At 35.8% G+C, this 72,089-nt stretch overlaps 3 protein-coding genes across 4 annotated transcripts; 2 read left to right on the top strand and 1 right to left on the bottom strand.

The window, feature by feature from the left end:
• Positions 1–15,549: 15,549 nt before the first annotated feature.
• LOC106138131 (uncharacterized) lies at positions 15,550–19,844 on the top strand. 2 transcript variants are annotated; one of them, XM_060944870.1, is made up of 5 exons: positions 15,550–15,782; positions 16,338–16,450; positions 16,874–16,981; positions 17,854–17,977; positions 18,869–19,844. In XM_060944870.1, exons 1-5 carry the CDS (start codon positions 15,653–15,655, stop codon positions 18,898–18,900), a joined length of 507 nt encoding a protein of 168 aa, XP_060800853.1. In that variant the 5' UTR covers positions 15,550–15,652; the 3' UTR covers positions 18,901–19,844. The 2 variants fall into 2 exon arrangements, with proteins under 2 accessions (XP_060800853.1, XP_060800852.1); XM_060944869.1 differs by having other exon boundaries at positions 17,854–18,033.
• A 15,864-nt stretch (positions 19,845–35,708) lies between these two features.
• Positions 35,709–51,737, bottom strand: LOC106138134 (uncharacterized). Its single transcript, XM_013339187.2, has 17 exons — positions 51,423–51,737; positions 51,096–51,202; positions 50,400–50,529; positions 49,680–49,754; positions 48,977–49,096; positions 48,335–48,493; positions 47,483–47,608; positions 46,481–46,624; positions 45,615–45,821; positions 44,991–45,110; positions 44,212–44,360; positions 42,951–43,039; positions 41,807–42,051; positions 41,076–41,246; positions 40,643–40,756; positions 39,282–39,444; positions 35,709–38,729 (listed from the first exon to the last, which is right to left on the bottom strand). Exons 1-17 carry the CDS (start codon positions 51,468–51,470, stop codon positions 37,939–37,941), a joined length of 2,958 nt encoding a protein of 985 aa, XP_013194641.2. The 5' UTR covers positions 51,471–51,737; the 3' UTR covers positions 35,709–37,938.
• A 637-nt stretch (positions 51,738–52,374) lies between these two features.
• LOC106138135 (lipoyl synthase, mitochondrial) lies at positions 52,375–60,059 on the top strand. The gene is made up of 8 exons (XM_013339188.2): positions 52,375–52,586; positions 53,170–53,362; positions 54,192–54,325; positions 55,535–55,691; positions 56,835–56,892; positions 57,621–57,773; positions 59,173–59,294; positions 59,622–60,059. Exons 1-8 carry the CDS (start codon positions 52,542–52,544, stop codon positions 59,855–59,857), a joined length of 1,098 nt encoding a protein of 365 aa, XP_013194642.2. The 5' UTR covers positions 52,375–52,541; the 3' UTR covers positions 59,858–60,059.
• The last annotated feature ends 12,030 nt before the right edge of the window (positions 60,060–72,089 follow it).

Genomic DNA, 72,089 nt, shown 5'->3' with positions numbered 1-72,089 from the left:
TGAAATGTCACCACATTTCCTGTCATCCAGTCGATCTCGTTTGGGTTTAATATCCGCGGCGTAATATGGAGGAAATAACGTTTAGTAAAAATCAAAAAGGCAAAGACACAGTGCTAGTTGGATTGCACAGGTATAATAGAAATGGTTCAAACATTAACGGCACCACTCTGTGGAGATGCGTGAACCGAGACGAATGTGCGGCGTCAATCACGATAAATAGTGAAGGGACGAGTGTTATAAGAAAGAGTACGCATCTTTGCGAGGCGAGGACATCTAAAAACGCAATACACCTAGCGAAACAAGATTTTAAAAGTAATGTATGCACTCGCTACTCTCCTGTGCGTAAGATATATGAGGAGTGTTTTAGTGCATTACATGAGGCGGATGACGACAGTGATTCCGATTCCAACACAACACACGTGCCTACGTTTGACTCACTAAAGCGGTCAATGTATAGGGCTCGCAATAATGTACTTAATGTTACATCGACAAAATTCGACAACCTGTCAGATGTAGAAATACCAGATATTCTGAAAGATAAATTTTTGATTAGTGAAGATGGAGACACAAATAAGTTACTCATTTTTAGTACCGAACTTTCTTTGAAGACTATGAAAAATGCCCTCGTTTCAAGCAAAACAACCTTCTTTGGTGATGGTACTTTTGACGTTGTGCCTTCTCCCTTCTATCAACTGTACAGTATTCACATGGATATAGAGAGCACCAATGAACATACTTGCGTAGTACCAGTGGTATACGCTCTTCTCCCTGACAAAAGCACTGAAACATATTTACGTGTCTTCTCTACACTAAGAGATAAATTTAACATAGTAATTAATAAATTCAAGTGCGATTACGAGAAGGCACAGATTAACGCTATGAGAATGGTCTTCCCAGAATGTGAAATAACAGGTTGTTTTTTTCATTTCCAAAGAGCTATATGGAGAAAAGCAAAGCAGCTCAATCTTTGTGATAAAATGGAGGGAAGGAAATTAGCTCGCTTAACTTCCAATTTGCCACTTTTGCCCAAAGATTTGATTTCTGCTGGTTGGAATGATATCGTGAATTCCAATTCTGAAAAAAGTTCAGAAATCGAAAATTTTGAACATTATTTTGTCAAAGAATGGCTGTCAAAATCATTACAGGCTGATATAAGTTGTTCTAGTGATAGACAAAGAACTAACAACTCTGTCGAGGCTTGGCACAGTCGTATCAAGAAGAGGATGCACGGCACGAAGCGAAATTTATTCAAATTTATAGATTTATTACGAAAAGAGGCAAAACACAAAGATTACGTAATAAAGAGAAGTTTATTTGACCGTAATAAGAGAAAAAGGAGTGTGATTTTATTCAATAAAAAGTATACTGAAAAATTACACGACGTAATTGAGAAAAATATTACGCCACTGCAGTTTCTTCAAGGCTGCATAAAATTACAGAAACAGTGTAAATAATAAGTATGTGCCAGCAATTGTAAGTTTAAGTAGATAATATCCTGTTCCTATCGATGATTTAATATTAGGGAATATGTGAAAGCGACAATTGTTTAAGTTATATTTTCTGTTGATTTTTGTTGGAAAGAAATAAATTTTAAGCTTTAATTGATGTCTTATTTGTTACATAACTCGAAACTCTTACGCGGTGAACTCGCTGCGTAGGTATTCGTCTTCATTTAAAATTCGCTAAAAAAATACACCCTCATCACACTTGCGATTTGTGAGCGAATTTTGTATAAAGGCGAAGACGCAGCGAGTTCGCCGCGTACGAGTTTTGTATGAGAAATTCGCTCGCACATCGCAAATGTGATAAGGCTCTAAGAAATTGCATAGATGGAGGGTAATTAACAATTAATTTGTGGTTCCAGTAACTGGACATTATAACAACTAGACGTTTCGGCTATTGGGTGTTTTGATATTCAACATTATGACAGCTGCGCATATTATCTATTGGGTGTTTTGATAACTGGACATAATGACAAATTGACATTTTAACAATTGTTGTTTTGACACATGGATGTTATGACAACTGGGCATTTTAACAATAGGATATTTTGACAAATGGACTTAATATCAGTTTGTCTTTTTAACAATTTGGTTTTAAGTCACCTGGATGTTCAGACCACTGGACATTTTAACAAAAGGACATTATTTCCTTGGCATTTTGACACATTGGACATTCTGCCCTTTGGGCCAACATACCCCGGATTGGAATTGATTAAGATGAGTTTGAGAACTCGTAAACATTTCCATCACATTGCAAAGTAAGTGACACACGAGAGACCAAAATCCAAACAAGACCAAAGTCCAAGCTAAAGAAATATTTTCTGGTTGGAACATTCCTTATCGTACATTATACTCTAGGGCGAAAAAATACCTACACATTGCTGAGGTTTCGTGTTTATAAAAGTATTAGAAATGATGCCGTGTGGTTCCTGGCACCACTAAAAAAAGAGAATAGGACCATTCCATAAGATTATTAACTTAGGACTCTTCTTTCAGGCGATGGGCTAGCAACCTGTCCCTATTTGAATCTCAATTCTATCATTAAGCCAAGCAGCTGAACGTGGCCTATCAGTCTTATAGACATTGTTGGCTCTGCCTATCCCGGAAAGGATATAGACGTGATTATATGCATGTAGAAACAAGAAACCTCTCTGATTTTCTCTCAACATCTTTGTCCTTCTTCAGACAGAAATTTAAAGAATAAAATTGAATTTGATCGCGCGATATTTCACGATGATTGGGTCAGTAAATAACGCGTGAAGAGATTTAAAACAAACAAACAAACAAACTCATTTATAATGAATATTATTTAGAATTTTTATTGCGAAAATTCCATACTTAGGTACTTAAGTTAAAAGGATTACTAGCTCTATTATAGTTTTAAGTCTTACGTAGATGAAACTTGATTTACGTACCTTTTTTTGTTTTTTTTTTAATATTTTATTTAGGTATAAATAAACAGGAAAAGTTTAATACAACTGGCAATCCTGTTTAGAGTAATAGAGCCGGGAAAGGCCATAAAAAAAAATAAACCTTTAACGTCAATATTTTGAACGTCATTACCAATATAATATTAAGACTAGTTTTACCGGGAAGCTGTATACCTACTTAAGTGCAAACAAGAGATAATAACCTATTTTATTGAGGAAAGATTTGTAAGTTAATAATTATAGTCCGGAAAATTAGTCTTTAGAAATACCACTTGGATTCCCACAGGCCGATACAGGAAGGGTGGATGACTGTAAGTGCCTACAAGGTTGTCGAATGATCTGAGTGCATAAATAGCTCATCCAGTGTAGCGGCCGTTCAGCCTCCACGGACAAACACTCTTTGACTTGACAATTTAGATGACCAAAACCGACTGAGAGACTGTGAAAAAAAGGACAATCGATACTAGGGCATGACGACTACAAGACGTATCTTGAACGGGCCGAGGGACTATTGGGTCTAGTCTAAATAAAAACAGAATTTCGCCCGTTCAAGATATCGTCTTATTGTCGTCTCGTCTTAAGTCGATTGTCTTTTTTTCATAAGTTAAGTCAAAGAGTTTGTCCATGAAGGCTGAACGGCCGCTACATCCAGGTTTACTAAAATTAAGTATCTTTGATATAAGTCATTCTTGGGACAATTGGCTTTGTCTTCCCTGACAGCGATATAGACATGGTACGTGTGTTGTATGTCTGTGTGTGTGTATGAAAAAACAGACCCATAGAAAACAGAGAGTTGTTAATGACGACATACTATAAAGTGGCGTGTTGTACCCGGCACCAATACAAAAAAGAATAGGACCACTCCATCTCTTTCCCATGGATGTCATAAAAGGCGACTAAGGGATAGACTTACAAACTTGGGATTCTTTTTAGGCGATGGGTTAGCAACCTGTCACTATTTGAATCTCAATTCTATCAATAAGCCAAATAGCTGAACGTGGCCATTCAGTCTAGTCAAGACTGTTGGCTCTGTCTTGCCCGCAAGGGATATAGACGTGACCATATGTATGAATGTATGTATGTATGTATGTATACTATAAAGCAAAGTCGTTTTTCACTACGTCTGTGCCTATGTCTGTATGTTTAAAACTACAATAGATAGATCCAAGAGGAAGTTTTATATAAATTTTCCTCGTGGACAAACAAAGTTTCACATGTTATGTCCATTGGGAATACCTGGTTCCCGACACACCGGTCGTTGATCAAGATAAACTTTCAATGCATTCTCTTGACATTGACATGTATAAATGCATGCACTGGACAGATCGCTATCAACAGATGGTAGCAAAAAAAAAAAGTTATTTAAAAGGGGAACGCTGATATCATGATTCTTACCCGTAATCAGTTAATTTCATCTTAATCCCTTACGGAGACAATAAAAGACCGAAAGGCTACGTTCAGCCTACATATATACTTACATATGGTCACGTCTATATCCCTTGCGGGGTAGACAGATCCAACCCAACAGTCCTGAAAAGACCAAATGGCCACGTTCAGCCTATATGGCATATAGATACATACATAAAATCAAGCCTCTTTCCCGGAGGATAGGTACTACAAGTTTTTAATAAATACTTATATTAGGGCTTTCATAATACATATATATCTAGTCCGGTCTATAACCCTTGCGAGGAAGACAGAGCCAACCACCTCGAAAAGACTGTAAGGCCACGCTTACTTAAATAATAGTGGAATTAAAATTCAGAACTTATTTTGAGTTCATTCATTATAAGAATATAGATTTCATTACAAATTATTATGGGTGATTATTGGTTAGTAACGTAAAAGTATTGAAAGAAAGTTGAATAAAGTTACATTTATAAATAAATAATATTACATACTAGCAGTGCCCGCGACTTCGTCCGCGTGGAATAGTTATTTTGGGCATCATTGAAGCCTTCAAGGATGAATAACTTTCCCCGTTTTTTTCACATTCATGTAGATAAATTTATTTATTTTAAAAATGGATTAAAACGATGCCTCTAAAATAAATTGAAAATTTTTATCGTGTCAAGTGAAAAGATGTAAATTATTAGTTCTTGCATTAGAACTTAAAAATAAATTACAGCTTAGTGATAGTGATGTATGGGTTTTCCACAGCTTACTCAGGGTATCTAAGGTAACCTAGACTCTGGGATCGCCCGATGAGCCTTTCACCGAGGAACTAGTTTTAGGGTTAAGCCCAGAGTTAAATGTTAACATTCTCTTTAAACTAGTTGTTGCGAGGTACCTTAATGCCAACGAGCGAATTGGTCCAATCAATCCAATTTGGCACCAGAACAAATTGTTATAAGTTAGATGTACGTGTAGTGTATGTGTAGTGACACACCACTCTTATTAATGATTATAATTAATACTACTATTAATAAATATAATTATTTTGAAAAATAAATGCCTTTTATCTCCATACCAAATTAGTTTTTGAAATAAATAATATGTTGGCCTGCTTTTCATACCAAAATACAAATCTCATACATACTTACATATAATTACGTATATATCCCCAGGGGGTAGACATAACCACCAGTCTTGACAATACTGATAGGCCACGCTGAGCTGTTTAGCCTAGTGATAGAATTGAGACTCAAATAGTGACAGGTTGCTAGCCCATCGCCTAAAAGAAGAATCACAAGTTTATCAGCCTATCCCTTAGTCGCCTTTTAGGACAGCCGTGGGAAAGAGATGGAGTGGTCCTATTCTTTTTTCTAATGGTGCCAGGAACCACACGGCACGGTACACATACAAATCTCTTCTATTCATAATATATTTTTTTTATTATTGACTAGAGGCCGCCCGCGACTTCGTCCGCATGAAAACCCTTTCAATCAAGTAGCCTAATGTTATTCTGGGTCTTCAGCTACATACATACCAAATTTCATCGTAATCGGTTCAGTAGTTCTTACGCGAAAGAGTAACAAACATCCATACTGACACACAAACTTACGCATTTATAATATTAGTAGGATATACAATGTTTTCGATATGATAACTGACACATATAGAATACTATGGTCAGCGGTTTCGAAATTGTTCTAGCGGTGATACAAGGCAACTTTCTGATGTAAGGGAATTGGAATGTTGCGACTCTCAGGTGACGGTGTACAGGTGGCGATAACGTTACGTTATTGATTGTGCAAAAATATTGTTATTTTTTTAAACGAGTAAAACTAAACGGCGATAATGTTACGTTATTGATTGTGAAAAATATTGTTATTGTTATTTTTTTTAAACGAGTAGAACTAAACTGTCGCCTAAATAACTATTTTACTAGTTTCGATTTTCCGTGTCAGTGGCGTGACCACATCTTTTTCCCTTACATACATACATACATATGGTCACGTCTATATCCCTTGCGGGGTAGACAGAGCCAACAGTCTTAAAGGACTGAATGGCCACGTTCAGCTATTTGGCTTAATGATAGAATTGAGATTCAAATAGTGACAGGTTGCTAGCCCATCGCCTAAAATATCCACGGGAAATGTGATGGAGTGGTACAATTCTTTTTTATATTGGTGCCGGGAACCACACGGCACAAGCGGAGCGGTATGTCAAACAAATATCTGATTTACAACTCCAGGATTGTGGCTTTAATAAAATATACAAGGTACCTATCTATATGAATTGTGCTATACATTTGTATTTTATATAATAAAATAAACCAATAATAAGTACAAGTGTAAAAAAAGGGTTTAAGTCTAGTACAATAACTATGCCTTGTCTCATATCGTTCGTGGTCGGCTCTGCTTAGTTATTATAGCCATTCTTAGCCATGGTCCTTCAACAAACATGATTGACTAAGCAGATATACAAGGGGAGTGTGGAGGGAAAGGTCGGAGTGGGAAGACCTAGACGAACGTATCTTGGTCAAATTGAGGACGTCCTGGTAAAGGGTCAGGTCAAAAGTACCCGAAACCGCCGAGTTTGCATGAAGAGTGTTATGAATGTGGATGAAGCGAAGGAAGTATGCAGAGATCGTGGCAAGTGGAAAGAGGTAGTCTCTGCCTACCCCTCCGGGAAAGAGGCGTGATTTTATGTATGTATGTATGTATTGTATGTCCTTCACCAAAATTTCATTACTATTTAACTCTGTTGTCTTTTGGTCACCGTTAACCACAAACATTCTAAACTACAGGGGTTTCCTCGAAAATAAATTAAATGCAGTTCGGTGCAGGTAATTCCATTTTTCCAACTAATAGTGTATACCCACTTCTCTGATGATTGTACAATAGGGTTCCCCACCAGCCCGCATGTCGCGTTGCGTGCAATGTAAATGGAATGTTCGGCATTCAGATCTGCTTATTTTTCATAACACACCTACAACATACATACATACATATGGTCACGTCTATATTCCTTGCGGGGTAGACAGAGCCAATTCAATCTTGAAAAGACTGAATGGCCACGTTCAGCTATTTGGCTTAATTATAGAATTGAGATTCAAATAGTGACAGGTTGCTAACCCATCGCCTAAAAAAGAATGCCAAGTTTGTAAGCCTATCCCTTAGTCGCCTTTTACGACATCCATGGGAAAAAGATAGAGTGGTCCTATTATTTTTTGTATTGGTGCCGGGAACCACACGGTACTCAAACATTAGGTATGTTTGAGTGCCGTGTGGTTCCCGGCACCAATAACGTCTTTATCCCTTACGAGGAAGACAGAGTCAACGGTCTTGAAAATACTGAAAGGCGACGTTCAGCCGACAGAATTGAGATTTGAAGAGGTTGCTAGCCGATCGCCTAAAACACGAATTGAATTCATCTTTTTTAAGCCTATCCCTTAGTCGCATTTTACGACATGCACGGCATAGAGGTCCTATTTTAAAGTGTCAGGAACCACACGGCACTTGTACTAAAAATGTTTTTACTTTTCTGAAATAATATACTTACCTGCAAAGCGTACGTTTAAATAAGTAGGTTCATACAAAATAAAATAAAAAAAAATCACGAATAAATTAACGAAGAAGAAGAAGTAACAGCGCAAATACGGGTCAGGTTTCCCCTGCAAAGGTTCGTGTAAAAACCTGACTCACCCAATCCAGGATCCATGGTCAAAGGCACCCCCCGGGCTCCTCTCCAGAGTGGTGAGGATGCAACCGGGACTAAAGCCAGGAGGAAGAGAATAAGTACCTAACAGTAAAATGGTTTTAAAACATATAGACCCAAAACGAGATATTTCAAAAAGTGGTGAAACACCCAATACAATTATATACCTACCTTAGTTCAGTCACCTTCAGAATTCGGAACGTTATTAGAATATTTAATTGTTTAGAATCATCAACATCATCATTATCGAAAGTATTGCAAAATCATTTCGCAATAGTTATCTGTGCCTATGACGTGTATATGTGGTGTCTATCTACAGCATGCAGTCATGGGTATTTTCCAAAATTCCGAGCTGAACAATGGCTGGGGAAGCATTGCTGCAGAGTAGTTTGTTCCGCCGCTTTGAAGCGGTAGTAGTAATAATTAGATTTTAGTGATGTGACGTCAATAAGTGATACCTTGTATCCAAATTTGGAAATAAATCAATTCTATTGTAAGAAAACCTGAAATTAATTAGGCTTATAAACAAACCTGCTTATTTAGGTTAATTTTAATTAGGCTTCTTCATTCAGGCGATGTCCTAGCAACCTGTCACAATTTGAATCTCAATTCTTATTAAGCCAAACCAGCAACCAAGCTAGCCAGCTGAACGTGACCTATCAGTCTAGCCAACAGCCAAAAGGCTCTGTCTACCCCGCAAGGGATATAGACGTGATGTATGTTAGGTTGATTTTTGATTGTTTGTTTGTAATATCTTTATTGCATAGAAATTAACACAGTAACAAGAAAATAGTAGGTACATAGTTATAAAAGAAACAAATCACTTGCAATGGCGGACAATAAATTACAATTTATTTTTATTTATTAATGTAATCGCCTTCCTTCTAGAGTTAACTGAATTCCATGAAGAGCTCAGGGTGCGTTTGTTTGTTTGTTTGTAATATCTTTATTGCATAGAAATTTACACAGTTACAAGAAAATAATACATAGTTATAAAAGAAACAAATCACTTGCAATGGCGGCCTTATCCCACAAAGGGATCTCTTCCAGTCCATCGTAATTAGAACGTGGAAAGTAGTAGTAGGTAGAGTGGTATTATTCTAAATTGCCGCGCAACCACACGGCTTGATAATGTCAACTAAACAGCATCACGTCTCGAACTTTAAACCCTTCAAATTTGGAGGATTCCGTCGCCAAAAGGAAAGGTCAAAGCTGGTTCGCGGCATGAGAAGTGAACGATTGACCGGCTACGTCATGGTATGACGCAGCATATCGAGGGTCAAGGCCTGGGCTCACCTCGCCGTTAGCGACAGCGGAACAACGAGGTAATTGGAGTTATTATTTAATATTATGTAACATATAATATAATATATAATATATATATTAATTGTTTGTTTGTTTGAACGCGCTAATCTCAGGAACTACTGGTTCGAATTGAAAAATTCTTTTTGCATTTATCGAGGAAGGCTTTAGGCTATACAACTCACGCTGCAACTATAAGGAGCAAAGAAATAATGGAAAATGTGAAAAAAAAACGGGGAAAATTATTTATCCTTGAGGGCTTCAATGATGCCCAAAATAACTACTCCACGCGGACGAAGTCGCGGGCACAGCTAGTGTAGACAGGGAGCGGGGTAGACTGAGCCAACAGTCTTGAAAAGATTAACAGGCCACGGTCAGCTATTTGGCTTTAAGATAGAATTGAGATTCAAATAATGACAGTTTGCGAGCCCATCGCCTACAAGAATTCCAAGTTTATAAGCCTATCCTTTAGTCGCCTGTTACGACATTCATGGGAGAGAGATGGAGTGGTCCTATTCTTTTTTCTATTGGTACCGGGAACCATACGGTCCATTTTATGTAACTTTTGAAATAAACCTTATATAGAGATGATTGTTGGTCTGGTACCGTAAAAACAGGCTCTAACAGCGCAAATCGTAGATCAGTTCAGAAAAAGCTCTTAAACTTCTTTTAGGCGACATGCAAGCAACCTGTTACTATCCGATTTTCAATTCTATCATTATGCCAAACAGTTTGACTTAGCCTGCGATTATTTTTTACAAGAAAAATCAGGAGTTTTACCGTCCTTAAGCCATTAAAAAGCTTAATTGAATTCGTAGTAGGTAATACGTAATTAAACCATAAAGAGATTCAATTCTATTCGACTCTTTAATTTTTCACAAAATTCAAGGTCGTAACGGCGAATTTAGAAGGAAATTACCTCATTGGCAACATTTCCAAAAAGTGACAGTTCTGAAAACTCCAAAGTGATAGATTGCCCGCCGTCTCCTGCCGGTCTAATCAATCTGTGAGTATGGCATTGAGCTGAGCACCTGTTTTTTACTGAAACTATATGATTCATCAATGAAAAGGGAAAGAATATACTCGAAGGGAAACATTGTTTGTTAGTTTGTTTGTTTATTGCACGTAAAAAGAAATGTAACAAAAATAGAACAGTCATTGGATTTAGAAGAATATGTACAACGCCGGACTTATCCCGGAATTATCGGGATTTCTTCCAGTCAACTAAAATTATTATTTTAAGAAGGGAAATATAGCTAGGGTAACTTTGCACATGTTTTTAAATACTTACTATATTATTATTTTTTCTAATTGTTATAATTTAATGAACCGTCACAATGTAACAAGGGCGGGTTTCACCAAAAACACGTATCTAATACATAAGTGGAATTATGAATGTCTGCCCTATCAATGTCCCTATCAATATGAGATAAGAGTAACAAATAAACAATTTAATTAATTGTTTTAGTATACAAACACGGACTTAGTGGATTTTGAGGAAAAGCGTTTTCTTTTGAACAGCAAAAACTATACCCAAAAGACGCTATTCTTATCCCGCGAAAAACTATCGCTGTCCCGTTTCATGTAAGTAATAATAAAAAGCGAAACAGCGATTGTTTTTCTCGCTATAAAAACGGCGTCGCGTCGCTCCATGCTACGCGGGCTATAAACAATTTATTACAACATTTACAAAAAATCGGTGAAACCGGACTTAAAAGCTATGGAATGCGTGAAATGATACATTTAACATTAGCACACGGCCATTTTTCACAGCATAGACAAAAAATATTTTAATTTTTTAAATAACATAATTGAAAAATAAAAACAAAATTGAAATAGGTACGGGGCTCAAAGTATGCGAGTTAACTCGCATTTTTACATTCATGCATATAATAAATGCGACAGTTTGTGAGTATATCAGGATGTCAGTATAAATGTTTGTTACTTTCACGCAAAAACTACTGAACCGATTACGATGAAATTTGGTATGTAGGTAGCTGAAGACCCAGTATAATATATAGGCTACTTTTTATCCCGGAGTCCCCGCGGGAATGATTCCACGCCGACGAAGTCGCGGGCGGCCTCTAGTAAATATATATATTGTACATTTGTTCGCTCGCTATATCTTCCCGCATCAATCAATGTTGACTACAATTAAAAGGTTTATTTTGATTTTTTAAATAGATTTGCTATCATTGTACCTACGTCAATACTTATAATATGAATACATATATTTACCCTTATATATTAAATCGATCAAAATAATAACACATTCCAAATTCCCAAACGATAATAAACTTATCAATCATACAATGTGTAAAATATAATATTGATTAAGTAGATACATATACCTACTTAGTACTATTACTTAGAAAATATGTCAACTTTTTTTCATACAAAGTAAAGAATAGGCTATCAGTGAAGTAGTTGCATGACAATTAAACAGGCTTTCTTGATTTTTTTCTTTCTAAAAGTAAATGTTATTTGGCAGTTTTAACCGCGTCGGCTGCCTGTTGTCTTCTTCCCAAATTGTGAAAAATTTTAACATAACATTACTGAAACAATTGAAATCCAATCATATATATTCAGTACATGCAAATAAAATTAACTCGACTCTTAAATCAACTCCCTAATAATGATCTCAGAAATGCTGAACATCGCTATCGCTTCTCAATTGCGCAACTTTTGAAAATCGGGCCTTTTATTTCAATTGGTAGGCATTTTACAAGCCACGGTGATGACGTCACGAAGCTATGACGCGGCCTTTCCTGGAACCTACAGCGTTTTATTACTCACACGAGCTTTCGTTCCGACTTTCATGTGAAGGCTGTTTCACCTGAAAAACTAAATTTTGTAGTTAACATGGCAGTAGTGAGAAATGTTTGTAATTATTCTAGTAATACACGCTTTGAATTTTAAATCAACTGAATTTTAAATGTGTCGATAAAAATTAAATATAAATTTTTATTACGGTAATGATCTTTATAAAGAAAATTCTGATATTAACACGAGAAAGTGAGAAATGTTTTATTTTAGAACCAATTTTTTTCTTAAAGTAACAAACTATCCATCAAGGTTAAGGGTCGTAAAAGGCGACTAAGGGATGGGCTTATAAACTTCTTCTTTAAGGCGATGGCTAGCAATCTGTCACTATTTCTAATCTCAATTCTATCATTAAGCCAAACAGCTAAACGTGGCCTTTCAGTCTTTTCAAATTATTGGCTGCATGTACTCTACAAGAGATATAGACGTCATTATATGTATGTTTGTAATCATCGAGGTAGGTAACTCGAAAATTAACAACTTTCAGAGCAAGAAAATGATGAATGTGTCTATGATATCCTATTATATTATAATGTTTCTCGAAGAATTAATTTATTAGTACGTTATCTTGACTGGGACTTTAGATACATTAATTAAATCTTGGTAGTTAATTATAATTATCCTTTGAAACTCCACGTGAGTGGCGAATTTTCTAGTAATACCATCTTTGTGAAATTATACCTGTACCATCATGTCTAGTAGCTAGTTTATTCATTGCGAAGTTTTCATTGACATAAATCGAGAATAGAGCCATCATAAACAATTCTTATTAAAAAAATCTATCTCGCAAATGACACATCCGTGATAGTAAAGTGACATTAACATATTATCCAGGCTTTCATCATTTGACCTACGCCTTAATTAAAGCAGTATATTGAAGGTTAATTTAATTTATAATATAAAATTGCGCGTAATTCTAAGAAATTAACTAATTAATGGCTACGCACGTATTGATTTATCATGTACTTTGATAATATGAGTGCAATGAATTGAGTTATATGATAATTGATAAACGAATAAGTCTCTTGATGTCGTGGGAGATGATTTAAGGACAAAGTACTGGTGCATCACAGCGGTGCAGCGATGCCAAAATAGCATAGAGGTAGAATTCAGAAATAGAGTAATTTTTGTACAACCAAGTTGCATTAAGACACTGGTAAAATTAATGAACATTTGAAAAAAGACTTAAATTATATTTAAACCTTAAAATGAAGTTTTATTTAAATATTTCTCAAATGCACTTCGATATATTGTTGTTATGAAAAAAAATATTATCTCGAACTTATTTCGAGGCAAACTCAATATGAGATTTTCCTGTACATATTTATTTTATCAAAGTATTTATTTATCATAACTTGCCTCGAATGGTAATATTGTGAGTTTGAATCATTTAGATTCAATAAGTGAATACAATAACTAGTCACGGCTACTTGCTTTCTAGATAAGGTTCGTTCAATGCTTACCAAGCATGACAACATGTAGTTTTTGGACAATGTCAAATTATTCATATATTAAAAATTATATATATTACTAATTATATATATTACAAATAATAAAATAGAATTAATTAATTCACATCATTACATAGGGCGTTATCTTTTTTTATTTGACTTCAGTTATTCCATAATAACCTACTCATATAAATTAATTTAATTTCCGTTCTATTTATTACTATACATATTAGTAATAACGTTTTGTAGACAGAGCCATCAGTCTTGAAAATAATAAAAAGCCACGTTCAGCTGTATGGCTTAATGATGAATTAATTCAAATAGTGACAGGTTGCTAGCCCATCGCCTTCTAGAAAAATACTAAGTTAATAAACTTAGTATCTTTCTTTTAGCCTTTCTTTAGTCGCCTTTTACGTGATTTTATTCTTAAGTGCCGGGACCCAAACGAACTTGCTCTTTTTTAAAAAACCATTGTGAACCAATGAATAAGTTTTAATTTTGCTGCTTTGACATTGAAATTATATCACATGCGTAATATGACCAAGTTATATTTGTTAGTCGCGTGAACACGTATTACAAATATTTTATCTATTAGATAGGTTATCTGCGCGGCGGCGCCGTATATAGTAGTTAATAATTGCGATCGGAATGGAATCATAAAAATCTATTGGCATATGATAATTATCAAAGTATCCGATTTTGTTTATAATAAAGATTATTGATTGTTAAAATCCGATTGGATCATTTCCGTGTAAGACAATAATAGACGCTATAGGAATTGTATTGTTATAGGACAGTTTCTTTTTAATAAAAACTATACTTTAACCCATATAAGCGTAGAAAAACAAAATGTATAATAGATAACCGCTAGCAACTCCTGCTTTTTAGGGATTTTTTTAATGTTCTGACACTAACTAGGGCTTCTGACTTTCCCAGGTGGAAAATATTCATTACAAAAGGCGGTCTTTAATAAAAATAAGATTATTTAGGAATAACAAAAATGCTCATGTTGCATAACATCATCAATTTTATCATTACCTGTTACTACTAGGTAAATGGTAATAATTTTTTTCGTAGGTATTGTTTGAATGTGGAAAATTCCAATTTATGAATTTTGTGTTAAGATCCTGTATAAGATCATACGTGTCTAAATGGTTAATTGAATATTATCCATCAATATAAAATTATCAATAAATTGCGGCAAATTTTATTGTCTTATCGATAGAAATCGCATTCCGATAGATTCGTATCAGTTGAAATGGATTTTCCCCACTTTTCTGGGAAAATTATTACTAGTTTTCGATCATACACGTATTACGTTCATGATAATATACAAATCACCCAATTGATAACCAAAGTTACAAGGGCATGACGCAAGCCCGTCATTTTCATTGAAAAATTAAAAATTAAATTGTGTATTTCTTTTTCAAAATAATAATAAATTTTACATTGAAACTAACATCACAGTAACAGTAACAACTAATAAAAGAAAATTACAAGAAACATGAAGATATTAAACTTATATTTAATCATATCATAAAAAATAATAACAAAAAATTAAAAGCGAACGTGTAGAAAAATCCTAAAATAGTTACGCGAATGACATAATGGAAATAACGTTATCCGAAATCGCTAAAGAGGAAAACTGAGAGGCTGATTAAAAAAAAAAAATTATGCAATGACAATAGCAAACGACTTACAACGAAGCCGAAGCAACAGTTCGCCTAATCATGCTCTGTGACAGCGAGACCCGTGCGAGATCCTAAAACGTTCTGCGAATTTTTTTGTGCTTGTCACGTATGATGACGTCGGCTGTCTATCAGCTGTGCGGCGACAGGTTCCGTGACGTCGGAGCCGAGCCCACCAGCTGACTCAGCCCACCAGCCTTTTAAAATAGAGAACACCCGCCAACGCCGGCATAATTAAACAGACCGCCAAACGAGCAACACGCAGTGACTGTGACAGTGTTATAGATAACGTGCTTATAAAAAAAAATAAAAAAAAAAAGATAGTGATTGTGAAAAGGATAACAGTGAAGTTGATGATGGCCAGAATTATTTTGTTAGTGGTTCTGTTCGCGGCTGTTGAGTCTGCGCATAAACACCACCCCAAGTTCCCGCAGGAGTCGGTGGAGTATTATGACACTCCTTTGACACCACAAATCAGGAAAGGTGAATGACAATAATTTTTTTCATATAAATTTATTTTAAAAGTCAACTTAAAATTTAATGTTTTCAAAGTTTTGTTGAAACATATGTTGGGGTATCCGAATCCGTTCGGATCGTTAATGGGAAACATTTTTCCATTAAAATCATAAAATTTTATTTATTTTGTTTGAATTTCATTTACTACTTTTGTCTTTAAATTTTATTTTACAATATAATAAAAGTTAAACAAAATGTCTGAAATTTTAAATTTTTTTTAATAACTTTTTTATTTAAAAAGAATATTATTCAATTTTTATTTAAGTAATGTATTACTTAATAATAACAGTAATAAGCAAGAAAACTAGTTATTATACAGAAAAGTTATTGAAATAAAAACATTTTCAAAATGCAGTCACTCAAAATACCTTGTAATGATGTTATTTTAGTACTACTTTATTTAATTAATTAAGATTCGAGCAGTTGATGAAATAAATCAGATTCAATCAACGATGTCGCCGGCATATCTTCCGATAACCTCACAAGTAAACCGTTGCTCAATTGTTTATTTTTTATCTGTAGTGGCATGCACCAACTCAAGGGACCGCTTGCTGAACGAGAACATAGAAAAATCCAGATGTGGAGAACCAAAAGAAGTGTTCGTGCCTCTAAATCCACCGTCAAAATTTGAAAAGGTAAGAATAAAAACAACATCCTCTATAGTGTCCAATATGAAGCAAATCGTTATCATTTGCAATTAAAAATTAACCTTTATATTGACTCAACTTATCTAATTGCCATTTATAACAATTAATGCATGTCTAATGGAAGTGTTCGATTACACAACATTGTAAAACTTTTCACTTTTCCAAAACGAGTGCTTCGTCGTCATATCTGTCAATATTTGCATTGCCACGCCAAGACCTGCTAGCGCCATGACGCTACATATTTCGTCATTTCGCGCTGATTGTATTGTAATGAGGAATTCATTTGACCGCAATGTCTCGTGCCGAAAATTGCCGCGTTTCGACTACATCCGCCATCGGTACCGGTCATTAATATTGCGTGAGAAAATCCTCCGATTCTTAGCTTGGACTGACGTGAACGGATTTCCCCAGGTGACCCCGAGCCACGTGTGGGTGAAGAGATGCGTCGGCCTCTGCGACTTTGATGCCAGCGGGTCCTCGGAATGCGTCGCCCAGAGCAAAGTGGATAAGCAGATAACGGTGAGCTTAATTTTAATTCTTTATAGAGAAATAGAGATGTTAGACTAACGAATGGAAACATAATATGAGTAAGAACTGCTAATTGACAGCAATCAAATAATTTATCACAATTTACTAATAGTTTAAAAGTGCAATTAAAATAAATGATGCACTTATCATACATACCGTTGGTTGTCATCTAGGAGTAATTATAACTCGTTCAGAACTTTTACTTCACACATGAATGATCTTACGTTTACGTTTGCTCATAATAAAGAAGTTCACTCCTAGTTTTTCTTATATCGTTATTAAACTCAAAATTAAGATCGAGAGGAAGTTCCTCCATATAAATGCGTTTTCTAACTTCCAACTATTCTCATATTTGTTCAAGTAATCAACATCAAAAGGACAAACGTTATCTGTTTATCTTTCGTCTGCTAATTCAGGCTCATCCTTGACATAGTTTCAATGGCTGTTTGACAGAACATCAGTGTTGCGCAACCAGCAATGATAATAATGACATAACTTGCATCTTCTATATGAAATGTGACGGTGACTAAGACTATTGTTTCAGTACTTGTAATTGTTTAGGAACCATGCAGGAATGCCTTTGAATTTGTAAGGTTTATAGAACACGTTCTTCTTATAAGATAAATAGAAATCAATCATTCCTTGTAACCGGCAATAAATATTCAGTTTTTAACGACTTTCACATCACAATTTAGTGTACTCTTAATAAGTTAACAAAATTCACTTAAATACACCAAGTTAAACAGAAGTTTACCTGCGTCCTCATACGTTACCCGTATTTTCTGATTATTGAGGATTTCCTAATAATGGTGCTCTTGAATACCTTATGCCTATAAATCTAATAATGTGTCCATTGTCAACAGATACGAATACACAACATGAAGACCAAGAAAGACACGTGTGCGACTTACACCGTAGAAGAGCACACGAGTTGCGGCTGCTGTCAACTTTCCTCCGAAGAGTGTGGCGACCGAATATTCAACCCTCGTAAGTGCTCCTGTCAATGTCCAAACACTGAAGAGAGGAGGAGTTGTCTCCACAAGGTTGGTAGGATGATGGATGTCTGTAACACTAACAGGTGTACGGCGCACGAGCATGTCATAACACAGCGTCAGCACTTTCGCAGTTTTAACATTCGCTTCTGTATCACATTAGATGTTTTGTTGCGCTATTTCAATTTCAATATCGATGTTGTCTGTTCTTTATTTAATGTTGTCACCTTCTGCAACGTTTGTAGGTGTGTTTGAGTCGATTTCGGCTATGTTAATATTAGCCGTGTTGGCCAATGATCAAACACGCCGTGTTAAACTGACGCCACTAATGTGTCTTACAGCGACCATGCCGTGCTGACATCCATTGTCTTTACCTTATGCTGCTTCAATGGCATACACGAGCTTAGGTGTGTGCTTATCTGCACTATCGTTATTTTTCTCACCAGTTTATTTAAAACACGATTATTTGACTACACATGTGTAGGATCCTAAATAGAAATGATTAAAGATTATGAATGTTTTCTAAAATTTATCTGTGCGAAAATTTATGCCTAAAAATTTGTGCAAATGTAATGAAATCTACTACTAGTAAGTTATATCTTCAAATTATAAATTCATCCTCCTGCGTTATGCCTGGTTTCGTCCTCACATCTCTCCAGAAATGAAACCCACCTTGGTTTCATTGCCCATGATAAGATATAGACCGGGTAAGTCAGGTTATTGCACGAAGACGCTCTCGTCTTACCTCCATAACCTTTGCAAGGGAACCTAACCTGGATTATTACAATAAAAAAGGGCAACAGAGTTAAAAGGTTCTATTTTTCTTGCAAGTCAATAATTACCAAATATGAGAGGAGAAATGCAATGTTAGTTTCTTTTGTTACAGCGGAGCCAGAATATGAGGTGGAATCGATCTAAATGTACCTGCGAAATCCGGAAACCAAGGCGGAAAGTGCAGTGAACTCAGCAGATCTGACGATGGTCTCATGATTCCTCCCACAGAAGAAATGAGAAGACGTGCGGAGAAATATTGAAGAAGTGAAATATTCATATACTCGCAATGGCATCGTGGGCTTGTAGGTTGTGAATGATGAAGAACGTTTCATTACAAACTTTGATAAAAGTGAAAAAATGGCTGACATTACCAGACTGACTCAAAAGTGTCTTATAGATTAAGTATTATTAAATGAAAATTAAGCAGTATTATTACCTAGATGTAAGTAATTTATTTAACTTTTACGTACGATGGGGCCAAATGCGCTGTGAGTTTTAGCTCGCTTTCGTTCCATGACTTCGACTTGTGTTTAAAAAATGTTGTTTGTCTTCGTGTTTTATGTTCTGAACAAGGTTTCGATCGAATTTGTGTGTTAGCTGTGTAAGATTGTGTCCTTAAATGAGGATTACCTTGAGAATTGGGACCACGAATTTAATTTGTAGTTTTTTTTCCTATTGGGACATTGATTTAATTTGTATATATGGTCTTTTGTACTTAACGAATCCTCTTCGATGTAACAGGTTTTGTCAATTTTACTGTCTCTAAAATTAAGTATTATAAATGCACTTTCTAAATTATTGTTATATTGACATCACTATTCAGTATTTAGCTAAATATAAGGCGTAAATTTGTACTTACGCAATTCCTAAATTGTGATATAGATAGGTCAATTTCCAGTAGGTTAGTTTAAGAAGTTAGGCATTTACTTAGACAATTATTAAATTAAGTAGTCGTACTAGTACTGCAGAAGTCTCCAATTGTAGCTCTCTTTTTGTTAATATTTTAAGATTCATTACTTTTTTGTTGGCTTAAATTAATTTCAGAATTTCTTGAATCCAGTGTTCATTTGTTTTCTTTTATAGTATTATAGTATTCATCATATTCGTCACGAGAATTTGCAGATTTTTTATCTGCAAATTCTCGTGACGTAATCAGATTAAGTTTATTTTCTAGATTGTCATTCATGAATCAGTGGATGACATGACATTTTCATTGTATTCTGAAACAGAACTCATTTTCATTACATCTATGAAGATCCGTCTTAACTTTGCATACGTAATCATCAAAAAATGTTTATGATTTTAGTATTATTTTATTTATATTCTTTTTTAGTCTGAGGCAAATGTACTTATAAGAAAACATATCTCTTTACGACATGTATCACTGTATCTATGGGAACTAGTCTATGATCGTGCCAAAGAATCTCATGGATTTTCCTAATTTATTCTAATTTTGTATTAATGAAAGCTTCAAAAGCTTTAAGTGATTGAATCACGTTTAATTTAAGTTTTTGTACTTATTTATAATATTTAAGCTCAAACAATAAATCTTTTTTTACGTATCACAGTATTCTCATTAAACGTTCCAAAAATTCCTTTATTTAATAACATACAAACATAAAATCACGCCTCTTTCCCGGAGGGGTAGACAGAAACCTCATCTTTCTACTTGCCACGATCTCTGCATACTACCTTCGCTTCATCCACATTCAGAACTCTCTTCCCGCAAGCTCGTCGGTTTCGGGTACTCTTGACCTGACCCTTTACCAGGACGTCCTTAATTTAATCAAAATAGGTATGTGTATACTTATACCTACTTTATTTTTTTTATACTGACGCAATCAAACGTTAGGTAACTAGTGTGCTAATGTCTATCAAATTAGGAAAAGCTAATACTTCCTCATTTTGAATTAAACATTTATCTTTTAATGATTTCCAATCACTTAACACTTTAATTGTAACAAATTTGATAATGCCACAGAATAGGCGTTTACGTTCAGAATCGTCGGACCCGTCAGAATCAAATGCCTATTAGATAAAGAGCAATACAAGAATTGCAAGATTCTGTTTGACTATCCGTAAAAGGCGATTTGATATTAATGTGAAAATAACCTAATTACGTACCTCAAAATTAATTAGTATCACATCACATTTTCGTTTATGTAATCAATAAGATTGTGGCAGTATTAGCAAATGACATCAGCAAAGGAAAATCTTATTGAACGTTTCCACCGTATAATAATATTTTGAGCCATTGGTAAGGATTAATTGCTGATAATTTCGTTCACGTATACAACATCCTTCTTGCTGTAATACAGATTAAAAATGTCTACGACGCTATAGTCCACACGGAAATCTTATGAGCAATAAAACGTTTGAGATTATGTAGGATTAACAAAATTAATATAATAATCATTAACAGTTTATTAATTTAATGTATCTTTTGTCAGTGGTTTCGCTCAATAATCCACAACTATACAATTAAAAAGGGAACATATTTGTATATTTGTATTACGAATAAACTCAAAAATTGTGTGTCAAAAATAAGTCCAGTGAATTTATTCTGATTTTTTACGAAATTCGGTACATATTTGGAATAGGCCTTTGGGAGTGGCATAGACTTTGATTCTGGAATTTCTAAAGGGAGCAAAGCCCCGCTCAAAAGCTAGTAGGTATCATATGAATCTTTCGCTCTCAACATTTAAAAATGGAAACGTTTTGTTTAAGTTTTTTTTCCTTTTATGGCCAGTTACAAAATGTAAAAAGATTATTTATCTATCATTTGTCATACCTGTTGTAAGTAGTTCTTTCTTAGACATTTATCCTCATTCCAAAAATCGTTCCTCTGTGGCAATTGTCCAGTTTACACGCACCCTGGTGAAAATTGGAATGATTGAACAAATTTCTTATCCTGATATCTTTTTTTTAATCCCTTGAACTAATCACAAATTGATATGTCCTTGTAGTCAGTTCCGCGGTATACGGAAATGCTCAGGTTTTTAACCGTGCGTCTGCGGAACTATTCCGCGATAGTTATATAATAAAACGTCCACTCAAACTGAGATATACATATATATAGTCACGTCTATATCCCTTGCGAGGAAGACAGAGCCAATAGTCATCAAAAGACTGAAAGGCCACGTTCAGCTGTTGGGCTTAATGAAAGAATTGAGATTCAAATAGTGACAGGTTGCTAGCCTAAAAAGGAATCCCAAGTATATATGCCTATGCCTTAGTCGCATTTTACGACATCCGGAGGAAAGAGATGGAGCGGTCCTATTCTTTTTCTATTGGTGCCAGTTCTAGTTCTTATAACATAAAATCTAGACCCCGGGAAAATCCCCGTGCATACGACGCTCACTATTTTCCTGGTACCATAAAATGTCTTAAAACTGCATTAAGTAAGTATATAACTCTAACATTAATTGTTTTCCTGAAACAGTTATTTTTAAAATTAATATTTTTACCTAGTTTTCACACTTGTCGTCGGTTCTCGGTATGTTGAAAATGGATTTTGTTTACTGTGGCAAGTTACCTCTTATGTGTAAAACACTATTTAATTAGATGCGGCAATATTGCCCGCTCTTATATGAGTATAATCTGTTAGCTAACTGGTAGGTTAATATTTTAAATCATAATGTTTATACTTTGTTAAGGATAAAACAGACCGAATACTATCATTTACGATGAAAATTGAACATAACTAATTGTTTTAAAAGCCTAACAGCTGAACGTGGCCTGTCAGTCTTTCAAGACTGCTGGCCCTATCTACCCCGCAAGGGATATAGACGTGATTACCTATATGAATGAATGAACTTATTTCTCCCCGCGTAGGTACTTATCTTGCAAACATTTTTACTAAATTGTAAATGAATGTGATTTTGACGCCCCACGGACATAAAAATTATTAACAGATCAGTTAGAGATAGATACATACATACATACAATCACGTCTATATATCCCTTGCGGGATAGACAGAGCAACAGTCTTGAAAAACTAAAAGGCGTCGTTCAACTGTATGGCTTTATGATAGAATTGGAATTCAAATATTGACAAATTGATAGCCCATCGCCGAAAAGAGGAATCCAAATTTTATAAGTCGCCTTTTACGACATCCATGGGAAATTCTTTTTCCTATGGGTGCCCGGAACCACACGGCACTATACTTTTCACTATATCTTCTTTCACATTAGGTACATTTCTTATTTGTGAGTTTGAATGTGAGAAATTGCATAATTTCTACCATTGTAATATATTATTTGTAAGTAAATGTGATTTACTTAAAATTATTTGTAAATACTTATTTCATCACACTCAATTATACTCAAAGACCTAACTCCGAAGGCATATCACATCATAAAATTAGTCTATTGGCTAAAACATAATCATTTATTATGTGACTTATCACTGAACTTTGATTCAATATAAAGAAATTATCTTTTAATAACGATTGATGTAATTTATCAGCCCTCCGTCATGAACCAAAAAGATTGACTTATCTTTCCGCATGGAATGTAAATCCATTTTACGTAATATATTTTGTTGACCTCTGTAGCTTATCGGGCCAGGTTGAAACCTGGATGTACTGGGTTCATTGCCCGGTCAGGTCAAGACGGAAAATTATCTCTTTTTAAGTAAATAAAGAATGCATTTGAATGCAAAAAAGCTACCATTTTTTTACTTTCTACAGCTCTACAAGCAAGTAAGTTACTTTCCTGGAACAATTAGTGCCGTCTGGTTTCGGATATCAATAAAAATAAAAGTAACACTCCATCTCTTTACCATGGATATCGCAAAAGGCAACTAAGGGATAGCCTTATTAACCTAGGATTCTTCTTTTAGACAATAAGCTGGCAACCTGTCACTTTTTGAATCACATTTCAATCATAAATCCCAACAGCTTAACGTGGCCTACTATCAGTCTTTCCAAGACTGTTGGCTCTGTCTACCCCGAAAGGGATATAGACCTAACAAAGTCTTGAACTTGGAGTACATTATCTCTTTCCGGATGTCGTAAACTACGACTAAGGCAATAGTCACGTGCAGCTACTGCAGCTTTTACTGTGATCCAATATGGGTTAGGTTAAGCAAAAAAGAGGTCAGGCGCACCCCGGGCTCCTCTCCAGAGGTGAGGATGCAACCGGGACGCCAGTAGGAGCAACAAGTCTCGTACTAACCTCGAGGCTATCTTGATCTGTTTAATTTGTCCCGTATTATTTATATATTTATAAACAGACGGTAGTGCCGTGTGGCTTCCGACACTTTAGAATCACTTCACGTCTTCCCCGTGGATATCGTTAAAGGCGACTAAGGGATAGGCTTTTAATCTTGGAATTCCTCTGGTAAAGGAATTAAGGACGTCCTGGTAAATGTCAGGTCAAAAGTACCCGAAACCGCCAAGCTTGCATGAAGAGAGTTATGAATGTGGATGAAGCGAAGTATGCAGAGATCGTGGCAAGTGGAAAGAGGTAGTCTCTGCCTACCCCTCCGGGAAAGAGGCGTGATTTTATGTATGTATTCCTCTGGTAGGTGATGGGCTAGCAACCTGTCACTATTTGAATGTCAATTCCATCATGAATTCATACAGTTGAACGTGGCCTTTCAGTCTTTTCAGCACTGTTGACTCTATCTACCCCGCAAGGGAAATATACGTGACTATATGTATGTAAACAAATGGACCTGAAATTCGTACATTTAATATGTATAACAAGACTCGCTCACAGTAGGAACAAAGTCTATTCTTCGGCAGACGGCGAAGAACGCCATTTGTATTTTGGACTTTGTAATTGAAATTAATTAATTGGTGTTGCTTGTTTTGTTGTCGATAACATTATTATTAGGTACCTTTAGATTATAGTGGATGATTTATTTATATATTATGTAGTTTTAAATCGTCTGCGCACTCTTGTTAAAATTTCAACATGGATGAATGCTGCGTCCATCTTCAAGCAAGCTGTGAATCCTTTAACTCGGTTTTCCGAAGAACTTTTATTTGAGCCTAATTACATTGATTCTAAGCGCAATTTTCAATAGCAATAAAATAATTCCTGCACTTCTTTGAACGCTCACCGATAACACACCTATTTCATAAATAAGGGCTAGTTATCCTCATCAGCTTTCTAGAGTCATAAAAAGACACTTCGATAATGTTACACAAGCTTGTTATATAACTGACTAGCTGTGCCCGCGACTTCGTCCGCATGGAATAGTTATTTTGGGCATCATTGAAGCCCTCAAGGATGAATAATTTCTTACCTCCTAATAGTTGCAGCGTGATGTAATATAGCCTAAAGCCTTCCTCTATAAATGGTCTATTCAACACAAAAATAATTTTTCTATTCGAACCAGTAGTAGGTACCTGAGATTAGCGCGTTCAAACAAACAAACTCTACAGCTTTATAATATTAGTATAGATGAATCACTATTCGAAGAGCATAAACGGTTGAAAAAATACAAATTTGGAGACACGCTGAAGACGTTCGTCCAAAAAGTCATGAAACTATGATATCATGCGAAGTGCTACTAAAACTTGTTTTAAATTTGCTCATGCGCTTATTATTTTGGTGGTTCATTGTAATATTCTGATTTTGATTTATTTATCTCAATTTATATTTACTTACTCAATGTACTTTGATTTAATGCAACTTGGATTAATTCATTGCGAAATATTGTCACGGTCTCGGTAAAAAATATTTTAAAATAACCTTTTATTAATCTCAGTAAAAAAAATTAATAGGACCACTCCATCTCTTTCCCATGGATGTCGTTAAAAGCACTAAGGGATCACAAGCTATAACTTGGGATTCTTCTTTTAGGCGATGGGCCAGCAACCTGTCACTATTCGAATCTCAATTCTCTCATTAAGCCAAACAGCTGAACTTGGGCAGCTGAACTTGGGCTCTCGGTCTTGTCACGTATGTTGGCATCTGTCTACCCCGCAAAGTATACAGACGTGATTTAATTATATGTATATAATGAGACAATATATAGTATACATACGTATAATCTCAATATGTATGTATAATTTCAATTTCAAATTTCACTTTCACCTGTACACTAAAAAAAATCCTACTCTCATACTTTTTGAAAATACATAGTCATAAGTTACAACCCACATTCAACATTTCACCATTAAATACATACAAAAACAGAGAAAATACATAACGGACATAAGATCGAAACAAAAAAATCGCCCTTGAAGTTATCTGCTGGGTTAACCGACTTTGTCCAATAAAAACTAGTGTTCTACCGTAATCACTGTTCGAAACAATGTGCTGTAACTTAATTAATTTGTTTGGTATTTCGAAGGAGAATCCGCCATTAAGCCGTGAAGGCTGGCTTTGAAAAAATGTGATCAGCTTTAAAGAATTGTCATGTTACTAAGACAGTGGAAAATGAAGTGAAATATTTTGACGGCCTCTGTGGCGCAGCGGTAGTACGCTTGTCTGTGACATTGGATGTCCCGGGTTCAAATCCCGGCCAGGGCATGATGAGAACAGAACTTTTTCTGAATGGCCTGGGTCTTGGATGTTTATCTATACAAGTATTTATTATAAAATATAGTATCGTTGAGTTAGTATCTCGTAACACAAGTCTCGAACTTACTTCGAGGCTAACTCAATCAGTGTATTTTTTTCCGTAGATATATATTTATTTTATATATTTATTTATTATTTAATGATCTGAAAATTAAATAACGGGGGCTAGTTTATTTGTCTATTTAAATCAACACTTCTATGATTATAAATATGTATCTCATAATCAATGAAAAGAATCGTATTTTGACAATCGTGTTTTGGTTGTCTAAACTCAAAAATTGTTGCACCGATTCTAATGGATTTATCATAAAGACAGAGCCAAGAATCTTGAAAATAATGGAAAACCACGACTACCAACCACAAGAACAATTCGTGATAGAGAATTTGGTGTAAGAGTATAATATTTAGTGCCGTGTCGTGTGGTTCCCGGCTCCAATAGAAAAAAGAATAGGGCCACTCTATCTCGTTCCGGAGGTCGTTTTTATGAGTCGTTGTTATGAGTTGGCATTGGACAGACCTGGGCAGGTTCCAGGGTCCTCTTCAGGACACAACTGGGCCAAATTAGGATTGTTATACATACATACATACATACATATGGTCACGTCTATATCCCTTGCGGGGTAGACAGAGCCAACAGTCATGAAAAGACTGAATGGCCACGTTCAGCTGTTTGGCTTAATGATAGAATTGAGATTCAAATAGTGACAGGTTGCTAGCCCATCGCCTAAAAAAGAATCTCAAGTTTATAAGCCTATTCCTTAGTCGCCTTTTACGACATCCATGGCACAGTAGAAATCAATCAAAATTTATTTTAATGCACTCCAAAAATTGAAATGTTCTCAATTTACTTACCTGATTTTTTATATATTATTAACAGCCCTCTGAGGCCTGGAGCTCGTGGGAATTTTGGGATACAAACCGAGACCCGTGTACAAAATTTCATCAAAATCGGTCTAGTAAATATTGTGTAAAAGTGTAACAAACACACATCCACACAAACTTTCGCATTTGTAACACGTAGATACCTACTCGTTTTGTCACCTTGATAATGTAAGGTGGAAAGGATATATTCCTTATATATTTATCAGCTCTTGTAACAGTGGAAAATACCACAATTAAACTTAACACGTAAATATTCCATCCCATCAACTTTTTTTGATACATCGTAAACTTTTGGCCCATGGCAAATTCCGATAAGCTCGTACACTGACTTTTGCCTTAGCTGAGATAGCATGTAAAAATGTTACAAAAATATTCAAAAAAACTATTACAAATTTCCTTTGCGTAGTAGACAAAGCCAACAGTTTTCAAAAGACTGACAGGGCCACGTTCAGCTATTTGGCTTAATGATAGAATTGAGATTCAAATAGTGACAGGTTGCTGGCCCATCGCCTAAAAAAGAATCTCAAGTTTGTAAGTCTATCCCTTAGTCGCCTTTAACAACATCCATGGGAAAGAGATGGAGTGGTTCTATTCTTTTTTGTATCGGTGCCGACAACATGTAACAGACTACAAGGTTCATGCGAGCTACTTAATTTTTTTCTTTACAAGCAAATGCATCCTTTTTCTTTCAACACGTGTTTAAAACAAAAAATACAAGGCTATACTGTGGGTTTACCCGCTTGCATTTATGTGCAAAATTACAGCTAGCTAGCTTTTGGTAAAAAAAATATCGAAATTAATGTAATAAGTTGATGTACTCGTAAGATGTAAGATGGTTTAATAGCATCTTGATTGGTCACTTTTTGTTTGACTGTAAATTTGGGTTAAATATGTTTACAATAATGTTTTGTTATGGTTTTTGTATCCTTAACGATATGGACTTTGTAAGTCCAGTTAATTTGGTCTTCTTTATTTAGACACAGAAGTTGAAGTAATACAAATGGCAAATTATTAAGTTTTTTTTTCTACAATTCATTCTCTTATGATGATAAAAAATTGTGCGGAGTGGTTCCCAGCACCAATAAAAAAAAATTGAAATAGGATCACTTCCATATCTTTGCCATGGATGTCGTAAAAAGCGACTAAGGGATAGGCTTATAAACTGGGGAATGTTTCTTTAAGGCTTTTACACTACTTATTTGAATCTCAATTCTATCATTAAGCCAAACAGCTGAACGTGGCCTTAAGTCTTTTCATTCTCATTTTCATTCATTTTAGCTTCCTCGAAGTCGCAAGGGAAAATATAATTTTTGATAATATTTATTGTTATTATTATTCCATTGTTAATTATTATCTTATTTATATACATATTGTCACGTCTATATACCTTGCGGGGTAGACAAAGCCAATAGCCTCGAAAAGACTGACAGACAACATTTAGTTTTTTGGCTTAATGATAGAATTTAGATTCAAATAGTGACAGGTTTCTGGCTCATATATTTATAAGTTGTAACGTAAAATATGTTATTAAGTACAAAATATATTATGACTATGTTTATTTCATATACAGTGTACTGATAAAGATATATAAACTAGGGGGTCAGCTTGCTATTAACTTAACTGTACATTATTGCATAAATTATACAAAGTATGCAGGCAAAAACAGGTGAATTCCCCAAGTTTATGTCATGTAATGTACCATAGAGATAAATGTGCGTTCGCTTTGAGAGCAAAATCCAGAGAGTGTGTTCATACTTAAATTGTATGATCAGTGTTTGTTGATATGTGGGTAATACATAAAAATTGTAGCTTTAAAAATGACTCAATTTATATTAAAGAAATGTTTTTTTTATAAATCCCAATTAACTACTATGTTATACTACTTAGTTTATTAAATAAAAAAGTTTGTTTTAATTTCATTGACGTTTTAGAAGAAAATACTACAGTGCAGTTTGTTACCGCTCCTGCTCTATTTACGCTTTTGAAGTGGCACTTAGCTTTAAGTGAACCAATGTTGTTAAAGCAAAAAAATTATCAATTTTTGAGTGATGTTCGAAATGTCCCATAATAATGTATAAAACTTTAATACGAAAAAAAAAAACATATGTGGGCTTTCCTGAATATTTTTCTTAAAATTATTGGTAATTTTCAAGCAAGTTTTATAAAGTGAACTTCCAAACATTGCGTAAAACAAATTGATCGTTCTATTTATTTTATATCTATGGACGGACTAGTCTAGGATCGCATTAATGAAACAATGATGATTTAAATGACGACCGTGAAAAGAAATCAGTGGAAAATTAGACGGAACCAACCGCAATCCCACTGTTTTTGCCCACAGCTGGGGAAATTTAATCGCTAGGTTAGTTTCTAAACTTAGATATCCGGTAAGTCATCATGATCAAGATGACCCTTGATACACACTTTTCGTAAAGTAAAAACATATTTGGACATTTATAAAAGTTTAAAATTTTTTTTTTATTTTTTTTTATTGATAACTACAATTAAATGTGGCTTTTCATTAGCAGGCATTTATTTATACTCATTCACATTTTTTAATGTAGACATTCGTCCACGGTTTAGATTTAACAAGTCTATATTTGTAAACTGACGTCCGGTGAAAATGCTGCAGTGTAGTTTGTTGCGCCGGTGCTTCTACACATGCGTTTTAGAAGCGATAGTCCATGTAATTAGATTTAAGGAATGTGACGTCAATAAGTGATACCTTGTATCTAATTTTGAAAATAAATATTTTCTATTCTACGAGTATTCAGTAAGACATAAAAGCATGGTTATATGTATGTATGTATCATAATATATTAGTGCTGGTTCTTTTCTGAAATTCGGCTGCAGCAGCAAAATTTGGTCTTTCGAGTCAAGCAGGGGTATGTTCCCCTAGGGCGATAAAGGTCTAATGGGATTTCCTACGATATTCAGGAACTACTACTTACTACGATGTTAAGGCAAAACGTCACAGGTAACAGGAATACGGATACCGGGCTGTCATGAGGGACGCAGGAAGACTACGTCGTCTCTCGTTGCAAATTCAGGCAACTGGATGTAGAACCATGATCGATCCAATATGGGTAATATTCCCCTGCAAAGGTTGCGGACGTCAAATAGATCCAGGATCCATCCATCCAAAACCAGATCGCAGAAGATCCTGGCTGAATCCCCATCAGTACCACATCCTCGTTCCGATCAGCGACTCCCAGAGTGCCAGTCCCAGAGGTGGCTATGACAATCGCCAACCTTCGCAACAAGACGGCACCAAAGAGGAATAGAGTCAAAAGAGGTTGATCACCTTAAAAGGAGTTAAAATATGACAGTTTGAATTCAAAATAGACGCTGTGGATTGACCAGATTCCGGAAAATAGTATACAAGGATCGTTAACGTGACGAGTACATGAGTCAATGTTTATAATCGAATTTACGGTTTAGAATACGTAGGCACGCATTCTTTTGCGGTTACTTGTCTTATCTCATCACGGGACTTTGACGTCGCTGCAATGACGTCCCCATTTATTGTATTCATCTGTCTCTTTCTAATCATGCGTGGACGCAGAAATAGAAAAAGACAGAAGGTAAGAAATGATACCATTTGTAACCTCAGGCAAGAATTCGTACCCTTAGCCGCTTGGATCGGGATCTTGTGAACCAATAAAATTTTGACTGCCTCTTTGCCTGAGACATTTATGACACACCCACTAACAAAAATATGGCTGACTTGGAATTTTTTTTTCTTTTTTTTTCTAAACAAAAGCAAAAATGTTTTAACCCAGACTTTCTCTTGTATATTAACTAAACTTTGTATATTTTACACCTACATTAGTATTCACATTCTCATCTCACTTGAAATCAGTTTCATTTCATCCGTTCTTATTAGAAAGTCTACCTGTGTTCTGGTAGCGTAACCTACGCAAATCTATTTTCTTTAAAATTCTTTGGAAAAAATTACTTCATTTACACATAAAAATATAATAAACTGTCACATGAATCAAAAGGTAAATCACTCGTAAACAAACTTATGACGGTGCGCCGGCGCATTGCAGGTGTAGGATTTGGACGATAAAACTTTAGTCATCAACAGCAATTATCTAAATCTTTACTATTTATTACCTAGTAGATACTAAATAAAGTTCTCTCTCCCATCGTAGTTTTTCCAAGATTCTTTTTCATACACGAGTTTCCAAGTTTCGACACGAATGAAAGTTTTTACACGAAGCGGCACGAGCCTTTTACAAGGGAACATAGCAAAAGCATTAGAGTATACAATCAGGAAAATTCAAAGACATATAGAACCTGAATTACCTAAAAAGGAAATGCAGGGCACACGTCACTAACATAGAGCGTACGTGAAGATATTTTGGTGCACCGCCGTCCGAATTGGTACGGACCAATTTAGACATGGTTCAGTTAGGGTAAACATTATCTTTAATTAGCCCAAGAGTTACGCATCCGCGTGGGATCCTGGCAGATTCATGTTCTTCCTATTTGTTATTCTACGAGGGAATTCGGACATGTTTGTTTTCGATCGTTTTATTTACTGATAATTCACTAGGATCGATGACAGAAGCGGTATTTTCAATTTGTTTTAGCGTCCATACTTACACTTTTATTTGAGGTGATTCGGTGAATGCACTTTTTTATTGCATCGCTGCGTTGAAATAGATGTGGTTTGTTTTTGTTTCTACTGTTTGGATGTTTTTGTGGCGGAGCGGAGAGCGCTGGCGAGTGAAATGCAATAAAGTGTCCACGCGTCAAAGATTGCTTGGTTTTATGTAATCTGTGACTTTGTTCACTCGCTTTTGCTGGTAGATACTTGTTTATTTAAGTGACATAAATGATATACATATATTTAAAGAATTTCTTATACGAAGTATAAACGTTGCCGTGTTGTTCCTGGCAGAAAAAAGAATACAATCACTCCAACTCCCACGGATGTCGTAAAAGGCGACTAAGGCTTATAAACTTGGGATTCTTATTTTAGGCGACGGCCTAGCAACCTGTCACTTTATATGAATCTCAATTCTACCAGTAAGCCAAACACTTGAACGTGGCCTATCAGCATTTTCAAGACTATTGGCTTTATCTACCCCGCAAGGGATATAAACGTTATTACTTAGGTATATGTAAGTATAAACGTTTTTTTTTATTATGATATCTTGTTTATATGTAACGCTGTGTCAACGGGTACGAAATGAAAAGTACTTTAAGAGTTGTGTAGAATCAAGTTCAATAGGTAATGTTTACATAACACGACAATAACCTACCCTTATTCATTTGTACATTACAATAAAAAAAAATCGCGCCCTAATTAATAAAAAACTAATTAATTTAAGAAGTTTCCAGTATGAATTGAATGAGTTAAAGAATAAGAAAAATCCACGAAGAATAAGTATTCAGTTACAATTAAAAAGAAAGGCGTGTATTTAACGAGATCATTCTCCCTTATCCCAACAATAAATCGTGTGTGTTTTCGACCCGAAAAATACCGTTGAAGTTACTCAGTGAACAGAAACAAATTCCTACAGTTAAAAAGTAAATATACGTTAAAATTAATACTAAACACCCACTCATGCCGCGCAATTCAATCAAAACAAGTTAATTTGGAAATGTTATGCTTCTAAAATTGGAACACTGATTCGGATAGTTTTGAAATATCTGCGATGTTTTTATGGGTGTAGAATTTGTTGATGAGCCGTAAAATTTTATATAGTTTGAGTTCAAACAAATCAATTTAGTTACTCATCAAAGTTCAGCGTAACTACTAAGGTAATTTATTTAAGATTTTGAAATAGTGTACTTACATACTTTAGATTCTCTTCCGATGAGATTTCTTTTTGATGATACTATAAACCAATATGAGATTTCTTTTTGGAAATTTAGCCAAAGTTCAGAGTAGCTTTTTACCTAGGTACCAATAAAGATGTAATAAAAGTAATCAAAAGCATACCCCGGGCTCCTCTCCAGAGAGGTGAGGATGAAACCGGGACTAAGCCAGGAGGAAGAAGAAAGAAATTATTTATCTTAAGTAGATCTCGTAATATTGTACGTTAAAAATTTTCTTCGGATGAGTAATGATATTTTTATAATATTATAAGGAACATGATCTATTTTGTACGTTTATATTCCAACTAATATAAAAACATTTTAATTACGAAAGTAAGTATATGTTAAAGCTGATTTTGGTTTGATTTTCAGAAATTGACGGTGATAATTTATGATGATAAAAGTAAAACTGCACTTGCTTGAATATAACACTGAACTGTAATAACTGATTAAGGTAGTTTGACAATATAATTAAGATCAATAATTACTGAGAACTGATATTTCTTAATAATGGTACGCTTATATAAATAATGTCCGACTTAACATTCTATTTTGGTTTTTATTTTTCTAAGTGGCCAGTTTCAGTCATGTCAAGTCAGGTAGGTATATTTGTTTCTTTGAAGCTGCGGGTATAAACTAGTTTATTGTATCGTTGATAGGATAGTATCATTACTTGTACTTTCACCACCTTCAGAGGTATTTCCTCCCTCTTAGTAGAAGCCTAATATCAAGTGGATTTGGTAAATTCCAAATCCTCGCGTTATTTACAGAAACAATAACGTTGATATGAAGCCGGCCCACAAACACTACAGTAAGATATATCTCCTAAACAAGGGAAATGTTCGAGATTCTTGGCGGCCTTTCAAACGGAAGCAAATAGCGTATTTGCTGTTTCATCGAATAACCTGAATATTTGACTCGAAAAATGCAATTATTCAAAAGTTGACTCATATTTTCTTCTTTAAGTCTAGCAACCTGTCACTATTTGAATCTTAATTCTATCATCAAGCCAAACACCTGAACGAACGGGCCTATCTGTCTTTTCGAAACGTGATTGTATGTGCCATGTGGTTCCCGGCATCAATTGAAATAAGAATAGGACCAATCTTTCCCATGGATATCGTAAAAGGCGACTAAGGGATGGGTTAATGCACTTGGAATTTAAATTTTAGGCGATGAGCTAGCAACCTGTCACTGTTTAAATCTCAATTCTATCATTAAGCCTATCACCTGAATGTGACCTGTCAGTCTTTTAAGACTGCTGGCTCTGTCTATCACGAAAGCGATATAGACGTGATTACGTTAATGAACGTATGGATGATTATATGCATGTATTGACTCATATTTGCGCATGTAAATATGACTTTTCATCATGATAGCGTATTTTGGAATGAGTTTCTCAGCTGTTATCTATGCCCCCACCACTCATAGATCTTCCAACCTCTTGTATTTAAATAATTTTATGTAGGTTCCCGGCAGTGCCGTGTGGTTCCCGGCAGTGCCGTGTGGTTCCCGGCAGTGCCGTGTGGTTCCCGGCAGTGCCGTGTGATTCCCGGCACCAATACAAAAAAGAATAGGACCACTCCATCTCTTTCCCGTGGATGTCGTAAAAGGCGACTAAGGCATAGGCTTACAAACTTGAGATTCTTTTTTTAGGCGATGGGCTAGCAACCTGTCACTATTCGAATCTCAATTCTATCTTAAAGCCAAATAGCGCAAGGGACATAGACGTGATTATATGTATGTATGAAAGGTAGGCTACTTCTTTGCGAATTCCCACGGGAACAGGACAAGATCACCGGAGGCAGAGTTGCGGGCAGAAATTGATGAAATTCGGCAGATGCAGAAAGATAGGTACTAAAATAACAAACTCATTATTTTTAAGTAGTTTATTTGATCGTTAATATAAATTATAAATATTAACAATTTATCACCATTATTTACAAAACAGTACCAAACTATAATTACAAGTAAATACAATATCGCTACCATGAGTTGCATTTTAAGAAGTCGCTAGAAGTCACAGAGATTGGAAAATATAAAACGATAGAAATGACAAATTTAATTTGAAACTGGGAATGATGTGTTGTCTTGATCTTGCAACCTTAGAGTATCTACAGGTTTACCACTTTTATAAGTTACATCGGTATTGTTCGACGGCGCAGAATAGTACAACCGACCGCCGAATCTGGCCGAATGATACCGTAAAATGGGGTTACTTTGACATTACGGGGTTACATTGATAACAACTTCAAATTAAAATAAAACTTAAATATATCGGTTTCTGAAAGCACCCGACAGGATTTTTTTATTAGGTTGGCAGAATTGATAGTGCGAAAAGCAAATGGCGTCCATATTGTTTGCATCGTGCCGGTGTTTTCTATAAAATAAAATTGTTTTAGAAGATACTTCTGGTTTATTTTTTATTGTTGTTAGCTATGGGTTTACTTTCGAATCCAGTTATAAAGTATAGGGTGATCAAAGAAGCCCCAAAAACGGTTTAAAGTTGATCAGGTGAATTAGATTTTTTATTTTAGAAAAATGAGCTATATTTTTTTTTTTACTATACACCATTAATAGGAAATAAAAAACCGATATGCTCATTTTTTTTTCGTGTTCGGTATGACTATTTTTGAGAAAATATGGTCATTTGAATTTCAAAATCGATCAAAGTACCCCCATTTTACGGTACCTAACATTAGTGAAATAACGAACTTATTTCTACTACATAGGATTTTAGATCCCAAAACAACAGGATTCGTGTATCTCGCTCATTACCGACTACCGCGACGCCGCGACGGTGTGGTCCTGCGAACTCCAGACATGGTGCGTACGCAATTAGCCAATAGCGAACGGTTTTGATCCCGCGTTCAAATGGCGCATATATTTTCGCGCCATGACAAAAATTGATTTCTGCGCAGGTACATCGGTGTAACTTATTAAAGTGGTAGTACTGTACTTAATTGTAAATAATGTCATCGCTTACAACTATGCTGTTATCTGCGCATTTGTCGACATATCAAATGAAACCCAATAATTGAAATTCAATCGTTATGGTTGATGGTGGACTGATGTTGGACTTATTATTACCATTGCGACGACAAAGTTTTTTTTATTTGGTAAACCAACAATAGCTAAATACCATATGTATATAAGTTAATTAAAAATTTATAACAGTAATATAGTGTCATATTATTCTTCGATGGTAGATGTTTTATTGTTGTTGTCCCGAAAACAACTTAAGAAACGAATATTAAACAAACAATTTGTTGATGACTGTGACCATGGATCCTGGATAGGGTGAGTCAGGTTTTTACACGAAACGACTTCGAACTGAACTCCGCAATCTTTGCAGGTAAACCCAACCCGTATTGGATCAATCATGGTTACACATCCAGTTCTGAATGTATAGGTTTCTATACGATGTCTTCCCTCACCGTAAGAGCATCGGATTAGTATTCAAACTAATGTACATAAATTCGAAAACAGACATTGGTACATGGCCCACGTGGGATTCAAACCTGTGCCTTTATGCGCATAACGCATTTTAACCGGGCATCTTAATGGTTTTATATTATTAAGATTATATAAGGAGATATGTCGTCATCATTTCTCACTACGAGAAAAGAGTGAGAAATGATATTACAACTATACACTTTCGATGAGAATCGTAACTAAAAATAAAATTATCGATCCATGTTTTTATAATCACATACCACAAATGAGGTAGTAAGTAAAAGATTTTTTTAATTATTTTCTTTTTTTTTTTATATAAAATTAACTACTTTATTTTGGTACAATTATTATGCAACTTCTCGAATCAAAAGAACAACAAGCGGCCGATAGTAAGTAGGTGCAATGAGTGAATTTTAAATACGAACTGGGTTCATGAAGAAAAAAAAATACAAAGAAAATTCAACACATTTGCAATTCTATTACCATCGATAGCAAGGTTGTATGTTTACCAATGATGGCTGATAATTGTGATAGCATAATATCGCAATCAATCAACATTATATGAAAATAATTTATTTTTTTCCCAAATAAAAAATTTGCATTTTACCTATAACAAAACTGCTTAAATTACCATAGCAAACTGTGCGTAATTATTAACATATAATAGAAATTATTCTGCACCACAAAAAATCTAATTAATTTCTACGTTTGGTCTTCCAAGCTCAAACTCAATTGAAAAGATTTTGTGATTGTTATTTGTTGTTGACAATTTGTTGTTAATTGTTAAAAATGTTAAAAAAGAAAAAAAATAACAAGACGGCTTTGGTTCAGACAACCTAAGGAAATGTCGACATTGTGTTATGACAGATTTTTAACTAAAACTTTATTTAGCGAGGTTTGAGAAACTCAACTATGAAATAATCTCAGTCTCCTAAAAGCGAGAAACTATGAGAAACGCTTGATAATACGACTATATTATGGAAATGAAAAAAATAATTTCAATATTTAAAAAAAAGTTGATTTTTTGTAAGTATAACTCGTTTTATAACAAATAACAGGCCTCATTGTATAGAAATACCAGCCCATAAATATATTATACTATATACGCTTGAAAAAATTACGGTAATAACCCTTTTTTGATTCGCCGTTATCGGGTAAAAATACACGTAAATATTTTATTTAGAAATCGAAAAGTAAATTAAAACAGTTGCTCATATTTACACATGTACATGGATTAATTATTAAATCGAGTAACGTTGAGTTAGTATCCCTCAATTAAAAGCAACATTTTCAGTGAAAATTCCCTACATATTTATTTTTTTTATACTTATTTCCCGTAAAACGCCTAATAAAAATAAATATAAAAACTTACATACATACTTAATTCACTACTTATTTATTATACACATTTCCCTAATGTTTTTAAAGCTGAAAATATTACTGTTCGCCAGTAATATTTCTCCGGAACTATTTTCATATGGCGGGTATATTGTATAAGGCAGTCAATCTCTCCAAAAACAAATTCTCTTCGCCGTTCGTCATTGTTTCCGTCCTGCTCGCACCCAATGGACCGCTATATTCCTTACTCTTTTCCACGTGTGTGAAAACTTGCATCTTACCATCTGTATTTTCTGTTCTAACAACTTTTTCTACAACAGAAACATCCATAGGGTCGTTACTTCTGAATATCGGTCTTAAGGTGGCGAAATCTCTTTCTTCGGAAGTGTTCACATCATCTTTATATTGTGAATTATTAGCTTTATAAGGAACTGTTACATGTTCATCTTTGAATTCAGAATGATCGCTGTAAACATCTTTGAATTTATATTCAGCATTCGCTTGCCTAGTATCGAACACTTCAACGTCATTAGCGCACTCTACAGCCATTTTGTGACTGCTATCGGCTCTGTTCAAAACGGTGACGTTGGGCGCGCCATCTTTTTTGTGTATTTTCTTCGCCATCTTGATTTTCTCCACGTTTTTTGGTATAACGAGTTTGGACGTCGTCGACGCCGCTGCGTAAGATTTAACCTTTTCATGTTTCGCTTCAGGTTGGCCGTTATCATTCTTCTCCTTTGCAACTTCTACGTCACTGGGCTCCAGTTTCACTTCTTTGCCGGTTTTACCCTTTTTCTCTTTGGGTTTCGGTTTGTTTTTCTCCTCGAGACGGTTGCGCATTTTCTCGTGCGTTTTGATGTGCCGCCGGAGGTCGCTAGTGGCGCGGAAACATTTCCCGCACTCCTCGCACTTATACGGTTTGATGCCTGAGAAGAAATTGAGTTTTATAATTGTGGGAAGTTTAATCGCAAAGTTAATTATTCACTACAGAAGACAGAAGGAGAGAAGAGGAGAGAAATAATCAAAATAAGTCACTATATCTCATGGAAATAAAATGAAAATATTTCTGATATTTTTTTCCTAACTAAACAAGCCGTGACAACCGTTGCTATGTCATACGCAAAGAAGGTTGCCTACATAGTGATAGGTTTAACAAACTGAACAGCATTATTTATATACATTGGAACCATCTAGTTCATCGGAAGATCTTCCCAAACAAACTGAAATTGCTATTCCTCTAAAGCTTAGAATAGATTTGTTCTCAAAATTGGATACAAGGTAACACTTATTGACGTCACATCACTTAAATCTACTATAACTACTACCACTTCCAAGCGCACGTGTAGAAGAAGCGGCGGAACAAACAACACTGGAGCATTTTCACCGAACGTCAATTTACAAAAATAAATCTCTTAAATCTAAATCTTGGACGAATGCACATTGTCTACATCAAAAAAAAAAAACTATAATGAACTTACCAGTGTGAGTCCTCATGTGTGTCAGTCTGTAGGACGAAGCTCTGAAACTCTTGTTGCACAACTCGCACTTGTAATTGTACTCGCCCGTGTGGATCCGGCGATGCAGATTGAGCGAGTACTTGCGGGCGAACTCCTTGTTGCAAAATTCACATTTGAACAGTTTCTGTTGAAGAAAATAGACCATAATAGGGATGTGGACTGTACTCAAATAAGTATAAAATTTTACCACGAAAAGGTAGTTTCTATAGTAAAAATAATAAAAAACACAATATTTTCCTCAATAAACAAGGGATTATTTTTTTATTTAATAAAATGTAATAAAATATTTCACCCTCAAGTCACGTGACAATGAACACCAATCAAAACGCGTGATGTCACGCGTTGCAATACAAGAATTTTCGTTGTCAAGTATTATGGTGTTTGTTGATATTTGGATCATATTATTACCGTGATTTCCGTCCAATTATCTTTTTGAATAAATTTTTAAAGGCTTTCCCATAATGGAAAGTGGATATATTAAGGCAGATAGTTCAAATTTGCCAAGAATTGATTGCTTTACGGTGGCTAATTTCTTCGCAACAAATAGTAAATTCTGCTCTGCTGAATTTAGAAATGTGAAGACATCCATGTAAGAAATATACTCAAGATACATTATTATAGCAATAGTAGGTATTTTTAAATTATAAGGTAAAAACGAAATAATATGATTTTGCCATATCATTAGCCAACTATAATGAAAGAACGAAACATTGTTTACATTATTTCTAACCTAAAAATTCGAGTTTTCGTCTTTGAAAACTTGAAGAGAAAAAATATTTTAATATGTACAAGTAAATGTAACAAATATTATCAAACTTACATCAAAATGATCCTCACAGAAATACATTTTACTTTGTGTAGATAGAAGTGCCGGATCCCGACGGGCTAATTGAAGCCACTTTTTCCGCATCGTTTTTGTACGTGGAACGTGAATAAACAGTTTTCAAGTGTTTTAATAGTTGTACTTTTACACTGCGGCACCGCACAATATTTATAAAATTTTGAATTCATATTATTATCACACAACTACGAAATAACTATTACATACATACAACTTCGACAATATTTTATAACGCGTGACGTCACAGCGGCCGTTTGACAGGTATCCGCGTTTTGGCGCGATATTTTAAATGGAATTTTAAATAAATTATTTTAAAGGAATTACTTGAAATAAAAAAATAATAATAAATAGTTTGGGTTATATTTGGTACTTATGCATGGTTTTAAACACTTTCCCAAAAATAGTCCACATCCCTATTGTATGTATGTAAAAAAGTTACTTATGCTAATCCTGAAAGGTCTACCTCTTATCTCGAACATACCTGTTTGGAATGTATGGAACTCTTGTGATATTTCAAAACGCTCCATTGTCTGAATGCGCGGGAGCATTGATCGCACTTGTACGGACGATCGTCGTTGTGCACGCGCCGGTGTGTCTGAAAAAAAAAAAACATTTTAAATAATACATACCTACATACAAATTTATCGTGCGGTTCCCGGCACCAATAGAAAAAAGAATAGAACCTCTCCATCTCTTTCCCATGGATGTCGTAAAAGGCGACTAAGGGATAGGCTTACAAACTTGGGATTCTTATTTTTAGGCGATGGGCCAGCAACCTGTCACTATTTGAATCTCAATTCTATCATTAAGCCAAATAGCTGAACGTGGCCTATCAGTCTTTTAAAGACTGTTGGCTCTGTCTACCCCTCAAGAGATATAGACGTGACCATATGTATGTATATAATTTTTTTTACCTTCAGAGCGGACACAGTGTAGAACTGCTTGCCGCAATCTCGGCACGCCTGCTGTTTCCCCGAGTGAGACAGCATGTGGTAGAGGAGGCTGTTCCTGTGTTTGAGAACGCGGCCGCACTTCGAACACTCGAAGCGTTTAGGGTCTTTCTTACTTTTAGTAAGCTCGGGTTTCTGTTGAAAAAACATATACAAAATAAGACTATAAAAGGAAAGAAATAATTATTACACTGATTGAGAATAGATTTTTAAGAACCACTGCCGTAAAACTGTAATCCACATCAAATTCGATTTTTTCGTGGAGCATACAGATTATTTTAAATAAGTTTTTTGGAAACTCAAAACGACTTATGTTTTTATTTCAAAATCTCCCATGTTCAATCAAACTCAAGTTCAAAAGATGTTAATGATTAAAAAAATTTACATTTTGTAGAATAACTATTGACCCGCCCAGGTTTCACACGGGTAGTATTCATACGATAAACCTTCAAACTTTGCTTGCTATTATACTATACTAGAGACCGTCCGCGACTTCGTCCGCGTGAAATCATTCCTGCGGGAACTCCGAAATAAAAAGAAGCCTATTAGTTATTCTGGGTCTTCAGCTACCTACATACCAAATTTCATCGTAATCGGTTCAGTAGTAGTAGAAAAAGTAACAAACATCCACACTGACATCCTGACATACTCACAAAACTTTCGCATTTACAATATTAGTAGGATAGTGATGATACCTTATCAACTTCTTCAGATATTTCGCCATCCGCTTGCCCCTCGCTTGTATTCAGAGAATGCACCGAGTGTATCTGTATAGCCTGCGCGTTCTGCGCATCCTGCGCCTGCGCCTGCGCAGCGTGCGCGGCCTGTGCGGCGTGCGGCTGTGCGCGCGCGGGCGGCGGCTGCTCCGGGATGATGGTGTGCGCATATTCTGTGTCTGGCGCCGGAACTTCTACTTCTAACATGCGGTGGAACATTTCCTCTGCAATGGAAATATATTATAAGCAAAAATTTGTCAATTTTCAATTGGCTATACACTAGATTCACAGATGAGAACAAAATCAAACGGAAAGACTCATTTCTATATATCACTTAATAAGAAATGGATTTAAATGTATTGCAAAAATTAAAAAAAAAACAATTTTCTGTACATTGCTTATATTAAAATAAAACAATATTAGGCGATAAAAAAGTAGAATTTTGAAAAAAAAAAAACTCCCTCTTAACCGTAATCACCACGCGAAACAAAAATTTTACAAAACAAAACAACGGCTGTTCATTTTTTTACCGCCGTGTGTGGTAAACAAAGACGGCGATAGCGTGCAAATGAGAGGTCCATACGGACATTCTTCTTACTAATATTTATTTATTTGTAGGAGAGCTTCTTTATGTACATAGCAACAGTTACCATGGTTTATTTAGTTAGAAAAAAAGATGTCAAAAAATATTTTTATTGTCAAATATTTTCATAATATAGTACTTTAAATTTGATTATTTCTCTCCTCTCCCCGATAGAAGGGGAAATACATCTGTCTTCTGTAGTGAATAAACTAACTTTACGACTATACTTAACTAGCTGTGCCCGCGACTTCGTCCGCGTGAAATAGTTGTTTTGGGGATCATTGAAGCCCTCAAGGATGAATTAATTTTCCCCGTATTTTCACATATTCCATTACTTCTACGCTTTCTAACAGTTGCAGCGTGATGTTATATAGCCTAAAGCCTTCCTCGATAAATGGTCTATTCAACGCAAAAATAATTTTTCAATTCGAACCAGTAGTAGTTCCTAAGATTAGCGCGTTCAAACAAACAAACTCTTCAGCTTTATAATATTACTAGCATAGATATTTTATCATTCATTTTAGAAACGTGGTCATATACCTTTGAGCTGCCTAGGCGTATGTTCCTGAGTGTAGTCCTGTGGCGCCACACACGCGGGGCAGTTGGCCGCCGCGCCGGAACGCAAGTACCTGTGTGATAATATCGTATATGTTAGCCTCTGTCTACCCCGCAAGGGATATAGACGTGACAATATGTATGCATGTCACATACATATATGTATACATAAATCACAATCGGAGACCACATCTATCCACTTGCCGCGATCCCTGCACACTTTTTTCGCTTCATCCACATTCAAAACGCTAATTTTTTAAAACAAACATGAACATACAATCACGTCTATATACCCCTTGCGGGGTAGACAGAGCCGATATTGCTTTACTTATTGCTCGTGTATAGTATATTTTTATATGTGAAAAATATATTATACTAGCTGTCCCGGCAAACGTTGTTTTGGCATAAAAATAATTTTTAAGTTTTCTAGTAAAAAAAAAAATGTTAAGGTTGGACAACCCTTACAACTAAGGGGCATGAAAAATAGATGTTGGCCGATTCTGAGACCTACACAATATGTTTACAAAATTTCATGAGAATCGGTCAAGCCGTATCGGAGGAGTACGGGAACGAACATTGTGACATGACAATTTTATATAATACCTATAAGAGGCCGCCCGCGACTTCGTCCGCGTGGAATCATTCCCGAACTATAAATATAGGTATATAGATACACCCACTGCCTGTGCCGTGTGGTTCCCGGCACCAATACAAAAAAGAATAGGGCCACTCCATCTCTTTCCCATGGATGTCGTAAAAGGCGACTAAGGGATAAGCTAACAAACTTGGGATTCTTTTTCAAGTCGATGGGCTAGCAACCTGTCACTATATGAATCTCAGTTCCATTAAGCCAAACAGCTGAACGTGGCCATTCACTCTCTTCCAGCCTGCTGTCTCTGCCCACCCCTCGCGAGGACGCACGCAGCACTGCGAACGTGGCCATTCACTCTCATCATCATCATCATGTTGTTAAACCATACGACAATTATTAAGCGATATATAGTATCCTATAATAATGAATAACATACATAAACTCACGCCTCTTTCCCGGAGGGGTAGGCAGAGACTACCTCTTTCCACTTGCCACGATCCCTGCATACTTTCTTTGCTTCATCCACATTCATAACTCTCTTCATGCAAGCTCGGCGGTTTCGGGCACTTTTGTCAAAAATAATGAATAAAAATTTTGAATTTTGAATCTCTTCCAGCCTGTCTCTCTGTCCACCCCTCGAGAGATAACACGCACCAGTGCCGGACGTGGTCCTGGTGCACGTGGCCGCTGTCCACGGTGAGGTGCGGCAGCAGGCTGCCCTCGGCCGGCTCGGCCTCGTCCACCGCCACGTGGATGCCGGCCATCAGGTCCTCCGGCTCGCTGAACTCGCCCATGTCGTCCAGCTGGGGATTAAAAAAAAATTAAGTCAATTAGTTAGTAAGTTTTTTTTTTTTTTTTTTGATATGTTTTCTCTGTAAAAATGCCACGCGTTTAACTACTTTAACTGATTTCAAAAAAGTTTGGTGCTCTATGAATTCTATTCACAGTTTACAGGAAAGTGTTTGTTGTGTGTGTGTTTTAGTGAAAACTACTTGGATCAATGGATAAATTTGATAAATGAATGAATAAATAAATAAACAAACATACGTTTTCTGTCAATCTATTAATCATACCAAAACAATGCACATAATGTTTATTTTATAAGCTAATGATTGTAACATTGCATGAGCCGTATGGCTGCCGGCACCAATGAAAAAAAATCGGACCACACCATCTTGTTCCCATGGATCTCGTAAAAGGCGACTAAGGGATAGGCTAATAAAATTGGAATTCTTCTTTTAGGCGATGAGCTAGCAACCTATCACTATTTGAATCTCAATTCTATCATTAAGCCAAACAGCTGAACGTGGCATATCGGTCTTTTCAAGACTTTTGGCTCTGTCACCCCCGCAAGGGAAATAGACGTGATTATATGTATGTATGTATGTATTGCTGTTAAGTCATCGAAATATGTTACAAACAAAAAATCCTACCTTATTAACTCCGTTGTCCTTGACATGAGTGTCACACGACCTGTGATGTTTCTTGGCGGGCTTGTGACATTTGTATTGCATGTCCAACTTGTCCAGGGTGTCGTACAAATCAGTCTTGTCCTGTGAACACAATACATACATACATACCATAAAATCACGCCTCTTTCCCGGAGGGGTAGGCAGAGACTACCTCTTTCCACTTGCCACGATCTCTGCATATTTCCTTCGCTTCATCCACATTCATAACTCTCTTCATGCAAGCTAGCTAGCCGGTATCTTATACTATCATGTGATTGATAATGTTCAAGCTAGGAAATTCTACTAATATTATAAATGCGAAAGTTTGTGAGTACTTATGTCAGGATGTCAGTACGGATGTTTGTTACTCTTTCACGCAAAAACTACTGAAACGATTACTATGAAATTTGGTATGTAGGTAGCTCAAGACCCAGAATAACATATAGGCTACTTTTTATCCAATTACGCCTTGTTCCTTGAGGGAAAGGCAGAGACTACATATTGCCAGTTAATTAAAAAATGCCAATACAGATTGCTAGCCCATCGCTTATAAGAGGAATCACAAGTTCACTAATAAAAACAAAATGACAAAATATTAAAAATTACCTGTTCTCCATTCCCTTCCTTGTCTATGCTAGCCACAGAGTATTGCAACTTATTGCTCGAGTAGTTCATCGATTTATCGCTCGACGTGTACAATATATGTTTGTCTATGGGCTGGTACATAGTTTTGGGCACTGTATTCTCTAGTGACAGCTCCACAATCGAGTCGGGTAGAGTCGCCACGTTATCCACTATGCAGGTATTTGTCATCTGTAAAGGAAACTGGTTAATATAATCTATACTAATCCCAACTAATAATATTATAAAGCTGAAGAGTTTTTTTTTTGTTTGAACGCGCTAATCTCAAGAACTACTGGTTCGAATTGAAAAATTATTTTTGCATTTAATAGACCATTTATCGAGAAAGGCTTTAGGCTATTTATCATCACGCTGTAACTATAAGGAGCGAAAAAAAAATGGAAAATGTGAAAAAAAAAACGGGGAAAATTATTCAACCTTGAGGGCTTCAATGATGCCCAATATAACTATTTCATGCGGACGAAGCCGCGGGCACTGCTATATATACAGATAGACTTTGAATCAATGAGCTTCAAAATGTCGGAATCAGTAAAAGAGTACAAATCCGCATTAAAATGACAATAAAAATTTGAAAATTTCATATAATAATATAATATATATATATCAATCCTTATAAATCGAACCTTGATTGATTGGCAGAGAATGTCTTATAACATTTAATCCATCTGTTGTACATATTACCTGAATACAGTTTCAATAAATAACCCTTAAATCCGTGGATACTTTGCTTGCGCGCTTCAGCATACTCGCCGCTATTGGCTGATGGCGTAGCACGCCGCGCTGTGATTGGTTGAAGACGTGTGACGTCATAGATGTCGCCATTGTGTTACCTTATCGATCCCTAGGTCTGGCACGGGGTTCTCTATAATGATGGTGGAGTGAGGCTCATAATGCTGCTTCAGGTGCTGGTAGAAACGCATTTGATCATCGCCGTAGAAATCACCGCACAGTTGACATATGAATATCGCCCTCATCTGTAAAAAGAGAATAACAAAGAATTGAGAAACCTGCTTTTTGAAGTCTGTTGAAAACAAATAGTACCTACCACTGGACATTTTAAATATTTAAGCCCAAGATTATGTCTTGTGGTCCACAGAAAAGTAAAATAGGATCACTTTTATTTCCTTTTATCATTGGCATGTGCGAGCAAAATCTAATAAATCAATATCCATAAAATGTGTCTGTTTGTTTGTAATATCTTTATTGCACAGAAATTTACAAGGTTTCAAGATATAGTACATAGTTATAAAAGAAATAATTCACCTGCAATGGCGGACTTATCCCATGATGGGATCTCTTCCAGCCAACCAGCAAACAATATAGCTTTTATTGCTGTTAATAACCGCCTTCAAAATAAAGGTGGATCTTACTTTGACTTGTTATTATTGATGTAGATATGTATGTTTGTTTGTCCGCGATTATCTAGCGTTTCACTGAACCGATTTTGATGCTGTTTTCAGAAAATTGTTTGTAACACTAAGGAGGTTTTAAAATCAGCGACTTTAAAAAAGGAGGTAATCGATTGGAGGCAGTTTTTCTTTTTACTAAAGTTATACAATGGTATGATTTGTATCACATACATATACATGGTCAAAAACATTACATACATACATAAAACCACGCCTCTTTCCCGGAAGGGTAGGCAGAGACTACCTCTTTCCACTTGCCACGATCTCTGCATATTTCCCTCGCTTCATCCACATTCATAACTCTCTTCATGCAAGTTCGGCGGTTTCGGGTACTTTTGACCTGACCCTTTACCAGGACGTCCTTAATTAAAACATTACACTTTTCGAATAATTATATATTATCAGGTCGTGCAGAGTACTTACCTCGTGAGCTATATGATGCGTCTCGTTTGTCACTTGCATGTGTTCCTGATGTTGTACGGTCACAAAGTTGTCCGGGAGAATTTCTTCCTGCGGGACCTCCTCTGCGCAGTTTATTACAACTATGTCCTGGAAAAACATGTTTGGATCGTCACAGGCATTTGTAATTCTTACATTAAAATACATCAAGATTCAATGTAAATTATTTCAGAAACTTTGTTGTTTATTGTTTAAAATTTCTTTGCCATTTTTTGCGTTGTACCGGAAGAGAAATCTCAGGCTCGACCGCTACCAAAGGGATATCTTCGGAATCTTCGGGAATCGCACGACACACGTTGAGTCGGAGTTTATATTTATGCTCCAATCGGTGAAAATTTTGATACATACATACATACATACATATGGTCAAGTCTATATCCCTTGCGGGGTAGACAGAGCCAACAGTCTTGAAAAGACTGAATGGCCACGTACAGCTATTTGGCTTAACTATAGAATTGAGATTCAACTAGTGACAGGTTGCTAGCCCATCGCCTAAAAAAAAAACCCCAGGTTTGTAAGCCTATCCCTTATTCGCCTTTTACGACATCCATGGGAAAGATTTGGAGTGGTCCTATTCTTTTTTGTATTGGTGCCGGGAGCCACACGATTTTGATAGCGCGATTATAAAATATTTTTCTCTAGTGGCTGATGGCATAGCACGCTTCGTTGTGATTGGTTAATGGCGTGTGATGTTTATAGATGTCGCCACAGTTCTCAGTTGCAGTGGCGCCCAACGTGGGGCCATTATGACAGTGTTCGTCTTTGGCCCCATCTCGAAAGTTTTAACTATATGCGCAGGTTATTTATAAAATCTACCTGCTGCGGAGTGCTTCCACCGTTGTTCCTCTTCAGTTTCCTCGATATTCTCTTCTTATGTGGTAGACTCTTCTTGCTCTGTTTGTTCTGTGCCGGAGATGCGCTCGCGCCCATATCTAGCACGGGCGTGTCTGGGTCTGTCAGGATTGGTGTGTTATCCTGTATGGAAGTTCAACAGTTCTTAAACCTGACTGAAATTTCTCAGTGGAAATAAACCGTTTTTATCGCGCGATAAACTATAGCTATTTCGCTTTCTATTATGAAGTAAAACGGGACAGGATAGTTTATCGCGCGTGCCATGCTAGTGCCGTAGATCACATTACAGCATTGGTTTGAAATATTAAATGAAATAAAAATTCATGAATCAGTATGAAGCGAGACACCATTAAATCAATGAACAATCAGTTTATAAATAGCCATAATACAAGTTGTACATACATACATATAATCACTTCTATATCCCTTGCGGGGTAGACAGAGCGAACAGTCTTGAAAAAGCTGAAAGGCGTTTATAATATTTTTTAATTAGTCATTCCCTAAGTCGGCTTTTATGACATCCATGGGAAATAGAATTTAATTTTTTTTTGCGACAAATAATCCCATGCAATAGCTAGTAATTTAGTTAAGGATCTTTCAACCAACCTTGAGGATACCCTTGGTCTTGTTGTTGAACCAGTCAGTCCCTTGGCATCTCTTCATATCTTGCAGGGAGGGTAGTGGGGACAACTGAGGCACTTCCACTATTATATTTTCTTGGCCATCCTGTAAGTTTTTTTACATTATGAAATGTGTTGGTTATGTTGTACGGTTTTCGGTATTTTATTAGAATAGAATAGATTTATTTTCAAAATTGAACACAACGTATCACTTATTGACGTCACATCACTTAAATCTAATTATAACTACTACCGCTTCCAAAGCGCATGTGTAGAAGAAGCGGCGGAACAAACTACACTGCAGCATTTTCATCGGACGTCAATTTACAAATAAAGATCTCTTAAATCTAAATCGTGGACGAATGCACATTGTGTACATTAAAAAACATGAATGAATGAAGAACTTATTATATCAATACGAATTAGAATATGACACCTAAGGGATGGCCCTTATCTATGGATATCGAAAAAGGCAACTAAAGGAATAGACATATCCACCTTGCTATAAAAGGGTGTAAGGCCACATTCAGCTATATGGCAAAATGATGGAATTCAGATTCAAATAGTGACAGGTTACCCATCACCTGCAAAGCTTCATTGGTCTATCCCTGAGTCGCCGTTTACGATATTTATAGGAAAGAGCTGTCAAAAACAGTACAAATGAAACAAGGTATGATTGTTGCACTTACCAATGCTTGACCATTGAAGATCCTCAAAGGTGTATCCAGAATCACTGAGGTATCCATGTCTCTCACCATAGGCATCTTAAAAAAAATAGATAAACACCTATAAATTAAAAAGCCAAGTAAAAAATCAATTACAAAAGACTTACATATTAATTTGGTCAAATGTAATTTAACTGTTTCAAAAATCAGCCATATAATACTACTAATAATATTATAAATGCGAAAGTTTATGAGTATGTCAGGATGTCAGTATAGATGTATGTTACTCTTTCACGCAAAAACTACTAAACCAATTACGATGAAATTTGTATGTGGGTAGCTGAACACCTAGAATAACATATAGGCTACTTTTTATCCCAGAGTTCCCGCGGGATTTATTCCACGCGGACGAAGTCGCGGGCGGCCTCTAGTTATACATTTACAGCTATATTCCCAAGCAGACTGTAAAAGTCGATGGAGAGAAGATGCAAATAAATTTGGGATTCTTCTTTTATATCAATAGGCTGGCATTTATCTGACTCATACATACAAATCTTTATCTCTTATTATCTAAGACCTATAAATAGGAAATGTGCTAAAGAAATTACAATATTTTTACTGTAAATAAAAAAGAGACATGATTACTTTTCAAGGTGTTTTATTTCTTATTTAAATTACAACTTATGGTTCATAGACAAAAGTGTTTGTAATTTTGATGTATCAGTATTCACAATATGGATTTACCTTATGGTGTGAAGACGGATGGTGCGAAGCCCTGGATAGATGGGCGACCAGCGCGGCTAGCCGGCCGTCAGTGTCCAACAGTTCTTCACCCCATTGTCCTTCCCCCACTGACTCATTCACTGTCACCTGCCTGAAATTAAAATCACATACAGCTATGGTATTTAAGATTATTGTCAAACACAAAATTTGGCAATCTAAAGGTAAACAGATCAGGTCAACCATTCAGCCCCTAGAGTAGGGGTAGGTAGGTGAGTAACGCAGAACTATAAGGCACTATTAACATTTTGTAGGGAGTCGAGAAAAGGTGTGCTGTTAAAAGCAACATGAGACCAAAGCACTCCTCCCATGATTCAGCTCAAACAACCAGACAGTTGGTAGAGGCATGGGTGATTGTGGGATAGCACATCTGATACAGATTTATCAACAGTTTTTCCTTGTACATTCCTAAATTATACATATACTAGTTACTGTGCGCATTGCGTAGGGCTTTGATTCTTTTTTTTTTTTGGTGCCAAGAACCACATGGCACAAAGCTTTCTTTATGAAGGATTATTATTCAATAACAACAGTACCAGGCAACATCTTTCTCTCAAGTGAATAGCAGGATCTTGTCAGCAATGTAAGATGACTTGAGGTACCATTTCTAAGCTAACAATATGTACATTTTGAAGTTAAAGTATGACTTATCATCAGTACCTGCACATTTGTGATGAAAACGCCTGGGAATGCATAACTGTGACCACTCTCCCCCCGCCGTCGTCTTGGACATTGATAGGAAGCCCATTTGTATCCACTTGAACAGGCTAAAAAAAGTTCTTAATTAAGTAGGTATATTATGGAAACTCCTCCAAATTGTTAGATGACAAGTACCAATTTATTTATTTTTTTATACCAGACGAGTAGTTAACATTTAAATAAAAAAAATTATCAAATTTATCTGCGGAAATTATGCATGTTTACGTCACAAAATAATAAAACACGACGACGAAAAGAAATCCTTTTCAGAGTACAATTATTTCTTACCTCGCCAGAATGATGTGAATTGATATAATGGGTGACAGCCTCATCCATTTTATCGACTAGATGGGAATCTACAGCCCTTATCTTGTTATAAAGCACACTGTTTTTAACATTCCCAAATATTGGTTATGATACGATCACAGATGCTTTAAAATATACGGTCCGTGTATCGTCACTTATCACTACTATTGTAATCACACAATAACTGTTTAATTTGAATATTAATTCACGTGCAAATTTTCTTAATTAATCAGATATAATATAATATTTACATCCAATTTATTTCGACAGACATTTCTGGTTTACAGAAGAGACAAAGCCATACCATAGCGAGCAAAGAAAGTCAAAGCGAGCAGCCAAAGACTATAGAGCAATCGATTTGACATACTTGACAACTTTGTAGGAAGATTTGATTCTTGACAAGTTCTTGAAATGGTCAAAATTAAAAAATGTCAGCTGTTTTCTAGTCTATTCTTTTTTTCACTTATTTAGGGATCCGTAAAAAAAATTATAAGGTAAAAGAGGTAGTGCAAGGTTTTTTCATTGATAAATAGTTCTTGATATAGGGGTTTTATGTTAGTTCTCCTTACCTCTCTAGGGAGAATAAAAGGGGTAAACTTTTAAACTATGTTATTCCTAGTATTAGTGTATTATCTAGGTATGCTTGGTAAACGGATTTCATTTCACGGCAGATGAAGTGGCGGTCGTGGCAGACGAACTCGCGGTTAGTAAATAAATACAAGGTCCAAGTAACCATCTCATGTAATGTAGACTAGTAAGTAAAAAAATACTAGCTTTTGGGGGCTGAGAGAGAATTGGTAGGTTGCTATTTATAATATTATTATTACCGTCACTATCTACGGAACCTCTATTGCATGTGGCACTACATATACTTAGCCAGTTTTTGGAATAGGACATATCTATTTGACATTGACATTCTTGATTCGCTGGAGGAAGGGCTCATCGCGATTCGCGACTTACAAAAAAACTGATTTTATTCGGGTCTTGTTCCAAATAATAAAACAGGATATAAATTATCTACTAAAGTGTAATTAATATGTGAATCATTGTATAAAAATCCACCATTTTATATTGGGCGGGCAAAAATATAAATAACTAACCATGTTCCGTAACAATTTGAAATTTTGCATCCCCAAGAATGTTGACGTAAGTTTCTTCATAATTTACATTATATTTATTTTGTAGATTCGTCTGGCTAACGTCTTGTTGGTCGGTAAAAAGTCCGTACGTGAAAATGAAAAATAATAATCAATTGCGTAGTTTATACCAAAAGTTATTTTGATAACGATTCTGGTGGATTACACTTTTTCGGAGACTGTTCTTTCAACCTTATAAGGGATATATAGATTGGCTTTTTCTTATGGGCCGGAGTCCTGGAAGTTTATCTATATATCTATATCGAACTTACTTCGAGGCTAACACAACCTGTGTAATTTGTCCCATATATATTCACTAGAGGCCGCCCGCGACTTCGTCCGCATGGAAACCCTATAAATCCCGCGTGAACTCTGGGATAAAAAGTAGCCTATGTGTTATTCTGGGTCTTCAGCTACCTACATACCAAATTTCATGGTAATCGGTTCAGTAGTTTTTGCGTGAAAGAGTAACAAACATCCATACAAACTTTCGCCTTTATAATAGTAGTAGGATAGGCGGTACAAATTACACGGTACATATTTATAGACGGGATGATATGTATTTATGTATGATTTACACTTGCATATCACAGATTTCTCGTGGTAAACACACCAGTAAACTAGATGCGATCAGAGAAAAGCTCCGGGAAGGACCGGGTTTTGCTGATTTTGTGTCTGAAGACAGGCCAAAAGATTGGAATGACTACGAAGGAAAGTTGAAAAGAGAAAAAGGTGAACGGGATCGGCTGAGATTGCCTCCGTGGTTGAAAACGACTATACCTACAGGTTAGCTAAATGATTATTTGAAAAAAATACATGGGGTCATACAAACCATCCCCCCCACAAACTCGCAACCCCCTCTGGCGGTAGCACGTTTCTAAAGTTTTACCCTTTTAAATTGTGTTTAATTGTGAAATATGTAGTTGCGTTAAGGATAGGGTGTAATTGTTTTGAATAAAAATAAAATATTAATCAGTACGATTTGATAGTAATGTCTCCCAATAATATTGAACTAATATTACCTACTTATGCAGCATGCAATGTAAATTGTTTTGCATGCAGAAATTTATAGACAAATTTGTTTTAAGTATTTATTGCATACAAGCGAGATTTGAACCCAGGACCATTTGCAGTTCACAATATAGGTTAACCAATTTGCCATTGGCCTGCCCATCTGTTTGTACAATGTTATCTCCTTAATGTTCATTTGTTTACTAATTTAATTTAACAGAGATTATCTGGGGTTATAAGGTCTTTATATTGTTGCAATAGTTCAGTACTTACAAGTTACATACATATATACATGGAGTCACATCTATTTCCACTGCGGGGTAGACAGGGCCAACAGACTTGAAAATACTGATAGGCCACTCTAGCTGTTTGGGTACCTGATAGAATTGAGATTCATATAAAGTGACAGGTTGCTAGCCCGTCGCCTAAAAGAAGAATCCCAAGTTTTTAAACCTATCCCTTATTCGGGAAAGAACCTAAGAAATGTATTGTTTTCTCTTATTTCCAATTCTACTCTGTCAGAAACCATACGATGTTGATTATTTATATATTTTATTTTTTATCAAATTTACTGCCACTAACATTTTACAAATTTGTTGTGCAGGGTCGAAATTTAGCGAGATTAAGAAACAGTTGCGCACTTTGAAATTGAGCACCGTTTGTGAAGAGGCGAGATGCCCTAACATCGGGGAGTGCTGGAGCGGAGGAAAGCATGGCACCTCCACTGCTACTATTATGGTGAACTTAATTTTAATCTTTATAACTTTAAATACTTAAGATTTTGTATCGTGTAGGTAAATACCGTTTATGATATTCTAATGTTATTTTAGAGATATAGATATAGGTAGTTTAGATAGATAGATAAAACTCTTTATTGCACCATAAGAGTAAAACATACAAAACAACATAAAACAGATAGGGATGGCACAAAGGCGGACTTATTGCTAATGCAATCTCTTCCAGTCAACCTTTGGGTGGAAGGAAACCAAATAGGAGATTGATTGATTTAGTTCAAGACTTGAAGGCTAACATAGGCTTCATTTCAAGCTAGCAACAACCAGCAAGTAATAACTAGTTCAAAACACACCAAGTTTCCATTTTCACACAGGTTCGGATTAAAAAAATACCACTACTCTATGCTTAGTCCGTCTTTAAACTATGTTGTGTCAAGGTTTAACTTTTACACCAAGTGTAAAGTCTGATTAGCATATTTCAGAGTAATTAAAATCAGTATTAATAAATGTGGACATTTATTAATACTGATTTTAATTAGTCTGAACTTACACCTTGCAGTAAAGTTACTCTCTCTTAAGTCTATGTTTATCATATGAAAGTAGCGCCAATAAATGAAAAGATGAATGGTAGTAAGCTGGGTTGGTACGGACACATCATAAGAAGAGAGGAAGGTCATGTTACTAAAAGAGCCTTAAATATGGAAGTGAAAGGTTCAAGAAATAGGGGAAGACCGAAAAAGAGATTGATGGACGGCGTAAAGGATAGTATGAGGAGAAAGGGAGAGACAGACCAGTGAGATGGCAGTTGACAGAAGTAATTGGAAAAAACTAACATCTCTCTCTTTCTCTCTGATGGCCTCTGTGGCGCAGCGGTAGTACGCTTGTCTGTGACACCAGAGGTCCTGGGTTCGAATCCCGGTCAGGGCATGATGAGAAAAGAATTTTTTCTGATTGGCCTGGGTCTTGGATGTTTATCTATATAGATAAGTATTTATTGCAAAAATATAGTATCGTTGAGTTAGTATCTCGTAACACAAGTCTCGAACTTACTTCGAGGCTAACTCAATCTGTGTAATTTGTCCCGTATATATTTATTTATTTATTTATTTATAACATACTGTGCCGACCCCGCGTAGAAAGTGGGAAAAGGTAACAACGAAGAAGTTAGTCTATGTTTATTAATAAGACTGACAAAGTTTTTGTATAATTTAAGTTGATGGGCGACACATGCACCAGGGGGTGCATGTTCTGCTCCGTGAAGACATCTAGGACTCCGCCCCCGCTCGACCCGGACGAGCCTAAGAACACGGCGTATGCCATCAACCAGTGGGGACTGGGGTACATCGTGCTGACTTCTGTCGATAGAGATGGTATGATTTTTTTTTGGATATATACGCATTTGAAGTTACCGTAGATAACGTTTTTTTTTAGTTTTATACAAAGTTGCGTGCCATATGCTTAGACCACACGTCTTGCTTACCATCAGGTATACACATACATATAGCCACGTTTATGTCATTTGCAGGGTAGACAGAGCCAATAATCGTGAAAAGACTGAAGGGCCACGAGCTGTATGGCTTTATGATGGATTTGAGATTCAAACAGTGACAGGTTGCTAGCCCACGACCATTCCGTTAGTCGTCTTATACGACATCCATGGGAAAGATATGGAATGGTTCTATTCTAAAGTGCCGAAAACCACACGGCACAGAATGGGAGTGTGAAGTAACATGGCTAGTGACAGCATGAAATGAAAATGAGTGAAATGTTTATTAGCCCATAAAATAATGAGAAAAGTCAACTTTAGTACGAGGTCTTCTTTATCCCTTGATTTTGGTCCTTCTGAAGTTCTGTACATTAGTTTGAGTGCCAACCGATGCTCGTACGGCGTGGGAAAACACTGTGAAGAATACCTGCACATTCAGGCAACTGAATGTGCAACCATGACCCAATATGGGTTAGGTTCCCCCCGCAAAGCTTGTCACACCGGTGTCGTTTCGTATAAAAATCTGACTCACCCGATCCAGGATCATTGGTCGTAAAGGCGCACCCTGGGCTCTCCAGACTTGTGAGGATGCAATCGGGACTCGACCTTAAATCATCATTCTTGTAGCGATTATCCAGGGATAATGGTTGTTCATGATAAGTTTTAAGGTGAGGGTTGTTGCTCAGGATCAAGACTTTAAAACTTATCATGAACCACCTTCTTTCCTAGAAACAGTTGGATATTAAAAAAATTATAAATTAATAAATAAATAAATATATACGGGACAAATTTCACAGATTGAGTTAGCCTGGAAGTAAGTTCGAAACTTGTGTTACGAGATACTAACTCAACGATACTATATTTTATAATAAATACGTATATAGATAAACATCCAAGACCCAGGCCAATCAGAGAAAGTTCGTTTCTCATCATGCCCTGGCCGGGATTCGAACCCGGGACCTCCGGTGACACAGACAAGCGCACTACCGCTGCGCCACAGAGGCCAATTATGATACTTCTGTTATAGATTTACCAGACGGTGGATCGTCGCATATTGCTGAAACTGTAAAGGAAATCAAAAGACAGTAAGTTACTTTTTGTTCTACTTAAATGTTGCGTCTTTGATTTACATTTTTTTTAATATGTATTTATATCTTAAAGCGAGAAATTTTACTAATAACATTACTTTTACATTCATTCATGTTTTTCTTTAATGTAGACAATGTGCATTCGTCCACGATTTAGATTCAAGAGATCTATATTTGTAAATTGACGTCGGTTGAAATGCTGCAGTGTAATTTGTTCCGCCGCTACTTCTACACATACGCATTGGAAACGATAGTAAATGTAATTAGATTTAAGTGATGTGACGTCAATAACTGAGTGACCTTGGTTTCCAATTTTGAAGTTTGTTCCAAACTATTCTATCATTAAGCCAAACAGCTAAACGTGGCCATATGTATATATGTAGAATAAACATATATATATACATAAATGGTCACGTCTATATCCCTTACGGGGTAGACAGAGCCAACCGTCCCGAAAAGACTGAATGGCCACGTTCAGCTACTCGGCTTGATGATGGAATTGAGATCCAAATAGTGACAAATTGCTAGCCCATCGCCTAAAAAAAGACAATCGCAATTTTATAAGCCTATCCCTTAGTCGCCTTTTACGACATCCATGGGAAAGAGATGGAGTGGTCCTATTCTTTTTTGTATTGGTGCCGGGCGCCACACAATAGAATATATATATATATATGTGTGTATATTCTGTTCTATTTCTATATATATGTATGTATGCACAATTACAGAAACAAAGATATATTAGTGGAGTGCCTCGTGCCCGATTTCCGCGGTAGCCGCGCCAATGTCGAGCGCGTGGCTCTGTCCGGGCTGGACGTGTTCGCGCACAACGTGGAGACGGTGGAGAGGCTGACGCCCTTCGTCAGGGACCCGAGGGCCGGGTGAGGCGACACAATCCTACTAATAAATATATAGGCTCCTACGGTAAAACCCCCAATCATCGACACTTTAACGCACGAACTCTAGTATTTTTACAATATTTGTTTTATTTTTATTATTTTATCATATTTTGAAGTTTTGAGTAAAATTTTAGGGTATTTTGCATGATATATTAAAGTAGAAATGAATGTGATATAAAAATTTACAAGATATACCAATATAGATTTATGGTATTTTTGGCCTAATATTCGACTGCAGAAATCCATTTACCGACAACCGGTTTTCGACATGTTCCAATAATCGAGATCTAGTAATCGACATGTTCTATTTATGGACACCCAATATTTAACGGTCCATTAATCGTGCACCCAGCCTAAAATTTTCAAATGGTAGCTTTAAACCGAAAAAAGTTATGAGCAATAAACCTTACTCACCTCCTTAGTGATTTCACTAATAAAACTGGCTTTCCGTTAAAAACTTTTGCCGGTCGATATTTAAAGCTCCACCATTTTTTATCAAAATAACCGAATGTAGAAAGTGACACTTGCAATGAGAGCTGGATGAACCTTGTGTATAACCTATGCTTCGTTTACGTTCAAATACACAACATTAGTATATCCTTTTTTTATTTTACTTTTTATGTGTCGATCATTGGTGGTCTGTCGGACATTGGGTACTTTACGTTACTAAATATGTAAAAATTAAATTTAATTTAAAATATTCTCGAGTGCCTATTTTGTTATAGTGTGAGGGTCCTAATCTACTGGGAGCACCGCCACTGATCTTCAATAATAAATTGTTCTATATAATTAAATTTAACGTTTATTAATGAATTAATTTTCAATATATCGTAGTTTAGCTACGTATACGCGTGAGGACCAGTGCGCAGTAACTGACCACACGCCATTCATTCGTCGCTCTCATACAAAATCGCTGACACATAACAGTCACACTTACATTGCGTCCCTACAAATATATAGGCGACGGCCTCTGTGGCGCAGCGGCAGTACGCTTGTCTGTGACACCGGGTTCGAATCCCGGCCAAGGCATGATGAGAAACGAACTTTTTCCGATTGGCCTGGGTTATGGATGTTTATCTATTATAAGTATTTATTATAAAATATAGTATCGTTGAGTTAGTATCTCGTTACACAAGTCTCGAACTTACTTCGAAGCTAACTCAATCTGTGTAATTTGTCCAAACTTGGGATTCTTTTTTAGGCGATGGGCTAGCAACCTGTCACTATTTGAATCTCAAGTCTATCATTAAGCCAAATAGCTGAACATGGCCACTCCAATAGATAAGACGTGATTATATGAATGAATGAACTAACCTGTAATAGATGGCGCTAATGTTTTTTTTTATAGATTGTAAACTTTATTTAACTATATTTGTTGCAGTTACCGACAAACCCTGAAAGTGCTTGAAACCGCAAAGGAAATTAACCCCGATCTGATAACGAAGACATCTATCATGTTGGGTTTGGGCGAAACTGATGAGCAAATCGAACAGACAATGAAAGGTAATTGTATAATGCTTGATTTGAAAAAAAGTGCCGTGTGGTTCCCGGCACCAATACATAAAAGACCAGTAATACCACTTTATTTCTTTCCCATAGATGTCGTAAAAGGCGACTAAGGGATATGCTTATAAACTTGGGATTCTTTTTCTGGGTGATTGTCTAGCAACCTGTCACCATTTGAATCCCAATTCTATCATTGAGCCAAACAGCTGAACGTGGCCTATCAGTCTTTTAAGACTGTTGGCTCCGTCTACCCCGCAAGGGCTAAAGACGTGATTATTTATTTTAAGTATAAATATATTTTTGTCTACTCTTTTTTTTTGTCAGATCTTCGCAACGTAGGCGTCGACTGTCTCACCCTGGGCCAGTACATGCAGCCAACGAAGAAGCATCTCAAAGTTTACGAATACGTCACCCCGGCTAAGTTCAAACAATGGGAGGAGAAAGGGAACGAACTAGGATTCCTCTACACAGCCAGTGGACCACTAGTGAGGTCGTCTTATAGGGCCGGAGAGTTCTTCATTACAAGTCTCTTGAAGGATAGGAAGGCTAAAAGTTTGTGACTGGTAGATGGCGCTGTATAATAGTTGAGTTGTTTTATCGACTGTCCTTACCCGCGGCGTTCCCAGTATGTGTGTTACTTAAAACCTTGAATGTTTAAAGCTTGTGAGCATTAGTTATATTTAATTGTGTTAATAACTGTCTGTTTATCGATTGCGTATCTTTTGGTTAAAAACATGTAGCCAATATGAAAATTAATAGTTTAATTTATTTATTTATTTATTTTATTTATTTAAACTTCATTGCACAAAATACAAATGTATAGCACAATTGGCGGACTTAATGCCAGAAGCATTATCTACCAGTCAACCATTGGGTCTTACAGAGAACTTAATTTAGTGTAATATGTTTTTTCTACTGTCTTGAAACCCTCAGTCCTGAAACCACCAAAAAGCTTGTGAGCACTAGGTGGCGTTATAGATAGGTTTGTAAAAACTGTTTTATCGACTGCTTTAATATTGTAAAATACATGTAGCCTATATTGAAACATCTGAAAATTTTACTTAGATCAAGTAATGGGGTGAAAAAGGATGTAAACTAAGATTTTTATACGCAGCCAATAGACTTTATAGGGCGGGAGAGTTCTCTATTTAAAAGCGCCTTAAAGGACAGGAAGGCTTAAAGTTTGTCACCGGTAGATGGCGTTGTTAAGTTGTTTTATCGACTGCCTAACCCTTTGTCCTGAAACTACCCAAAAGTAAAAAGGTTGTGACCACTAGATGGCGTTCGTTACAGATACGAGTAGGATTGTAAATACAGTTTTATCGTTTGTGTTTTGGCATTGATTACATGATGGCGTTTTAAATAGTTAAGTTGTTTCATCGACCATGTTGTGAGTAAGTAATTGGTTTTTCGAAATTATAAATTTTTTACTTCGTCACTTAATAAGTATAAATAGGCTATTATTTCACATAAGAACACGTTGCGTCTTTGACAGAGTCAAAGTTTTTAGGGGATGATGAGCAGATTGCCTTCTGATTTCCGGTACCAAAATAAAAAAAAGAATAGGACCACTCCATCTCTTTCCCATGGCTGTCGTAAAAGGCCACTAAGGGATAGGCTTATAAACTTGAGATTTTTCTTTTAGGCGATTTAGGCTAGCAACCTGTCACTATTTGAATCTCAATTCTATCATCAAGCCAATTAGCTGAACGTGGCCTTTTCAAGACTATTGGCTCTGTTTTCACCGGAATGATATAGACGTTGTATTTATGTATGTTGCCGTGTGAAGGTTATAAGATTACAGGTCCTATGTAAATAGTATATTTTCTCTGCTATAACTTTTTTACCGTCAATGCTCGTGTGAATTTGTGCCTTTCATTTAGAAGTAACAAAAAATATTTGTAGGTTATAAAATTTTCAGTCATTTTATGGCTGTGTTAGAGTTATATAGTTAATGTATCTTATGTATCTTATTTATTTTCTAGTGGAATATTAAATTGTTTTCAAAAGGAGGATATTAAGATTAAAAATAATCAGTTTTAGAAATACAATTGTGAAATCTACATAAGGTAACTTTTTGGTTGTGTTAAACACAGAATATAAAAATACTTTTTACGAACCTCTTTGCTCTTTATTCTTATATTGTCTATGTTCAGATGTAATAAAATTACACTTAGTTTTATTATGTAGTATATATGTTTTGACGTCTTAGTTTGTTAGTTAAATAGTGTAATTGTAAATGTATTTAGAAAAACGTTTATTTAAATGACACTTGTTGGTTATTTGTTTTTTTGTTAAAAATATATTTACTGTTGAAAAAAAATATGTTTTATTTATAGGCATTAATTTTTCCTCTCGTCTCAACATGAAATCTAATTTTAATATAAGCCTTGCGGGGTAGACAGGGCCAATATTCTTAAAAAGATTGAAAGGCCACGTTTACCTCTATGGTTTTATGATGGAATTGAGATTAAGTTTATAAGGAGCCTTTGACCATAGATCCTAAATTGGGTAAGTCAGATTTTTACTCGAAGCGACTCCCATCTGACCTCCGCAACTTTGCGCCACCTATAAATGAATACAGATTTTTTGCAAATCCCACGCGACCAATTTTAACGGGGATGGAAGGCAATCTTTGTCCTCCAGACTCTTAATATAGCTACGCGAAATTTCAAGATTGGTACAATAGTTCATCAATTGACGGCCTCTGTGGCGCAGCGGTAGTAGTACGCTTGTCTGTGACACCGGAGGTCCCGGGTTCGAATCCCGGCCAGGGCATGATGAGAAAAGATCTTTTTCTGATTGGCTTGGATGTTTATCAATATAAGTATTTATTATTAAATATAGTATCGTTGAGTTAGTATCTCGTAACACAAGTCTCGAACTAACTTCGAGGCTAACTCAATCTGTGTAATTTGTCCCGTAATTTTTTTTATTATATAAGTAGGTAATACATAACGCGTGAAAGGCAACGATCAAGCAAACTTTTGCATTTATAATATTGCCATAAGCAGAACTATGTATACTTACTACTAATAAGTTGAGAGAAAAATAAACGATTATTTATTTATTATTTATTATTAGGTATTATCATAGGTAGTCCTTGTTTTAAGAAGCACAGAGTAAGTACCGCTGGTTCTACACTCTGTGGTACGTCGCGCGCACGCACGAACGCGCGTTGTTTCGAAAAAACAACCGATCGCGGTCTGAATATTGAAACAAAACTAATTTTGGAGGAGGGATGGAACGATTGTATTGTAAGAGTTATGTGGGATTTTGGATGCGGTATAAAAACATAATCTATACTGTATAAAACATAGTACCTACCTATACATTTTCAATCTGTTATATCCATACAATACTTATATTATAAAGAGAAAAGATTTTTTTTTCTAACAAATAAAGATTAAAATTACTTAGGTACGGGGTCATTTTGACGAAATTTGGATTACTGATTTGAATAACTGAATTTCCAGAGCACAATAACATAACGTTATTATAAGCTTATCAACGTTTTTCGCTTATTTTATATATTTTTTTTATATAAGTATCTAAGTGATGACACTTATAATTTATTTTTAGACTCAAAACCTACACTCGAAAGTACATGCTATAAATCTAGTAAATATCTAAATATGTTAGAGGTACACCTGAACTGAAGTATTTTCAAGACTGTTGGCTCTGTCTACCCCGCAAGGGATATAGACGTGATTATATGTATGTATAACCGTGATCTTAAATCATTTATAAGCCACATCCAAATATAATACTGTCATCTAAGTAAACGATGCACGTTTGGTCAGCTAACTGTGGTCCGTGGGCTTTTTAACCGGCCGTGCGGCAGTAACGCGGGGTGCTATAGGGGAGCGTCAGAATTCCTGGGCAAATATGGTTCTTTTTGGTCAAATGGAGGGGGGTTTGGGCAAATATATGTAAGTTCTGGCTGGTCAAATAGATCGGTGGTACCTTTTATCGTGTTTAGTGTTATGTTGTTCTACTTTGATATTGATATATCTTGACTAATTCATACATATAATCACGTCTGTATCCCTCGCGGGATAGACAGAGCCAACAGTCTTGAAAGACTGATGATAATGGTGCCCGGAACCACACGGCACTTGTGTAATATTAATTGTTCAATTTCTGAACAGAATGTGGATTCGACCCTCGCCCTAATTCTCAAATTTAGGTGTTAATAGTATTCTACATACATACATATAATAACGTCTATATTCTATGCGAGGTAGACAGAGCCAACACTCTTGCAAAGACTGACAGGGTTAGCCCTGTGTTTATGATAAAATTAAGATTCAAATAGTAACAGGTTGCTAGCCCATCGCCTAAAAGACGAATCCTTAGTTTATAAGCCTATTCCCTTAGTCTTCTTTTACGACATCCATGGCATAGCATTCAATCTATATCTTTATCCATACACAAATTATGCAAAATTTCTAATGAGAAAGCAAACACACTTTCAAATTTCTAATACTTAGGGTATTACTAAGTCTTCGTTATGTAAGTGGAATGGTGTAGTCTCTGCCTATCCTTTCGCGAAAGAGGCTTATTTATAAGTTAAGAGGTACCTATTTTTAAATCCATACGTGCCTATAGTAACAAGATAGGTACATTTCAGGTGTGAGTGTGACTGCCACACACCGCCGTTCCCACCGTGCCAAGGAACTTAAAATTAAATAGAGACTTTTTGCTCATTGCTGGTTTGTTAGTAAAGAAAAAAAAAACAATGTGAGACAGCTAATTTCTTCCCGCGCCTATAAGTAAATAATAATAAATAAATATATACAGGACAAATTACACATTTTGAGTTAGCCTCGAAGTAAGTTCGAGACTTGTGTTACGAGATACTAACTCAACGATACTATATTTTATAATAAATACTTATATACTTAGATAAAAATCCAAGACTCAGGCCAATCAGAGAAAGTTCGTTCCTTATCATACCCTAGCCGGGATTCGAACCCGGGGGCTCCGGTGTCACAGACAAGCGCACTACCGCTGCGCCACAGAGGCCGTCGTTCATTAAGAAAGCATTTCTAGAATTTCCCGCGGGAATGGAATTTAACGTGATTTTTTCGCATGGGAACTATATTTTCTATCACCAAAATTTATATTTGTCATCAAGTTGTATCACCTAATAAATAGATCTATCGCCACGAAATATTTTCGTTCTCAGATAAACAAAAATTGTTCCCAGGTATGAATTATCAAATTAATGTTAATACCTATATGTGTAAAATAAGAGATCGATAACCAATAAAATTATATTGAATTACATGAATATAAACTTCGTTCTTATAATAATAGTTTTGTTACTTAAATAATAGCTCTGTGCTCAGAATGGTAGATCTGTCACCAAATAAATCGATTATCGATCCCTGACTGCGACTCCTTTTTATTTGATATTTTGTCACCAATACAGTAGTAACATTTTATTTCGTTCAGATATTAAATTAATAGTATTCGTTACCAATTTAATACATCAATTTATAATTTTAATGAAAAAATTATCAAAGGGGCGGAGACAAATTGGCGCGCTTTAAAAATTGACCAATCCGGCCTCAACGATGGGTAGTAGTTAACTATTGATTATTTTAACTTTAATTAAGTGTTTTATCTACTATTCTGCTAGCCATAAGCCAGCTATTTTAAACCAGCGCTGATTGTTCAGTGGTTATTATTTTTAAGAATAAATATTGATTATTTTAACTTTAATTAAGTGTTTTATCTACTATTCTGCTAGCCATAAGCCAGCTATTTTAAACCAGCGCTGATTGTTCAGTGGTAATTATTTTCAACAATAAATATTGATTATTTTATCTTTAATTGTTTTATTTACTACTCTGCTAAAAATTCTATTTAAATATAATTTATACTACCAGTGGAAATTTAGAACCTTGGGAGTCTAGTTAAGTAGCAGAATCTTTTGGTTGAAACGATGATGACAACCCTAATTTTTTATTTGAACTTAATGCAATTTTCTAGTAACATAATATGATTTATTGGTGATCTCTTTAAATTAGTTTGGTTAAATCCTTATTAGGACACACCTATTATAATACATACAAAAACATTTATTTGGTACTAGACCTTATATCTCAGGATTTTAGGTGATTTATTGTGGAACTGATTTTGCATTGTTTGGTGACTACATTTTGGTGACAGATCTACTATGTTGAGGACAAACCCTATTATTTAAGAAACACAAAACTAATTAAATTGGTGATAGCTTAAATGATACCCTTTTCGCATTACGCATAATTTGAAGCCGCGAGGCGTACTCCTGTTCTCTATATAGATCTCAGCTCCTTGTAGCGCACTCATCAAGTATGCGCTGAATTTTGAGCGATCCGCACAAACATGCCCCGGTAAGCCCCGGCAATGCGTATTTTATCGGGCTTTTCGGAATACTGTAGCCATAGACACAATATTTAGTAATAGTGTTCAAACTTCTATGAATTTCATTTTCAAACATTCAACCTCTTTGTGTTACTATTTGTTTGTTGCTAGCCAAGTGCTGGCCAGTTATAAAAACAATACTTTATTTTTTATTTGATGGAATGCTAGTGAAAAAAATTCGAATTTTTTTGACATCTAAACAAAACAAATTTAATGAGTGCATGTTTTTAAGAATTAAATCCTGTCTTAGTTAATTTTTTATCTAACCAATAATTGTGATAATCAGTGCAAATATACCAACATTGAATTTCTTAACCACAAATATCAGTTTCATTTTTCCAGTTCAAACATTTCAGCATAAACATTGGTCCTAATCGAGCCACATCATTTCCAGCTATGCAGTCCCTTTGAATTACTTTTGTACATTTAAATAGCTTGTACATAAAACTTATCTCAAGTTCCGTACTTCTTGTGCATGCTTTTGTACATATTTTTCGTCTTACTCCTATGAACACTTACATTCTACTTAAGCTTGGTGTTTTTCCCAAAACAAGACCCTTGACTTTCCCGTCATATGCGGTGCATGTATAGAACCTTCCTCTATTACTATTACGATTGAGAATCGACGCGACAATTGGAAGACAAGACCAGGCAGTGCAGCGGAACGGCGTATAGCAGAAAGTTGCCTCTCCAAGCTGGTGGTCTACGTCCAGGCAGAGTACAAGCCGCAGGGATAAGTCATTTGCAGTTATATAAAGTGAAAGTGAATGTGAGTGAATAATTTTCTATAATATTCTTACCAAGTACTAAGCTAGAGCTAGACTTTTGACTATTGAGAACTATTGGCAGAAGTTAATATTAGAATTACACATGAACAGTGCGTTTTTCATCAAAGTACCTGCATTATCAGAAGAATTTATTGAACATACATTTATAGGTATAGTTTTATTTAAGTAACAAAATGGAAGCTTTAATAAATGTCCAAAAAAAACTTATGACTTCCATAAATAAGGCTTTCATAAATTTTAAGAAATGCCCGAAAGATAGACTGTCACCCGAGTATATCGAAATCCGGTTAGATAATTTAGAGCGGGATTGGTTGCTTTTTAGGGATAATGACAATAAATTGTATAATATTCCAGAACTATCTGAATTTGTAAATACAGAATATGTTAAGAATGGTATGTATGACGAAGCCGAAGAAGTTTATATCGAGTGTAAAGCTCACATGAAATTATGTTTAAAGAAGCTTAGCGTTACAAGTTCTTCGGCTGAGTCACATATTAATACGACTTTGTGCAGCAACCAAGGAAATAATTTAGTATCATGCGCTAAGTTGCCTAAAATTTGTATTCCTACTTTTTCCGGAAAATATTCCGAGTGGACTACGTTCCACGATATGTTCTTGTCTCTCATCCATAATAACACCGCATTGGATGATGTACAAAAACTGCACTACCTAAAGGGTCATCTCACGGGTGAAGCGGAGTTACTTATTCGTCATACACCTATCACGGCATCCAATTATACTCAATGTTGGTCTCAACTCGAAAAAAGGTATAATAATAAGCGTTACTTAGCGAATTGTATTCTTAAAAGATTATTTGGACAAAGACGTTTATTTACAGAATCGGCTCCAGCTCTAAAAGACTTGCTTGACACAACCACTGACTGTTTAAGCGCATTAGGTAACTTAGGCATAGATGTTAACCAATGGGATATAATCATCATACATATAGTGACTTTTAAATTAGATAGTGAAACGCGAAAACATTGGGAGCTAACTATTTCTAACTCAGATTGCAATGATAATGAGTTACCTACATTTATACAATTTTCAAGGTTTTTAGAAAGTCGATTTAGAGCTCTCGAATTTATTGAACCAAAGGGTCAGCAAAGATCATTAGTACAACATAACATTGGCTCACACACTCAACCAAGGGCACTAGTTGCCACAAATAGTTCTACCATGCTCTGTGAATATTGTTCTGAAAAACATAAACTGTGTTTTTGTAGCGAGTTTGCTCAACAAGAAATTGACGTTAGACGCGATTTTGTAGTAAAAAATAGAATGTGTTTTAATTGTCTAGGAAGCAATCATACTAGTTATAACTGTCAAAATCCTGGTAAGTGTCGAGTTTGTAATAAGCGCCATCACACACTTTTACACTCTCCTACAGAGCAAGAACGAGATCTTACAAAACAACCGGTAGAATCAGTCAATCTTTCTACTAGTACTAATCCAATAACATCATGTATTTCTACTGCTAAAGTTATTAAAACTAAACAAGTATTATTAGCCACTGCATTGCTAAAGGCACAAACAAAGACAGGTGAATTTCAATTGATAAGAGCTTTAATTGACCAAGGCTCACAGGCCTCTTTTATAACTGAATCAGCTGTGCAATTCTTACGTTTGAAGAAAATTCCTGTTAAAGGAATAATATCTTGTTTAGGAAATTCCAAGACCGTAAATGCTACACATATGGTTATCACTAATATACAATCACGTATCGATCCTCATTTTGTTATTCAAATACACGCTTATGTCCTCAATAATATTACATCATATCTACCTGAAACAAAAGTAGAATCTCTTGATTGGTTAGATATAAAGGGTATAAATTTAGCAGATCCGCAGTTCAACACTCCCAATAGAATAGATATGTTACTGGGTGCTGACATATTTAGCTGTATTTTGAAGGAAGGTATGAGAAAGAACCCAATTGGAAACCTAGTAGCACAAAGCACAAGTCTTGGGTGGATTCTTTCGGGCGTGGTCGAAACAACAGGAAAATGCAAACCTGTTAATATTAGTATATCCTCTATGCATGTTCGGGTTAATGATGATGAAATACTAAAGAAATTTTGGGAAATTGAAGAACAACAGCCTCGATTAAGTAAGTTACCAACTGAGGAAGAACAACGATGTGAAGAATTTTTTAGAGCTACAACTACAAGAACGGAGTTAGGAAGATACGTGGTAAGTCTACCATTCAAAACTGAAGAACCATTTTGCACCGGAGGCAATTCTAGACACATTGCGATAAAAAGGCTAGAAGCATTAGAGAAGAAATTAGACAAGGACAACGACTTGAAAAACAAATACATTGAAGTAATAAATGAATACCTTAAATTAGACCATATGAGACCTGTTAAGGAAACTGATGATATGACGGAATTCGCTGTATATTTGCCGCACCACGCTGTAGTAAGAAATGACAAATCTACTTCAAAAGTACGTGTAGTTTTCAATGCGTCAAGCCCAAATAATAAAGGAGTTTCTTTGAATGATACTCTCATGGTTGGACCAACTCTACAAGCTGATCTGCGACATATTATTATGAGATGGCGATTACATCCCATTGCATTAGTAGCAGATATTATTAAAATGTATCGTCAAGTAAGGATCAATGAAAATGATGCTATATATCAAAGAATTGTATGGCGCAATAAACCTGAAGATGAAATAAAGGACTATGAGTTGGTAACGGTGACATTTGGAACAGCTTCCGCACCTTTTCTAGCAGTACGAGCCATGCATCAATTAGCTTATGATGAAGGTAAGCATTATCCTATAGCTGCAGATAATGTCTTAAACAATTTTTATATGGACGATCTGATGTCAGGTTGTTCAACAGTTCAAGACGGTATAGAACTATACACACAACTAACACAATTATTAAAAAAAGGAGGATTTCAGTTACAGAAATGGAAAAGTAACGATAAAGATCTACAGAAGCAAATAGAAAAGTGTGAGGCGGAAGAAAAAAGAGAATGGAAGGAAAATGAAAACGTGGACACAAGTACAAGTGATGATATACATATTACTTTAGATGACACAATAAAAATACTGGGACTTACCTGGAATTGTGATAAGGACTATTTCCGATATTTGGTTCACCTCCCGGCATTATCAGGACCTGCAACAAAAAGATCTGTCCTATCCGATATAGCGCGTTTATTTGATCCTTTAGGCTGGATCGCTCCTGCTGTAATTTTAGCAAAAATATTTATCCAAAAGCTTTGGTTATCTGGAATAGGATGGGATGAAGTTCTTTCCACAAAATTATTGAAAGAATGGGAAACATACCGTGAAGAATTACAACAAGTTTCAAAGGTCCACATCCCTCGATGGGTTGGTACCGCGACTGATAGCTCTAATGTAGAGCTTCATGGATTTTGTGATGCGTCGAAATTAGCATATGCAGCTGTAATATATATTAGAGTTCTTGATAGTACTGGAAACGTCAATACTTCGTTACTTGTTGCTAAAACACGTGTTGCCCCAGTAAAACAAGTGAGTATCCCGCGTTTGGAACTATGCGGCGCCGTGTTACTTGCCAAATTATTATACGAGGCAACCGAAGTCTTACATATTGAAAAGAGTAAGGTCAAAGCATGGACAGACTCTACAATAGTGCTTTCATGGTTGAATAGCCACCCAAGTAGATGGAAGACATTTGTAGCCAATAGGGTTTCAGAAATATTGAATCTGATAGATTCATCTCATTGGCATCATGTGTCTTCTAAGGACAATCCCGCTGATTGTGCATCCAGAGGAGTTCAACCGGCTTTATTATCAGAATGTATGCTTTGGATATCCGGTCCTTCATTTTTACAAAATAGTATGATAGAATACAAACGGCCAATAGATTTGGATACACATGTAGAAGAAAATGTAAACATACACATTGCAATTGTTACGACAGAATCTTTTCTTTCGAGATTTTCTTCCCTCTCACAGTTATTAAGAGTCGTATCTTATTGTAGACGATTTTTAAAAAATAATAGAACGCAAAACCATTATATACATAAGACAGAATTGGATCAAGCCTTAAAGTGTTGCCTTAAACTAGCTCAACGAGAAGAATTTCCAGAAGAGTACAATCACTTAACAAAACAGTCTCATAATAGTGAGATTAAATCCGGAAAATTAAAATCATTGTGCCCGTATTTAGATGAAGATGAAATCATAAGGGTGAGTGGCAGATTACAACAATCTCAATTGGAAGAAGATACAAAACATCCTATAGTGCTTCCTCACTCTTCTCCTTTGACCAAATTAATTATAGCTGATGCACACAACAAAACTTTACACGGCGGACCCCAGTTGATGTTAAATTATTTGAGAACGGGATATTGGATAATTGGGGCTAGAAGTCTTGTCACAAATCATGTCCATAAATGTGTACGATGCATAAGGTATAGAGCAAATATAAAAACTCCACTCATGGGATCGCTTCCATCTGTACGATGTTCTCCAGCAAGACCATTTATTCATAGTGGGTTAGATTACGCTGGACCTATCAATATAAGAGTTTCTAAAGGAAGAGGTAATAAATCATACAAAGGTTATATTTGCGTGTTTGTATGCATGGTTACTCGTGCTACTCACTTGGAAATAGTCAGTGATATGACTACAGAAGCATTTTTAGCGGCATTTCGCAGATTTGTAGCACGAAGAGGTCATTGCTTAAAGTTATATAGTGACAATGGTACAACATTTGTAGGAGCTTCAAAAGAACTAGTTAAATTACGGAATATTCAGCAATCAATAGCGTCACTTGTAGAAACGAATGGTACAGAATGGTACTATATACCACCCCATGCACCTAATTTTGGGGGATTATGGGAAAGTGCGGTCAAATCTACTAAATATCATTTGAAGAGAATACTAGGAGATTCGACTTTAACGTTTGAAGAGATGAGTACACTTTTGTGTCAAATAGAAGCTTGCTTGAATTCACGTCCTATGACATTTCTTAACAATACAGATCCATCTGAACCAACTGCGTTGACTCCAGGTCACTTTCTAGTAGGTGAGCCATTGTTGTCGGTACCTGATTTTAATTTCGAAAGATCAAAAGTAAGCTCTTTAACAAGATGGCAACTAATTCAAAGGATGTTGCAAAGTTTTTGGCAACGCTGGTCAAATGAATATCTCACAACATTAATGCAGAGATATAAATGGACTAAACAAATACCCGCGCCTAAACTCAATGATGTAGTTCTTATTAAAGAGGACAATCTCCCTCCAAGTCAGTGGTTATTAGGTCGAGTAGTCGAAACTCACCCTGGAGCTGACCTTGTAACTCGTGTAGTTTCTATACGCACCAAATCTTCTATTATAAAACGTCCAGTTTCGAAGCTATGTATCTTGCCTGTTACGGATTAGAAATACAAATATGATTCCTACATTGTCACAAATACAAATTAATTATTTTCTTTTGTTCAAGAATGTACGCAATGATAATTCAAATGCTTGCATAATGTATTTTTAGTTTAATTTGTTGTTTATTCATTAAGTGAAATAAGAAGTTATGTTATGTTATGTTTATATCTTGATTTTACAGAAAGGTATTACTAATTGTTTTC

Source organism: Amyelois transitella, chromosome 6 (assembly GCF_032362555.1).
Source record: "Amyelois transitella isolate CPQ chromosome 6, ilAmyTran1.1, whole genome shotgun sequence".
NCBI lineage: Eukaryota > Metazoa > Arthropoda > Insecta > Lepidoptera > Pyralidae > Amyelois > Amyelois transitella.
Note: the sequence above shows the minus strand (reverse complement) of the source record. Positions and strands in the feature narration are given on the sequence as shown.

Bases quoted from the DNA above. Each gene is read 5' to 3' on its own strand.
- LOC106138131 (XM_060944869.1), top strand. From the start codon at position 15,653: ATGATGGCCAGAATTATTTTGTTAGTGGTTCTGTTCGCGGCTGTTGAG. The intron at 16,451-16,873 runs GTAAGAATAAAA...GGATTTCCCCAG, and splicing joins CACCGTCAAAATTTGAAAAG to GTGACCCCGAGCCACGTGTG. The intron at 18,034-18,868 runs GTTGGTAGGATG...CTTTTGTTACAG, and splicing joins GGAGGAGTTGTCTCCACAAG to CGGAGCCAGAATATGAGGTG.
- LOC106138134 (XM_013339187.2), bottom strand. From the start codon at position 51,470: ATGGATGAGGCTGTCACCCATTATATCAATTCACATCATTCTGGCGAG. The intron at 40,757-41,075 runs GTAAAAAAAATT...TTTTTTTTTCAG, and splicing joins ACACTGTGTCCGCTCTGAAG to ACACACCGGCGCGTGCACAA. The intron at 38,730-39,281 runs GTAAGTTCATTA...ATTTCTTCTCAG, and splicing joins ACACATGAGGACTCACACTG to GCATCAAACCGTATAAGTGC.
- LOC106138135 (XM_013339188.2), top strand. From the start codon at position 52,542: ATGTTCCGTAACAATTTGAAATTTTGCATCCCCAAGAATGTTGAC. The intron at 52,587-53,169 runs GTAAGTTTCTTC...TGCATATCACAG, and splicing joins GCATCCCCAAGAATGTTGAC to ATTTCTCGTGGTAAACACAC. The intron at 53,363-54,191 runs GTTAGCTAAATG...TTTGTTGTGCAG, and splicing joins GAAAACGACTATACCTACAG to GGTCGAAATTTAGCGAGATT.